We start from the raw sequence: 72089 nt of genomic DNA on the forward strand, positions 1-72089 counted from the left end.
AGACTAAAAAACCATGACTTTTGCACATCTGAAGTTTCCATGCGAAGATAGCCCATGCTATATCTTGCATTTGTTAGGAAAAACTGCTTAGAGCATGAAAAGTGCCCATTGCAGAAAGAGCTCAAATTCGAAAAACAAACACGTATTCATGTTCCCCCGGCTGACTGAACACCAAAAAACCATGACTTTTGCAGATCTGAAGTTTCCTTGCGGAGATATCCCATGCTATATCTTGCATTTGTTAGGAAAAACTGCTTAGAGCATGAAAAGTGCCCATAGCAGAAAGAGCTCAAATTCGAAAAACAAACACGTATTCATGTTCCCCCGGCTGACTGAACACCAAAAAACCATGAGTTTTGCAGATCTGAAGTTTCCTTGCGGAGAGAGCCCATGCTATATCTTGCATTTGTTAGGAAAAACTGCTTAGAGCATGAAAAGTGCCCATTGCAGATAGAGCTCAAATTCGCAAAACAAACACATATTCCTGTTCCCCTGCCTCCCCGAAGACAAAAAAACCATGACTTTTGCAGATCTGATGTTTCCTTGCGGAGATTGCCCATGCTATATCTTGCATTTGTTAGAAAAAACTGCTTATAGTATGATAAGTGCCCATTGCAGAAAGAGCTCAAATTCGAAAAACAAACACATATTCCTGTTCCCCTGCCTCCCCGAAGACTAAAAAACCATGACTTTTGCACATCTGAAGTTTCCATGCGAAGATAGCCCATGCTATATCTTGCATTTGTTAGGAAAAACTGCTTAGAGCATGAAAAGTGCCCATTGCAGAAAGAGCTCAAATTCGAAAAACAAACACGTATTCATGTTCCCCCGGCTGACTGAACACCAAAAAACCATGACTTTTGCAGATCTGAAGTTTCCTTGCGGAGATATCCCATGCTATATCTTGCATTTGTTAGGAAAAACTGCTTAGAGCATGAAAAGTGCCCATAGCAGAAAGAGCTCAAATTCGAAAAACAAACACGTATTTATGTTCCCCCGGCTGACTGAACACCAAAAAACCATGAGTTTTGCAGATCTGAAGTTTCCTTGCGGAGATATCCCATGCTATATCTTGCATTTGTTAGGAAAAACTGCTTAGAGCATGAAAAGTGCCCATAGCAGAAAGAGCTCAAATTCGAAAAACAAACACGTATTCATGTTCCCCCGGCTCACTGAACACCAAAGAACCATGAGTTTTGCAGATATGATGTTTCCTTGCGGAGAGAGCCCATGCTATATCTTGCATTTGTTAGGAAAAACTGCTTATAGCATGAAAAGTGCCCATTGCAGATAGAGCTCAAATTCGCAAAACAAACACATATTCCTGTTCCCCTGCCTCCCCGAAGACAAAAAAACCATGACTTTTGCAGATCTGATGTTTCCTTGCGGAGATTGCCCATGCTATATCTTGCATTTGTTAGAAAAAACTGCTTATAGTATGATAAGTGCCCATTGCAGAAAGAGCTCAAATTCGAAAAACAAACACATATTCCTGTTCCCCTGCCTCCCCGAAGACTAAAAAACCATGACTTTTGCACATCTGAAGTTTCCATGCGAAGATAGCCCATGCTATATCTTGCATTTGTTAGGAAAAACTGCTTAGAGCATGAAAAGTGCCCAATGCAGATAGAGCTCAAATTCGCAAAACAAACACATATTCCTGTTCCCCTGCCTCCCCGAAGATGAAAAAGCCATGACTTTTGCACATCTGAAGTTTCCTTGCGGAGATAGCCCATGCTATATCTTGCATTTGTTAGGAAAAACTGCTTAGAGCATGAAAAGTGCCCATTGCAGAAAGAGCTCAAATTCGAAAAACAAACACGTATTCATGTTCCCCCGGCTCACTGAACACCAAAAAACCATGAGTTTTGCAGATCTGATGTTTCCTTGCGGAGAGAGCCCATGCTATATCCCGCATTTGTTAGGAAAAACCGCTTATAGTATGAAAAGTGCCCATTGCAGAAAGAGCTCAAATTCGAAAAACAAACACATATTCCTGTTCCCCTGCCTCCCCAAAGACCAAAAAACCATGACTTTTGTAGATATGAAGTTTCCTTGCGGAGATAGCCCATGTTATATCTTGCATTTGTTAGGAAAAACTGCTTATAGCATGAAAAGTGCCCAATGCAGATAGAGCTCAAATTCGCAAAACAAACACAAATTCCTGTTCAACTGCCTCCCCGAAGATGAAAAAACCATGACTTTTGCACATCTGAAGTTTCCTTGCGGAAAGAGCCCATGTTATATCTTGCATTTGTTAGGAAAAACTGCTTATAGCATGAAAAGTGCCCATTGCAGATAGAGCTCAAATTCGCAAAACAAACACATATTCCTGTTCCCCTGCCTCCCCGAAGACAAAAAAACCATGACTTTTGCAGATCTGATGTTTCCTTGCAGAGATTGCCCATGCTATATCTTGCATTTGTTAGGAAAAACTGCTTATAGTATGAAAAGTGCCCATTGCAGAAAGAGCTCAAATTCGAAAAACAAACACATATTCCTGTTCCCCTGCCTCCCCGAAGACTAAAAAACCATGACTTTTGCACATCTGAAGTTTCCATGCGAAGATAGCCCATGCTATATCTTGCATTTGTTAGGAAAAACTGCTTAGAGCATGAAAAGTGCCCATTGCAGAAAGAGCTCAAATTCGAAAAACAAACACGTATTCATGTTCCCCCGGCTGACTGAACACCAAAAAACCATGACTTTTGCAGATCTGAAGTTTCCTTGCGGAGATATCCCATGCTATATCTTGCATTTGTTAGGAAAAACTGCTTAGAGCATGAAAAGTGCCCATAGCAGAAAGAGCTCAAATTCGAAAAACAAACACGTATTCATGTTCCCCCGGCTGACTGAACACCAAAAAACCATGACTTTTGCAGATCTGAAGTTTCCTTGCGGAGATATTCCATGCTATATCTTGCATTTGTTAGGAAAAACTGCTTAGAGCATGAAAAGTGCCCATAGCAGAAAGAGCTCAAATTCGAAAAACAAACACGTATTCATGTTCCCCCGGCTGACTGAACACCAAAAAACCATGAGTTTTGCAGATCTGAAGTTTCCTTGCGGAGATATCCCATGCTATATCTTGCATTTGTTAGGAAAAACTGCTTATAGCATGAAAAGTGCCCATTGCAGATAGAGCTCAAATTCGCAAAACAAACACATATTCCTGTTCCCCTGCCTCCCCGAAGACAAAAAAACCATGACTTTTGCAGATCTGATGTTTCCTTGCGGAGATTGCCCATGCTATATCTTGCATTTGTTAGGAAAAACTGCTTATAGTATGAAAAGTGCCCATTGCAGAAAGAGCTCAAATTCGAAAAACAAACACATATTCCTGTTCCCCTGCCTCCCCGAAGACTAAAAAACCATGACTTTTGCACATCTGAAGTTTCCATGCGAAGATAGCCCATGCTATATCTTGCATTTGTTAGGAAAAACTGCTTAGAGCATGAAAAGTGCCCATTGCAGAAAGAGCTCAAATTCGAAAAACAAACACGTATTCATGTTCCCCCGGCTGACTGAACACCAAAAAACCATGACTTTTGCAGATCTGAAGTTTCCTTGCGGAGATATCCCATGCTATATCTTGCATTTGTTAGGAAAAACTGCTTAGAGCATGAAAAGTGCCCATAGCAGAAAGAGCTCAAATTCGAAAAACAAACACGTATTCATGTTCCCCCGGCTGACTGAACACCAAAAAACCATGAGTTTTGCAGATCTGATGTCTCCTTCCGGAGATAGACCATGTTATATCTTGCATTTGTTAGGAAAAACTGCTTATAGCATGAAAAGTGCCCAATGCAGATAGAGCTCAAATTCGCAAAACAAACACATATTCCTGTTCCCCTGCCTCCCCGAAGATGAAAAAACCATGACTTTTGCAGATCTGAAGTTTCCTTGCGGAGATAGACCATGCTATATCCCGCATTTGTTAGGAAAAACTGCTTATAGTATGAAAAGTGTCCATTGCAGAAAGAGCTCAAATTCGAAAAACAAACACATATTCCTGTTCCCCTGCCTCCCCAAAGACCAAAAAACCATGACTTTTGCAGATGTGAAGTTTCCTTGCGGAGATAGCCCATGTTATATCTTGCATTTGTTAGGAAAAACTGCTTAGAGCATGAAAAGTGCCCAATGCAGATAGAGCTCAAATTCGCAAAACAAACACATATTCCTGTTCCCCTTCCTCCCCAAAGATGAAAAAACCATGACTTTTGCAGATCTGAAGTTTCCTTGCGGAGATAGCCCATGCTATATCCCGCATTTGTTAGGAAAAACTGCTTATAGTATGAAAAGTGCCCATTGCAGAAAGAGCTCAAATTCGAAAAACAAACACATATTCCTGTTCCCCTGCCTCCCCAAAGACCAAAAAACCATGACTTTTGCAGATCTGATGTTTCCTTGCGGAGATAGCCCATGCTATATCTTGCATTTGTTAGGAAAAACTGCTTAGAGCATGAAAAGTGCCCATTGCAGAAAGAGCTCAAATTCGAAAAACAAACACGTATTCATGTTCCCCCGGCTCACTGAACACCAAAAAACCATGAGTTTTGCAGATCTGATGTTTCCTTGCGGAGAGAGCCCATGTTATACCTTGCATTTGTTAGGAAAAACTGCTTATAGCATGAAAAGTGCCCATTGCAGATAGAGCTCAAATTCGCAAAACAAACACATATTCCTGTTCCCCTGCCTCCCCGAAGACAAAAAAAACCATGACTTTTGCAGATCTGATGTTTCCTTGCGGAGATTGCCCATGCTATATCTTGCATTTGTTAGGAAAAACTGCTTATAGTATGAAAAGTGCCCATTGCAGAAAGAGCTCAAATTCGAAAAACAAACACATATTCCTGTTCCCCTGCCTCCCCGAAGACTAAAAAACCATGACTTTTGCACATCTGAAGTTTCCATGCGAAGATAGCCCATGCTATATCTTGCATTTGTTAGGAAAAACTGCTTAGAGCATAAAAAGTGCCCATAGCAGAAAGAGCTCAAATTTGAAAAACAAACACGTATTCATGTTTCCCCGGCTCACTGAACACCAAAAAACCATGAGTTTTGCAGATCTGAAGTTTCCTTGCGGAGATTGCCCATGCTATATCTTGCATTTGTTAGGAAAAACTGCTTATAGTATGAAAAGTGCCCATTGCAGAAAGAGCTCAAATTCGAAAAACAAACACATATTCCTGTTCCCCTGCCTCCCCAAAGACCAAAAAACCATGACTTTTGCAGATGTGAAGTTTCCTTGCGGAGATAGCCCATGCTATATCTTGCATTTGTTAGGAAAAACTGCTTAGAGTATGAAAAGTGCCCATTGCAGAAAGAGCTCAAATTCGAAAAACAAACACGTATTCATGTTCCCCCGGCTGACTGAACACCAAAAAACCATGACTTTTGCAGATCTGAAGTTTCCTTGCGGAGATATCCCATGCTATATCTTGCATTTGTTAGGAAAAACTGCTTAGAGCATGAAAAGTGCCCATAGCAGAAAGAGCTCAAATTCGAAAAACAAACACGTATTCATGTTCCCCCGGCTCACTGAACACCAAAGAACCATGAGTTTTGCAGATATGATGTTTCCTTGCGGAGAGAGCCCATGCTATATCTTGCATTTGTTAGGAAAAACTGCTTAGAGCATGAAAAGTGCCCATTGCAGAAAGAGCTCAAATTCGAAAAACAAACACGTATTCATGTTCCCCCGGGTGACTGAACACCAAAAAACCATGAGTTTTGCAGATCTGATGTCTCCTTGCAGAGATAGCCCATGTTATATCTTGCATTTGTTAGGAAAAACTGCTTATAGCATGAAAAGTGCCCAATGCAGATAGAGCTCAAATTCGCAAAACAAACACATATTCCTGTTCCCCTGCCTCCCCGAAGATGAAAAAACCATGACTTTTGCAGATTTGAAGTTTCCTTTCGGAGATAGCCCATGCTATATCCCGCATTTGTTAGGAAAAACTGCTTATAGCATGAAAAGTGCCCATTGCAGATAGAGCTCAAATTCGCAAAACACACACATATTCATGTTCCCCTGCCTCCCCGAACACAAAAAAAAAATGACTTTTGCAGATCTGAAGTTTCCTTGCGGAGATTGCCCATGCTATATCTTGCATTTGTTAGGAAAAACTGCTTAGAGCACGAAAAGTGCCCATTGCAGAAAGAGCTCAAATTCGCAAAACAAACACATATTCCTGTTACCCTGCCTCCCCAAAGACAAAAAAACCATGACTTTTGCAGATCTGATGTTTCCTTGCAGAGATTGCCTATGCTATATCTTGCATTTGTTAGGAAAAACTGCTTATAGTATGAAAAGTGCCCATTGCAGAAAGAGCTCAAATTCGAAAAACAAACACATATTCCTGTTCCCCTGCCTCCCCGAAGATGAAAAAACCATGACTTTTGCACATCTGAAGTTTCCTTGCGGAGATAGCCCATGCTATATCTTGCATTTGTTAGGAAAAACTGCTTAGAGCATGAAAAGTGCCCATTGCAGAAAGAGCTCAAATTCGAAAAACAAACACGTATTCATGTTCCCCCGGCTGACTGAACACCAAAAAACCATGACTTTTGCAGATCTGAAGTTTCCTTGCGGAGATATCCCATGCTATATCTTGCATTTGTTAGGAAAAACTGCTTAGAGCATGAAAAGTGCCCATAGCAGAAAGAGCTCAAATTCGAAAAACAAACACGTATTCATGTTCCCCCGGCTGACTGAACACCAAAAAACCATGAGTTTTGCAGATCTGATGTCTCCTTCCGGAGATAGCCCATGTTATATCTTGCATTTGTTAGGAAAAACTGCTGATAGCATGAAAAGTGCCCAACGCAGATAGAGCTCAAATTCGCAAAACAAACACATATTCCTGTTCCCCTTCCTCCCCGAAGATGAAAAAACCATGACTTTTGCAGATCTGAAGTTTCCTTGCGGAGATAGCCCATGCTATATCCCGCATTTGTTAGGAAAAACTGCTTATAGTATGAAAAGTGCCCATTGCAGAAAGAGCTCAAATTCGAAAAACAAACACATATTCCTGTTTCCCTGCCTCCCCAAAGACCAAAAAACCATGACTTTTGCAGATGTGAAGTTTCCTTGCGGAGATAGCCCATGCTATATCTTGCATTTGTTAGGAAAAACTGCTTAGAGCATGAAAAGTGCCCATTGCAGAAAGAGCTCAAATTCGAAAAACAAACACGTATTCATGTTCCCCCGGCTCACTGAACACCAAAAAACCATGAGTTTTGCAGATCTGATGTTTCCTTGCGGAGAGAGCCCATGCTATATCCCGCATTTGTTAGGAAAAACCGCTTATAGTATGAAAAGTGCCCAATGCAGAAAGAGCTCAAATTCGAAAAACAAACACATATTCCTGTTCCCCTGCCTCCCCAAAGACCAAAAAACCATGACTTTTGCAGATATGAAGTTTCCTTGCGGAGATAGCCCATGTTATATCTTGCATTTGTTAGGAAAAACTGCTTTTAGCATGAAAAGTGCCCAATGCAGATAGAGCTCAAATTCGCAAAACAAACACATATTCCTGTTCCCCTGCCTCCCCGAAGATGAAAAAACCATGACTTTTGCACATCTGAAGTTTCCTTGCGGAGATAGCCCATGCTATATCTTGCATTTGTTAGGAAAAACTGCTTAGAGCATGAAAAGTGCCCATTGCAGAAAGAGCTCAAATTCGAAAAACAAACACGTATTCATGTTCCCCCGGCTCACTGAACACCAAAAAACCATGAGTTTTGCAGATCTGATGTTTCCTTGCGGAGAGAGCCCATGCTATATCCCGCATTTGTTAGGAAAAACTGCTTATAGTATGAAAAGTGCCCATTGCAGAAAGAGCTCAAATTCGAAAAACAAACACATATTCCTATTCCCCTGCCTCCCCGAAGACTAAAAAACCATGACTTTTGCACATCTGAAGTTTCCTTGCGGAGATAGTCCATGCTATATCTTGCATTTGTTAGGAAAAACTGCTTAGAGCATGAAAAGTGCCCATTGCAGAAAGAGCTCAAATTCGAAAAACAAACACGTATTCATGTTCCCCCGGCTGACTGAACACCAAAAAACCATGAGTTTTGCAGATCTGATGTCTCCTTGCAGAGATAGCCCATGTTATATCTTGCATTTGTTAGGAAAAACGGCTTATAGCATGAAAAGTGCCCAATGCAGATAGAGCTCAAATTCGAAAAACAAACACATATTCCTGTTCCCCTGCCTCCCCGAAGATGAAAAAACCATGACTTTTGCAGATCTGAAGTTTCCTTGCGGAGATAGCCCATGCTATATCCCGCATTTGTTAGGAAAAACTGCTTATAGTATGAAAAGTGCCCATTGCAGAAAGAGCTCAAATTCGAAAAACAAACACATATTCCTGTTCCCCTGCCTCCCCAAAGACCAAAAAACCATGACTTTTGCAGATGTCAAGTTTCCTTGCGGAGATAGCCCATGTTATATCTTGCATTTGTTAGGAAAAACTGCTTAGAGCATGAAAAGTGCCCAATGCAGATAGAGCTCAAATTCGCAAAACAAACACATATTCTTGTTCCCCTGCCTCCCCGAAGATGAAAAAGCCATGACTTTTGCACATCTGAAGTTTCCTTGCGGAGATAGCCCATGCTATATCTTGCATTTGTTAGGAAAAACTGCTTAGAGCATGAAAAGTGCCCATTGCAGAAAGAGCTCAAATTCGAAAAACAAACACATATTCCTGTTCCCCTGCCTCCCCGAAGACAAAAAAACCATGACTTTTGCAGATCTGAAGTTTCCTTGCAGAGATAGCCCATGCTATATCTTGCATTTGTTAGGAAAAACTGCTTATAGTATGAAAAGTGCCCATTGCAGAAAGAGCTCAAATTTGAAAAACAAACACGTATTCATGTTCCCCCGGCTCACTGAACACCAAAGAACCATGAGTTTTGCAGAAATGATGTTTCCTTGCGGAGAGAGCCCATGCTATATCTTGCATTTGTTAGGAAAAACTGCTTAGAGCATGAAAAGTGCCCATTGCAGAAAGAGCTCAAATTCGAAAAACAAACACGTATTCATGTTCCCCCGGCTGACTGAACACCAAAAAACCATGAGTTTTGCAGATCTGATGTCTCCTTGCAGAGATAGCCCATGTTATATCTTGCATTTGTTAGGAAAAACTGCTTATAGCATGAAAAGTGCCCAATGCAGATAGAGCTCAAATTCGCAAAACAAACACATATTCCTGTTCCCCTGCCTCCCCGAAGATGAAAAAACCATGACTTTTGCAGATTTGAAGTTTCCTTGCGGAGATAGCCCATGCTATATCCCGCATTTGTTAGGAAAAACTGCTTATAGCATGAAAAGTGCCCATTGCAGATAGAGCTCAAATTCGCAAAACAAACACATATTCCTGTTCCCCTGCCTCCCCGAAGACAAAAAAACCATGACTTTTGCAGATCTGATGTTTCCTTGCAGATTGCCCATGCTATATCTTGCATTTGTTAGGAAAAACTGCTTATAGTATGAAAAGTGCCCATTGCAGAAAGAGCTCAAATTCGAAAAACAAACACATATTCCTGTTCCCCTGCCTCCCCGAAGATGAAAAAACCATGACTTTTGCACATCTGAAGTTTCCTTGCGGAGATAGCCCATGCTATATCTTGCATTTGTTAGGAAAAACTGCTTAGAGCATGAAAAGTGCCCATTGCAGAAAGAGCTCAAATTCGAAAAACAAACACGTATTCATGTTCCCCCGGCTGACTGAACACCAAAAAACCATGACTTTTGCAGATCTGAAGTTTCCTTGCGGAGATATCCCATGCTATATCTTGCATTTGTTAGGAAAAACTGCTTAGAGCATGAAAAGTGCCCATAGCAGAAAGAGCTCAAATTCGAAAAACAAACACGTATTCATGTTCCCCTGCCTCCCCGAAGACAAAAAAAACCATGACTTTTGCAGATCTGAAGTTTCCTTGCAGAGATAGCCCATGCTATATCTTGCATTTGTTAGGAAAAACTGCTTAGAGCATGAAAAGTGCCCATTGCAGAAAGAGCTCAAATTCGAAAAACAAACACGTATTCATGTTCCCCCGGCTGACTGAACACCAAAAAACCATGAGATTTGCAGATCTGATGTCTCCTTGCAGAGATAGCCCATGTTATATCTTGCATTTGTTAGGAAAAACTGCTTATAGCATGAAAAGTGCCCAATGCAGATAGAGCTCAAATTCGCAAAACAAACACATATTCCTGTTCCCCTGCCTCCCCGAAGATGAAAAAACCATGACTTTTGCAGATTTGAAGTTTCCTTGCGGAGATAGCCCATGCTATATCCCGCATTTGTTAGGAAAAACTGCTTATAGCATGAAAAGTGCCCATTGCAGATAGAGCTCAAATTCGCAAAACAAACACATATTCCTGTTCCCCTGCCTCCCCGAAGACAAAAAAACCATGACTTTTGCAGATCTGATGTTTCCTTGCAGATTGCCCATGCTATATCTTGCATTTGTTAGGAAAAACTGCCTATAGTATGAAAAGTGCCCATTGCAGAAAGAGCTCAAATTCGAAAAACAAACACATATTCCTGTTCCCCTGCCTCCCCGAAGATGAAAAAACCATGACTTTTGCACATCTGAAGTTTCCTTGCGGAGATAGCCCATGCTATATCTTGCATTTGTTAGGAAAAACTGCTTAGAGCATGAAAAGTGCCCATTGCAGAAAGAGCTCAAATTCGAAAAACAAACACGTATTCATGTTCCCCCGGCTGACTGAACACCAAAAAACCATGACTTTTGCAGATCTGAAGTTTCCTTGCGGAGATATCCCATGCTATATCTTGCATTTGTTAGGAAAAACTGCTTAGATCATGAAAAGTGCCCATAGCAGAAAGAGCTCAAATTCGAAAAACAAACACGTATTCATGTTCCCCCGGCTGACTGAACACCAAAAAACCATGAGTTTTGCAGATCTGATGTCTCCTTCCGGAGATAGACCATGTTATATCTTGCATTTGTTAGGAAAAACTGCTTAGAGCATGAAAAGTGCCCATTGCAGAAAGAGCTCAAATTCGAAAAACAAACACATATTCCTGTTCCCCTGCCTCCCCGAAGACAAAAAAACCATGACTTTTGCAGATCTGAAGTTTCCTTGCAGAGATAGCCCATGCTATATCTTGCATTTGTTAGGAAAAACTGCTTATAGTATGAAAAGTGCCCATTGCAGAAAGAGCTCAAATTCGAAAAACAAACACATATTCCTGTTCCCCTGCCTCCCCAAAGACCAAAAAACCATGACTTTTGCAGATTTGAAGTTTCCTTGCGGAGATAGCCCATGCTATATCCCGCATTTGTTAGGAAAAACTGCTTATAGCATGAAAAGTGCCCATTGCAGATAGAGCTCAAATTCGCAAAACAAACACATATTCCTGTTCCCCTGCCTCCCCGAAGACAAAAAAACCATGACTTTTGCAGATCTGATGTTTCCTTGCAGATTGCCCATGCTATATCTTGCATTTGTTAGGAAAAACTGCTTATAGTATGAAAAGTGCCCATCGCAGAAAGAGCTCAAATTCGAAAAACAAACACATATTCCTGTTCCCCTGCCTCCCCGAAGATGAAAAAACCATGACTTTTGCACATCTGAAGTTTCCTTGCAGAGATAGCCCATGCTATATCTTGCATTTGTTAGGAAAAACTGCTTAGAGCATGAAAAGTGGCCATTGCAGAAAGAGCTCAAATTCGAAAAACAAACACGTATTCATGTTCCCCCGGCTGACTGAACACCAAAAAACCATGACTTTTGCAGATCTGAAGTTTCCTTGCGGAGATAGCCCATGCTATATCTTGCATTTGTTAGGAAAAACTGCTTAGAGCATGAAAAGTGCCCATAGCAGAAAGAGCTCAAATTCGAAAAACAAACACGTATTCATGTTCCCCCGGCTGACTGAACACCAAAAAACCATGAGTTTTGCAGATCTGATGTCTCCTTCCGGAGATAGCCCATGTTATATCTTGCATTTGTTAGGAAAAACTGCTGATAGCATGAAAAGTGCCCAACGCAGATAGAGCTCAAATTCGCAAAACAAACACATATTCCTGTTCCCCTTCCTCCCCGAAGATGAAAAAACCATGACTTTTGCAGATCTGAAGTTTCCTTGCGGAGATAGCCCATGCTATATCCCGCATTTGTTAGGAAAAACTGCTTATAGTATGAAAAGTGCCCATTGCAGAAAGAGCTCAAATTCGAAAAACAAACACATATTCCTGTTCCCCTGCCTCCCCGAAGATGAAAAAACCATGACTTTTGCACATCTGAAGTTTCATTGCGGAGATAGCCCATGCTATATCTTGCATTTGTTAGGAAAAACTGCTTAGAGCATGAAAAGTGCCCATTGCAGAAAGAGCTCAAATTCGAAAAACAAACACGTATTCATGTTCCCCCGGCTGACTGAACACCAAAAAACCATGACTTTTGCAGATCTGAAGTTTCCTTGCGGAGATATCCCATGCTATATCTTGCATTTGTTAGGAAAAACTGCTTAGAGCATGAAAAGTGCCCATAGCAGAAAGAGCTCATATTCGAAAAACAAACACGTATTCATGTTCCCCTGCCTCCCCGAAGACAAAAAAACCATGACTTTTGCAGATCTGAAGTTTCCTTGCAGAGATAGCCCATGCTATATCTTGCATTTGTTAGGAAAAACTGCTTATAGTATGAAAAGTGCCCATTGCAGAAAGAGCTCAAATTCGAAAAACAAACACATATTCCTGTTCCCCTGCCTCCCCAAAGACCAAAAAACCATGACTTTTGCAGATTTGAAGTTTCCTTGCGGAGATAGCCCATGCTATATCCCGCATTTGTTAGGAAAAACTGCTTATAGCATGAAAAGTGCCCATTGCAGATAGAGCTCAAATTCGCAAAACAAACACATATTCCTGTTCCCCTGCCTCCCCGAAGACAAAAAAACCATGACTTTTGCAGATCTGATGTTTCCTTGCAGATTGCCCATGCTATATCTTGCATTTGTTAGGAAAAACTGCTTATAGTATGAAAAGTGCCCATTGCAGAAAGAGCTCAAATTCGAAAAACAAACACATATTCCTGTTCCCCTGCCTCCCCGAAGATGAAAAAACCATGACTTTTGCACATCTGAAGTTTCCTTGCGGAGATAGCCCATGCTATATCTTGCATTTGTTAGGAAAAACTGCTTAGAGCATGAAAAGTGCCCATTGCAGAAAGAGCTCAAATTCGAAAAACAAACACGTATTCATGTTCCCCCGGCTGACTGAACACCAAAAAACCATGACTTTTGCAGATCTGAAGTTTCCTTGCGGAGATAGCCCATGCTATATCTTGCATTTGTTAGGAAAAACTGCTTAGAGCATGAAAAGTGCCCATAGCAGAAAGAGCTCAAATTCGAAAAACAAACACGTATTCATGTTCCCCCGGCTGACTGAACACCAAAAAACCATGAGTTTTGCAGATCTGATGTCTCCTTCCGGAGATAGCCCATGTTATATCTTGCATTTGTTAGGAAAAACTGCTGATAGCATGAAAAGTGCCCAACGCAGATAGAGCTCAAATTCGCAAAACAAACACATATTCCTGTTCCCCTTCCTCCCCGAAGATGAAAAAACCATGACTTTTGCAGATCTGAAGTTTCCTTGCGGAGATAGCCCATGCTATATCCCGCATTTGTTAGGAAAAACTGCTTATAGTATGAAAAGTGCCCATTGCAGAAAGAGCTCAAATTCGAAAAACAAACACATATTCCTGTTCCCCTGCCTCCCCGAAGATGAAAAAACCATGACTTTTGCACATCTGAAGTTTCATTGCGGAGATAGCCCATGCTATATCTTGCATTTGTTAGGAAAAACTGCTTAGAGCATGAAAAGTGCCCATTGCAGAAAGAGCTCAAATTCGAAAAACAAACACGTATTCATGTTCCCCCGGCTGACTGAACACCAAAAAACCATGACTTTTGCAGATCTGAAGTTTCCTTGCGGAGATATCCCATGCTATATCTTGCATTTGTTAGGAAAAACTGCTTAGAGCATGAAAAGTGCCCATAGCAGAAAGAGCTCATATTCGAAAAACAAACACGTATTCATGTTCCCCTGCCTCCCCGAAGACAAAAAAACCATGACTTTTGCAGATCTGAAGTTTCCTTGCAGAGATAGCCCATGCTATATCTTGCATTTGTTAGGAAAAACTGCTTATAGTATGAAAAGTGCCCATTGCAGAAAGAGCTCAAATTCGAAAAACAAACACATATTCCTGTTCCCCTGCCTCCCCAAAGACCAAAAAACCATGACTTTTGCAGATTTGAAGTTTCCTTGCGGAGATAGCCCATGCTATATCCCGCATTTGTTAGGAAAAACTGCTTATAGCATGAAAAGTGCCCATTGCAGATAGAGCTCAAATTCGCAAAACAAACACATATTCCTGTTCCCCTGCCTCCCCGAAGACAAAAAAACCATGACTTTTGCAGATCTGATGTTTCCTTGCAGATTGCCCATGCTATATCTTGCATTTGTTAGGAAAAACTGCTTATAGTATGAAAAGTGCCCATTGCAGAAAGAGCTCAAATTCGAAAAACAAACACATATTCCTGTTCCCCTGCCTCCCCGAAGATGAAAAAACCATGACTTTTGCACATCTGAAGTTTCCTTGCGGAGATAGCCCATGCTATATCTTGCATTTGTTAGGAAAAACTGCTTAGAGCATGAAAAGTGCCCATTGCAGAAAGAGCTCAAATTCGAAAAACAAACACGTATTCATGTTCCCCCGGCTGACTGAACACCAAAAAACCATGACTTTTGCAGATCTGAAGTTTCCTTGCGGAGATATCCCATGCTATATCTTGCATTTGTTAGGAAAAACTGCTTAGAGCATGAAAAGTGCCCATAGCAGAAAGAGCTCAAATTCGAAAAACAAACACGTATTCATGTTCCCCCGGCTGACTGAACACCAAAAAACCATGAGTTTTGCAGATCTGATGTCTCCTTCCGGAGATAGCCCATGTTATATCTTGCATTTGTTAGGAAAAACTGCTGATAGCATGAAAAGTGCCCAACGCAGATAGAGCTCAAATTCGCAAAACAAACACATATTCCTGTTCCCCTTCCTCCCCGAAGATGAAAAAACCATGACTTTTGCAGATCTGAAGTTTCCTTGCGGAGATAGCCCATGCTATATCCCGCATTTGTTAGGAAAAACTGCTTATAGTATGAAAAGTGCCCATTGCAGAAAGAGCTCAAATTCGAAAAACAAACACATATTCCTGTTTCCCTGCCTCCCCAAAGACCAAAAAACCATGACTTTTGCAGATGTGAAGTTTCCTTGCGGAGATAGCCCATGCTATATCTTGCATTTGTTAGGAAAAACTGCTTAGAGCATGAAAAGTGCCCATTGCAGAAAGAGCTCAAATTCGAAAAACAAACACGTATTCATGTTCCCCCGGCTCACTGAACACCAAAAAACCATGAGTTTTGCAGATCTGATGTTTCCTTGCGGAGAGAGCCCATGCTATATCTTGCATTTGTTAGGAAAAACCGCTTATAGTATGAAAAGTGCCCAATGCAGAAAGAGCTCAAATTCGAAAAACAAACACATATTCCTGTTCCCCTGCCTCCCCAAAGACCAAAAAACCATGACTTTTGCAGATATGAAGTTTCCTTGCGGAGATAGCCCATGTTATATCTTGCATTTGTTAGGAAAAACTGCTTTTAGCATGAAAAGTGCCCATTGCAGAAAGAGCTCAAATTCGCAAAACAAACACATATTCCTGTTCCCCTGCCTCCCCGAAGATGAAAAAACCATGACTTTTGCACATCTGAAGTTTCCTTGCGGAGATAGCCCATGCTATATCTTGCATTTGTTAGGAAAAACTGCTTAGAGCATGAAAAGTGCCCATTGCAGAAAGAGCTCAAATTCGAAAAACAAACACGTATTCATGTTCCCCCGGCTCACTGAACACCAAAAAACCATGAGTTTTGCAGATCTGATGTTTCCTTGCGGAGAGAGCCCATGCTATATCCCGCATTTGTTAGGAAAAACTGCTTATAGTATGAAAAGTGCCCATTGCAGAAAGAGCTCAAATTCGAAAAACAAACACATATTCCTATTCCCCTGCCTCCCCGAAGACTAAAAAACCATGACTTTTGCACATCTGAAGTTTCCTTGCGGAGATAGTCCATGCTATATCTTGCATTTGTTAGGAAAAACTGCTTAGAGCATGAAAAGTGCCCATTGCAGAAAGAGCTCAAATTCGAAAAACAAACACGTATTCATGTTCCCCCGGCTGACTGAACACCAAAAAACCATGAGTTTTGCAGATCTGATGTCTCCTTGCAGAGATAGCCCATGTTATATCTTGCATTTGTTAGGAAAAACGGCTTATAGCATGAAAAGTGCCCAATGCAGATAGAGCTCAAATTCGAAAAACAAACACATATTCCTGTTCCCCTGCCTCCCCGAAGATGAAAAAACCATGACTTTTGCAGATCTGAAGTTTCCTTGCGGAGATAGCCCATGCTATATCCCGCATTTGTTAGGAAAAACTGCTTATAGTATGAAAAGTGCCCATTGCAGAAAGAGCTCAAATTCGAAAAACAAACACATATTCCTGTTCCCCTGCCTCCCCGAAGACTAAAAAACCATGACTTTTGCACATCTGAAGTTTCCATGCGAAGATAGCCCATGCTATATCTTGCATTTGTTAGGAAAAACTGCTTAGAGCATGAAAAGTGCCCAATGCAGATAGAGCTCAAATTCGCAAAACAAACACATATTCCTGTTCCCCTGCCTCCCCGAAGATGAAAAAGCCATGACTTTTGCACATCTGAAGTTTCCTTGCGGAGATAGCCCATGCTATATCTTGCATTTGTTAGGAAAAACTGCTTAGAGCATGAAAAGTGCCCATTGCAGAAAGAGCTCAAATTCGAAAAACAAACACGTATTCATGTTCCCCCGGCTCACTGAACACCAAAAAACCATGAGTTTTGCAGATCTGATGTTTCCTTGCGGAGAGAGCCCATGCTATATCCCGCATTTGTTAGGAAAAACCGCTTATAGTATGAAAAGTGCCCATTGCAGAAAGAGCTCAAATTCGAAAAACAAACACATATTCCTGTTCCCCTGCCTCCCCAAAGACCAAAAAACCATGACTTTTGTAGATATGAAGTTTCCTTGCGGAGATAGCCCATGTTATATCTTGCATTTGTTAGGAAAAACTGCTTATAGCATGAAAAGTGCCCAATGCAGATAGAGCTCAAATTCGCAAAACAAACACATATTCCTGTTCAACTGCCTCCCCGAAGATGAAAAAAACCATGACTTTTGCACATCTGAAGTTTCCTTGCGGAAAGAGCCCATGTTATATCTTGCATTTGTTAGGAAAAACTGCTTATAGCATGAAAAGTGCCCATTGCAGATAGAGCTCAAATTCGCAAAACAAACACATATTCCTGTTCCCCTGCCTCCCCGAAGACAAAAAAACCATGACTTTTGCAGATCTGATGTTTCCTTGCGGAGATTGCCCATGCTATATCTTGCATTTGTTAGGAAAAACTGCTTATAGTATGAAAAGTGCCCATTGCAGAAAGAGCTCAAATTCGAAAAACAAACACATATTCCTGTTCCCCTGCCTCCCCGAAGACTAAAAAACCATGACTTTTGCACATCTGAAGTTTCCATGCGAAGATAGCCCATGCTATATCTTGCATTTGTTAGGAAAAACTGCTTAGAGCATGAAAAGTGCCCATTGCAGAAAGAGCTCAAATTCGAAAAACAAACACGTATTCATGTTCCCCCGGCTGACTGAACACCAAAAAACCATGAGTTTTGCAGATCTGATGTCTCCTTCCGGAGATAGACCATGTTATATCTTGCATTTGTTAGGAAAAACTGCTTATAGCATGAAAAGTGCCCAATGCAGTTAGAGCTCAAATTCGCAAAACAAACACATATTCCTGTTCCCCTGCCTCCCCGAAGATGAAAAAACCATGACTTTTGCAGATCTGAAGTTTCCTTGCGGAGATAGACCATGCTATATCCCGCATTTGTTAGGAAAAACTGCTTATAGTATGAAAAGTGTCCATTGCAGAAAGAGCTCAAATTCGAAAAACAAACACATATTCCTGTTCCCCTGCCTCCCCAAAGACCAAAAAACCATGACTTTTGCAGATGTGAAGTTTCCTTGCGGAGATAGCCCATGTTATATCTTGCATTTGTTAGGAAAAACTGCTTAGAGCATGAAAAGTGCCCAATGCAGATAGAGCTCAAATTTGAAAAACAAACACATATTCCTGTTCCCCTGCCTCCCCGAAGACAAAAAAAACCATGACTTTTGCAGATCTGATGTTTCCTTGCGGAGATTGCCCATGCTATATCTTGCATTTGTTAGGAAAAACTGCTTATAGTATGAAAAGTGCCCATTGCAGAAAGAGCTCAAATTCGAAAAACAAACACATATTCCTGTTCCCCTGCCTCCCCGAAGACTAAAAAACCATGACTTTTGCACATCTGAAGTTTCCATGCGAAGATAGCATTTGTTAGGAAAAACTGCTTAGAGCATAAAAAGTGCCCAATGCAGATAGAGCTCAAATTCGCAAAACAAACACATATTCCTGTTCCCCTTCCTCCCCGAAGATGAAAAAACCATGACTTTTGCAGATCTGAAGTTTCCTTGCGGAGATAGCCCATGCTATATCCCGCATTTGTTAGGAAAAACTGCTTATAGTATGAAAAGTGCCCATTGCAGAAAGAGCTCAAATTCGAAAAACAAACACATATTCCTGTTCCCCTGCCTCCCCAAAGACCAAAAAACCATGACTTTTGCAGATGTGAAGTTTCCTTGCGGAGATAGCCCATGCTATATCTTGCATTTGTTAGGAAAAACTGCTTATAGCATGAAAAGTGCCCATTGCAGATAGAGCTCAAATTCGAAAAACAAACACGTATTCATGTTCCCCCGGCTGACTGAACACCAAAAAACCATGACTTTTGCAGATCTGAAGTTTCCTTGCGGAGATATCCCATGCTATATCTTGCATTTGTTAGGAAAAACTGCTTAGAGCATGAAAAGTGCCCATAGCAGAAAGAGCTCAAATTCGAAAAACAAACACGTATTCATGTTCCCCCGGCTCACTGAACACCAAAGAACCATGAGTTTTGCAGATATGATGTTTCCTTGCGGAGAGAGCCCATGCTATATCTTGCATTTGTTAGGAAAAACTGCTTAGAGCACGAAAAGTGCCCATTGCAGAAAGAGCTCAAATTCGCAAAACAAACACATATTCCTGTTACCCTGCCTCCCCAAAGACAAAAAAACCATGACTTTTGCAGATCTGATGTTTCCTTGCAGAGATTGCCTATGCTATATCTTGCATTTGTTAGGAAAAACTGCTTATAGTATGAAAAGTGCCCATTGCAGAAAGAGCTCAAATTCGAAAAACAAACACATATTCCTGTTCCCCTGCCTCCCCGAAGATGAAAAAACCATGACTTTTGCACATCTGAAGTTTCCTTGCGGAGATAGCCCATGCTATATCTTGCATTTGTTAGGAAAAACTGCTTAGAGCATGAAAAGTGCCCATTGCAGAAAGAGCTCAAATTCGAAAAACAAACACGTATTCATGTTCCCCCGGCTGACTGAACACCAAAAAACCATGACTTTTGCAGATCTGAAGTTTCCTTGCGGAGATATCCCATGCTATATCTTGCATTTGTTAGGAAAAACTGCTTAGAGCATGAAAAGTGCCCATAGCAGAAAGAGCTCAAATTCGAAAAACAAACACGTATTCATGTTCCCCCGGCTGACTGAACACCAAAAAACCATGAGTTTTGCAGATCTGATGTCTCCTTCCGGAGATAGCCCATGTTATATCTTGCATTTGTTAGGAAAAACTGCTGATAGCATGAAAAGTGCCCAACGCAGATAGAGCTCAAATTCGCAAAACAAACACATATTCCTGTTCCCCTTCCTCCCCGAAGATGAAAAAACCATGACTTTTGCAGATCTGAAGTTTCCTTGCGGAGATAGCCCATGCTATATCCCGCATTTGTTAGGAAAAACTGCTTATAGTATGAAAAGTGCCCATTGCAGAAAGAGCTCAAATTCGAAAAACAAACACATATTCCTGTTTCCCTGCCTCCCCAAAGACCAAAAAACCATGACTTTTGCAGATGTGAAGTTTCCTTGCGGAGATAGCCCATGCTATATCTTGCATTTGTTAGGAAAAACTGCTTAGAGCATGAAAAGTGCCCATTGCAGAAAGAGCTCAAATTCGAAAAACAAACACGTATTCATGTTCCCCCGGCTCACTGAACACCAAAAAACCATGAGTTTTGCAGATCTGATGTTTCCTTGCGGAGAGAGCCCATGCTATATCCCGCATTTGTTAGGAAAAACCGCTTATATTATGAAAAGTGCCCAATGCAGAAAGAGCTCAAATTCGAAAAACAAACACATATTCCTGTTCCCCTGCCTCCCCAAAGACCAAAAAACCATGACTTTTGCAGATATGAAGTTTCCTTGCGGAGATAGCCCATGTTATATCTTGCATTTGTTAGGAAAAACTGCTTTTAGCATGAAAAGTGCCCAATGCAGATAGAGCTCAAATTCGCAAAACAAACACATATTCCTGTTCCCCTGCCTCCCCGAAGATGAAAAAACCATGACTTTTGCACATCTGAAGTTTCCTTGCGGAGATAGCCCATGCTATATCTTGCATTTGTTAGGAAAAACTGCTTAGAGCATGAAAAGTGCCCATTGCAGAAAGAGCTCAAATTCGAAAAACAAACACGTATTCATGTTCCCCCGGCTCACTGAACACCAAAAAACCATGAGTTTTGCAGATCTGATGTTTCCTTGCGGAGAGAGCCCATGCTATATCCCGCATTTGTTAGGAAAAACTGCTTATAGTATGAAAAGTGCCCATTGCAGAAAGAAATCAAATTCGAAAAACAAACACATATTCCTATTCCCCTGCCTCCCCGAAGACTAAAAAACCATGACTTTTGCACATCTGAAGTTTCCTTGCGGAGATAGTCCATGCTATATCTTGCATTTGTTAGGAAAAACTGCTTAGAGCATGAAAAGTGCCCATTGCAGAAAGAGCTCAAATTCGAAAAACAAACACGTATTCATGTTCCCCCGGCTGACTGAACACCAAAAAACCATGAGTTTTGCAGATCTGATGTCTCCTTGCAGAGATAGCCCATGTTATATCTTGCATTTGTTAGGAAAAACGGCTTATAGCATGAAAAGTGCCCAATGCAGATAGAGCTCAAATTCGAAAAACAAACACATATTCCTGTTCCCCTGCCTCCCCGAAGATGAAAAAACCATGACTTTTGCAGATCTGAAGTTTCCTTGCGGAGATAGCCCATGCTATATCCCGCATTTGTTAGGAAAAACTGCTTATAGTATGAAAAGTGCCCATTGCAGAAAGAGCTCAAATTCGAAAAACAAACACATATTCCTGTTCCCCTGCCTCCCCAAAGACCAAAAAACCATGACTTTTGCAGATGTCAAGTTTCCTTGCGGAGATAGCCCATGTTATATCTTGCATTTGTTAGGAAAAACTGCTTAGAGCATGAAAAGTGCCCAATGCAGATAGAGCTCAAATTCGCAAAACAAACACATATTCTTGTTCCCCTGCCTCCCCGAAGATGAAAAAGCCATGACTTTTGCACATCTGAAGTTTCCTTGCGGAGATAGCCCATGCTATATCTTGCATTTGTTAGGAAAAACTGCTTAGAGCATGAAAAGTGCCCATTGCAGAAAGAGCTCAAATTCGAAAAACAAACACATATTCCTGTTCCCCTGCCTCCCCGAAGACAAAAAAACCATGACTTTTGCAGATCTGAAGTTTCCTTGCAGAGATAGCCCATGCTATATCTTGCATTTGTTAGGAAAAACTGCTTATAGTATGAAAAGTGCCCATTGCAGAAAGAGCTCAAATTCGAAAAACAAACACGTATTCATGTTCCCCCGGCTCACTGAACACCAAAGAACCATGAGTTTTGCAGATATGATGTTTCCTTGCGGAGAGAGCCCATGCTATATCTTGCATTTGTTAGGAAAAACTGCTTAGAGCATGAAAAGTGCCCATTGCAGAAAGAGCTCAAATTCGAAAAACAAACACGTATTCATGTTCCCCCGGCTGACTGAACACCAAAAAACCATGAGTTTTGCAGATCTGATGTCTCCTTGCAGAGATAGCCCATGTTATATCTTGCATTTGTTAGGAAAAACTGCTTATAGCATGAAAAGTGCCCAATGCAGATAGAGCTCAAATTCGCAAAACAAACACATATTCCTGTTCCCCTGCCTCCCCGAAGATGAAAAAACCATGACTTTTGCAGATTTGAAGTTTCCTTGCGGAGATAGCCCATGCTATATCCCGCATTTGTTAGGAAAAACTGCTTATAGCATGAAAAGTGCCCATTGCAGATAGAGCTCAAATTCGCAAAACAAACACATATTCCTGTTCCCCTGCCTCCCCGAAGACAAAAAAACCATGACTTTTGCAGATCTGATGTTTCCTTGCAGATTGCCCATGCTATATCTTGCATTTGTTAGGAAAAACTGCTTATAGTATGAAAAGTGCCCATTGCAGAAAGAGCTCAAATTCGAAAAACAAACACATATTCCTGTTCCCCTGCCTCCCCGAAGATGAAAAAACCATGACTTTTGCACATCTGAAGTTTCCTTGCGGAGATAGCCCATGCTATATCTTGCATTTGTTAGGAAAAACTGCTTAGAGCATGAAAAGTGCCCATTGCAGAAAGAGCTCAAATTCGAAAAACAAACACGTATTCATGTTCCCCCGGCTGACTGAACACCAAAAAACCATGACTTTTGCAGATCTGAAGTTTCCTTGCGGAGATATCCCATGCTATATCTTGCATTTGTTAGGAAAAACTGCTTAGAGCATGAAAAGTGCCCATAGCAGAAAGAGCTCAAATTCGAAAAACAAACACGTATTCATGTTCCCCTGCCTCCCCGAAGACAAAAAAAACCATGACTTTTGCAGATCTGAAGTTTCCTTGCAGAGATAGCCCATGCTATATCTTGCATTTGTTAGGAAAAACTGCTTAGAGCATGAAAAGTGCCCATTGCAGAAAGAGCTCAAATTCGAAAAACAAACACGTATTCATGTTCCCCCGGCTGACTGAACACCAAAAAACCATGAGATTTGCAGATCTGATGTCTCCTTGCAGAGATAGCCCATGTTATATCTTGCATTTGTTAGGAAAAACTGCTTATAGCATGAAAAGTGCCCAATGCAGATAGAGCTCAAATTCGCAAAACAAACACATATTCCTGTTCCCCTGCCTCCCCGAAGATGAAAAAACCATGACTTTTGCAGATTTGAAGTTTCCTTGCGGAGATAGCCCATGCTATATCCCGCATTTGTTAGGAAAAACTGCTTATAGCATGAAAAGTGCCCATTGCAGATAGAGCTCAAATTCGCAAAACAAAGACATATTCCTGTTCCCCTGCCTCCCCGAAGACAAAAAAACCATGACTTTTGCAGATCTGATGTTTCCTTGCAGATTGCCCATGCTATATCTTGCATTTGTTAGGAAAAACTGCCTATAGTATGAAAAGTGCCCATTGCAGAAAGAGCTCAAATTCGAAAAACAAACACATATTCCTGTTCCCCTGCCTCCCCGAAGATGAAAAAACCATGACTTTTGCACATCTGAAGTTTCCTTGCGGAGATAGCCCATGCTATATCTTGCATTTGTTAGGAAAAACTGCTTAGAGCATGAAAAGTGCCCATTGCAGAAAGAGCTCAAATTCGAAAAACAAACACGTATTCATGTTCCCCCGGCTGACTGAACACCAAAAAACCATGACTTTTGCAGATCTGAAGTTTCCTTGCGGAGATATCCCATGCTATATCTTGCATTTGTTAGGAAAAACTGCTTAGATCATGAAAAGTGCCCATAGCAGAAAGAGCTCAAATTCGAAAAACAAACACGTATTCATGTTCCCCCGGCTGACTGAACACCAAAAAACCATGAGTTTTGCAGATCTGATGTCTCCTTCCGGAGATAGACCATGTTATATCTTGCATTTGTTAGGAAAAACTGCTTAGAGCATGAAAAGTGCCCATTGCAGAAAGAGCTCAAATTCGAAAAACAAACACATATTCCTGTTCCCCTGCCTCCCCGAAGACAAAAAAACCATGACTTTTGCAGATCTGAAGTTTCCTTGCAGAGATAGCCCATGCTATATCTTGCATTTGTTAGGAAAAACTGCTTATAGTATGAAAAGTGCCCATTGCAGAAAGAGCTCAAATTCGAAAAACAAACACATATTCCTGTTCCCCTGCCTCCCCAAAGACCAAAAAACCATGACTTTTGCAGATTTGAAGTTTCCTTGCGGAGATAGCCCATGCTATATCCCGCATTTGTTAGGAAAAACTGCTTATAGCATGAAAAGTGCCCATTGCAGATAGAGCTCAAATTCGCAAAACAAACACATATTCCTGTTCCCCTGCCTCCCCGAAGACAAAAAAACCATGACTTTTGCACATCTGATGTTTCCTTGCAGATTGCCCATGCTATATCTTGCATTTGTTAGGAAAAACTGCTTATAGTATGAAAAGTGCCCATCGCAGAAAGAGCTCAAATTCGAAAAACAAACACATATTCCTGTTCCCCTGCCTCCCCGAAGATGAAAAAACCATGACTTTTGCACATCTGAAGTTTCCTTGCAGAGATAGCCCATGCTATATCTTGCATTTGTTAGGAAAAACTGCTTAGAGCATGAAAAGTGGCCATTGCAGAAAGAGCTCAAATTCGAAAAACAAACACGTATTCATGTTCCCCCGGCTGACTGAACACCAAAAAACCATGACTTTTGCAGATCTGAAGTTTCCTTGCGGAGATAGCCCATGCTATATCTTGCATTTGTTAGGAAAAACTGCTTAGAGCATGAAAAGTGCCCATAGCAGAAAGAGCTCAAATTCGTAAAACAAACACGTATTCATGTTCCCCCGGCTGACTGAACACCAAAAAACCATGAGTTTTGCAGATCTGATGTCTCCTTCCGGAGATAGCCCATGTTATATCTTGCATTTGTTAGGAAAAACTGCTGATAGCATGAAAAGTGCCCAACGCAGATAGAGCTCAAATTCGCAAAACAAACACATATTCCTGTTCCCCTTCCTCCCCGAAGATGAAAAAACCATGACTTTTGCAGATCAGAAGTTTCCTTGCGGAGATAGCCCATGCTATATCCCGCATTTGTTAGGAAAAACTGCTTATAGTATGAAAAGTGCCCATTGCAGAAAGAGCTCAAATTCGAAAAACAAACACATATTCCTGTTCCCCTGCCTCCCCGAAGATGAAAAAACCATGACTTTTGCACATCTGAAGTTTCCTTGCGGAGATAGCCCATGCTATATCTTGCATTTGTTAGGAAAAACTGCTTAGAGCATGAAAAGTGCCCATTGCAGAAAGAGCTCAAATTCGAAAAACAAACACGTATTCATGTTCCCCCGGCTGACTGAACACCAAAAAACCATGACTTTTGCAGATCTGAAGTTTCCTTGCGGAGATATCCCATGCTATATCTTGCATTTGTTAGGAAAAACTGCTTAGAGCATGAAAAGTGCCCATAGCAGAAAGAGCTCAAATTCGAAAAACAAACACGTATTCATGTTCCCCTGCCTCCCAGAAGACAAAAAAACCATGACTTTTGCAGATCTGAAGTTTCCTTGCAAAGATAGCCCATGCTATATCTTGCATTTGTTAGGAAAAACTGCTTATAGTATGAAAAGTGCCCATTGCAGAAAGAGCTCAAATTCGAAAAACAAACACATATTCCTGTTCCCCTGCCTCCCCAAAGACCAAAAAACCATGACTTTTGCAGATTTGAAGTTTCCTTGCGGAGATAGCCCATGCTATATCCCGCATTTGTTAGGAAAAACTGCTTATAGCATGAAAAGTGCCCATTGCAGATAGAGCTCAAATTCGCAAAACAAACACATATTCCTGTTCCCCTGCCTCCCCGAAGACAAAAAAACCATGACTTTTGCAGATCTGATGTTTCCTTGCAGATTGCCCATGCTATATCTTGCATTTGTTAGGAAAAACTGCTTATAGTATGAAAAGTGCCCATTGCAGAAAGAGCTCAAATTCGAAAAACAAACACATATTCCTGTTCCCCTGCCTCCCCGAAGATGAAAAAACCATGACTTTTGCACATCTGAAGTTTCCTTGCGGAGATAGCCCATGCTATATCTTGCATTTGTTAGGAAAAACTGCTTAGAGCATGAAAAGTGCCCATTGCAGAAAGAGCTCAAATTCGAAAAACAAACACGTATTCATGTTCCCCCGGCTGACTGAACACCAAAAAAACCATGACTTTTGCAGATCTGAAGTTTCCTTGCGGAGATATCCCATGCTATATCTTGCATTTGTTAGGAAAAACTGCTTAGAGCATGAAAAGTGCCCATAGCAGAAAGAGCTCAAATTCGAAAAACAAACACGTATTCATGTTCCCCCGGCTGACTGAACACCAAAAAACCATGAGTTTTGCAGATGTGATGTCTCCTTCCGGAGATAGCCCATGTTATATCTTGCATTTGTTAGGAAAAACTGCTGATAGCATGAAAAGTGCCCAACGCAGATAGAGCTCAAATTCGCAAAACAAACACATATTCCTGTTCCCCTTCCTCCCCGAAGATGAAAAAACCATGACTTTTGCAGATCTGAAGTTTCCTTGCGGAGATAGCCCATGCTATATCCCGCATTTGTTAGGAAAAACTGCTTATAGTATGAAAAGTGCCCATTGCAGAAAGAGCTCAAATTCGAAAAACAAACACATATTCCTGTTTCCCTGCCTCCCCAAAGACCAAAAAACCATGACTTTTGCAGATGTGAAGTTTCCTTGCGGAGATAGCCCATGCTATATCTTGCATTTGTTAGGAAAAACTGCTTAGAGCATGAAAAGTGCCCATTGCAGAAAGAGCTCAAATTCGAAAAACAAACACGTATTCATGTTCCCCCGGCTCACTGAACACCAAAAAACCATGAGTTTTGCAGATCTGATGTTTCCTTGCGGAGAGAGCCCATGCTATATCCCGCATTTGTTAGGAAAAACCGCTTATAGTATGAAAAGTGCCCAATGCAGAAAGAGCTCAAATTCGAAAAACAAACACATATTCCTGTTCCCCTGCCTCCCCAAAGACCAAAAAACCATGACTTTTGCAGATATGAAGTTTCCTTGCGGAGATAGCCCATGCTATATCTTGCATTTGTTAGGAAAAACTGCTTAGAGCATGAAAAGTGCCCATTGCAGAAAGAGCTCAAATTCGAAAAACAAACATGTATTCATGTTCCCCCGGCTCACTGAACACCAAAAAACCATGAGTTTTGCAGATCTGATGTTTCCTTGCGGAGAGAGCCCATGCTATATCCCGCATTTGTTAGGAAAAACTGCTTATAGTATGAAAAGTGCCCATTGCAGAAAGAGCTCAAATTCGAAAAACAAACACATATTCCTATTCCCCTGCCTCCCCGAAGACAAAAAAACCATGACTTTTGCAGATCTGATGTTTCCTTGCAGATTGCCCATGCTATATCTTGCATTTGTTAGGAAAAACTGCTTATAGTATGAAAAGTGCCCATTGCAGAAAGAGCTCAAATTCGAAAAACAAACACATATTCCTGTTCCCCTGCCTCCCCGAAGATGAAAAAACCATGACTTTTGCACATCTGAAGTTTCCTTGCGGAGATAGCCCATGCTATATCTTGCATTTGTTAGGAAAAACTGCTTAGAGCATGAAAAGTGCCCATTGCAGAAAGAGCTCAAATTCGAAAAACAAACACGTATTCATGTTCCCCCGGCTGACTGAACACCAAAAAACCATGACTTTTGCAGATCTGAAGTTTCCTTGCGGAGATATCCCATGCTATATCTTGCATTTGTTAGGAAAAACTGCTTAGAGCATGAAAAGTGCCCATAGCAGAAAGAGCTCAAATTCGAAAAACAAACACGTATTCATGTTCCCCTGCCTCCCCGAAGACAAAAAAAACCATGACTTTTGCAGATCTGAAGTTTCCTTGCAGAGATAGCCCATGCTATATCTTGCATTTGTTAGGAAAAACTGCTTAGAGCATGAAAAGTGCCCATTGCAGAAAGAGCTCAAATTCGAAAAACAAACACGTATTCATGTTCCCCCGGCTGACTGAACACCAAAAAACCATGAGATTTGCAGATCTGATGTCTCCTTGCAGAGATAGCCCATGTTATATCTTGCATTTGTTAGGAAAAACTGCTTATAGCATGAAAAGTGCCCAATGCAGATAGAGCTCAAATTCGCAAAACAAACACATATTCCTGTTCCCCTGCCTCCCCGAAGATGAAAAAACCATGACTTTTGCAGATTTGAAGTTTCCTTGCGGAGATAGCCCATGCTATATCCCGCATTTGTTAGGAAAAACTGCTTATAGCATGAAAAGTGCCCATTGCAGATAGAGCTCAAATTCGCAAAACAAACACATATTCCTGTTCCCCTGCCTCCCCGAAGACAAAAAAACCATGACTTTTGCAGATCTGATGTTTCCTTGCAGATTGCCCATGCTATATCTTGCATTTGTTAGGAAAAACTGCCTATAGTATGAAAAGTGCCCATTGCAGAAAGAGCTCAAATTCGAAAAACAAACACATATTCCTGTTCCCCTGCCTCCCCGAAGATGAAAAAACCATGACTTTTGCACATCTGAAGTTTCCTTGCGGAGATAGCCCATGCTATATCTTGCATTTGTTAGGAAAAACTGCTTAGAGCATGAAAAGTGCCCATTGCAGAAAGAGCTCAAATTCGAAAAACAAACACGTATTCATGTTCCCCCGGCTGACTGAACACCAAAAAACCATGACTTTTGCAGATCTGAAGTTTCCTTGCGGAGATATCCCATGCTATATCTTGCATTTGTTAGGAAAAACTGCTTAGATCATGAAAAGTGCCCATAGCAGAAAGAGCTCAAATTCGAAAAACAAACACGTATTCATGTTCCCCCGGCTGACTGAACACCAAAAAACCATGAGTTTTGCAGATCTGATGTCTCCTTCCGGAGATAGACCATGTTATATCTTGCATTTGTTAGGAAAAACTGCTTAGAGCATGAAAAGTGCCCATTGCAGAAAGAGCTCAAATTCGAAAAACAAACACATATTCCTGTTCCCCTGCCTCCCCGAAGACAAAAAAACCATGACTTTTGCAGATCTGAAGTTTCCTTGCAGAGATAGCCCATGCTATATCTTGCATTTGTTAGGAAAAACTGCTTATAGTATGAAAAGTGCCCATTGCAGAAAGAGCTCAAATTCGAAAAACAAACACATATTCCTGTTCCCCTGCCTCCCCAAAGACCAAAAAACCATGACTTTTGCAGATTTGAAGTTTCCTTGCGGAGATAGCCCATGCTATATCCCGCATTTGTTAGGAAAAACTGCTTATAGCATGAAAAGTGCCCATTGCAGATAGAGCTCAAATTCGCAAAACAAACACATATTCCTGTTCCCCTGCCTCCCCGAAGACAAAAAAACCATGACTTTTGCAGATCTGATGTTTCCTTGCAGATTGCCCATGCTATATCTTGCATTTGTTAGGAAAAACTGCTTATAGTATGAAAAGTGCCCATCGCAGAAAGAGCTCAAATTCGAAAAACAAACACATATTCCTGTTCCCCTGCCTCCCCGAAGATGAAAAAACCATGACTTTTGCACATCTGAAGTTTCCTTGCAGAGATAGCCCATGCTATATCTTGCATTTGTTAGGAAAAACTGCTTAGAGCATGAAAAGTGGCCATTGCAGAAAGAGCTCAAATTCGAAAAACAAACACGTATTCATGTTCCCCCGGCTGACTGAACACCAAAAAACCATGACTTTTGCAGATCTGAAGTTTCCTTGCGGAGATAGCCCATGCTATATCTTGCATTTGTTAGGAAAAACTGCTTAGAGCATGAAAAGTGCCCATAGCAGAAAGAGCTCAAATTCGTAAAACAAACACGTATTCATGTTCCCCCGGCTGACTGAACACCAAAAAACCATGAGTTTTGCAGATCTGATGTCTCCTTCCGGAGATAGCCCATGTTATATCTTGCATTTGTTAGGAAAAACTGCTGATAGCATGAAAAGTGCCCAATGCAGATAGAGCTCAAATTCGCAAAACAAACACATATTCCTGTTCCCCTTCCTCCCCGAAGATGAAAAAACCATGACTTTTGCAGATCTGAAGTTTCCTTGCGGAGATAGCCCATGCTATATCCCGCATTTGTTAGGAAAAACTGCTTATAGTATGAAAAGTGCCCATTGCAGAAAGAGCTCAAATTCGAAAAACAAACACATATTCCTGTTTCCCTGCCTCCCCAAAGACCAAAAAACCATGACTTTTGCAGATGTGAAGTTTCCTTGCGGAGATAGCCCATGCTATATCTTGCATTTGTTAGGAAAAACTGCTTAGAGCATGAAAAGTGCCCATTGCAGAAAGAGCTCAAATTCGAAAAACAAACACGTATTCATGTTCCCCCGGCTCACTGAACACCAAAAAACCATGAGTTTTGCAGATCTGATGTTTCCTTGCGGAGAGAGCCCATGCTATATCCCGCATTTGTTAGGAAAAACCGCTTATAGTATGAAAAGTGCCCAATGCAGAAAGAGCTCAAATTCGAAAAACAAACACATATTCCTGTTCCCCTGCCTCCCCAAAGACCAAAAAACCATGACTTTTGCAGATATGAAGTTTCCTTGCGGAGATAGCCCATGTTATATCTTGCATTTGTTAGGAAAAACTGCTTTTAGCATGAAAAGTGCCCAATGCAGATAGAGCTCAAATTCGCAAAACAAACACATATTCCTGTTCCCCTGCCTCCCCGAAGATGAAAAAACCATGACTTTTGCACATCTGAAGTTTCCTTGCGGAGATAGCCCATGCTATATCTTGCATTTGTTAGGAAAAACTGCTTAGAGCATGAAAAGTGCCCATTGCAGAAAGAGCTCAAATTCGAAAAACAAACACGTATTCATGTTCCCCCGGCTCACTGAACACCAAAAAACCATGAGTTTTGCAGATCTGATGTTTCCTTGCGGAGAGAGCCCATGCTATATCCCGCATTTGTTAGGAAAAACTGCTTATAGTATGAAAAGTGCCCATTGCAGAAAGAGCTCAAATTCGAAAAACAAACACATATTCCTATTCCCCTGCCTCCCCGAAGACTAAAAAACCATGACTTTTGCACATCTGAAGTTTCCTTGCGGAGATAGTCCATGCTATATCTTGCATTTGTTAGGAAAAACTGCTTAGAGCATGAAAAGTGCCCATTGCAGAAAGAGCTCAAATTCGAAAAACAAACACGTATTCATGTTCCCCCGGCTGACTGAACACCAAAAAACCATGAGTTTTGCAGATCTGATGTCTCCTTGCAGAGATAGCCCATGTTATATCTTGCATTTGTTAGGAAAAACGGCTTATAGCATGAAAAGTGCCCAATGCAGATAGAGCTCAAATTCGAAAAACAAACACATATTCCTGTTCCCCTGCCTCCCCGAAGATGAAAAAACCATGACTTTTGCAGATCTGAAGTTTCCTTGCGGAGATAGCCCATGTTATATCTTGCATTTGATAGGAAAAACTGCTTAGAGCATGAAAAGTGCCCAATGCAGAAAGAGCTCAAATTCGAAAAACAAACACATATTCCTGTTCCCCTGCCTCCCCGAAGATGAAAAAACCATGACTTTTGCACATCTGAAGTTTCCTTGCGGAGATAGCCCATGCTATATCTTGCATTTGTTAGGAAAAACTGCTTAGAGCATGAAAAGTGCCCATTGCAGAAAGAGCTCAAATTCGAAAAACAAACACGTATTCATGTTCCCCCGGCTGACTGAACACCAAAAAACCATGACTTTTGCAGATCTGAAGTTTCCTTGCGGAGATATCCCATGCTATATCTTGCATTTGTTAGGAAAAACTGCTTAGAGCATGAAAAGTGCCCATAGCAGAAAGAGCTCAAATTCGAAAAACAAACACGTATTCATGTTCCCCCGGCTGACTGAACACCAAAAAACCATGAGTTTTGCAGATCTGATGTCTCCTTCCGGAGATAGCCCATGTTATATCTTGCATTTGTTAGGAAAAACTGCTGATAGCATGAAAAGTGCCCAACGCAGATAGAGCTCAAATTCGCAAAACAAACACATATTCCTGTTCCCCTTCCTCCCCGAAGATGAAAAAACCATGACTTTTGCAGATCTGAAGTTTCCTTGCGGAGATAGCCCATGCTATATCCCGCATTTGTTAGGAAAAACTGCTTATAGTATGAAAAGTGCCCATTGCAGAAAGAGCTCAAATTCGAAAAACAAACACATATTCCTGTTTCCCTGCCTCCCCAAAGACCAAAAAACCATGACTTTTGCAGATGTGAAGTTTCCTTGCGGAGATAGCCCATGCTATATCTTGCATTTGTTAGGAAAAACTGCTTAGAGCATGAAAAGTGCCCATAGCAGAAAGAGCTCAAATTCGAAAAACAAACACGTATTCATGTTCCCCCGGCTCACTGAACACCAAAAAACCATGAGTTTTGCAGATCTGATGTTTCCTTGCGGAGAGAGCCCATGCTATATCCCGCATTTGTTAGGAAAAACCGCTTATAGTATGAAAAGTGCCCAATGCAGAAAGAGCTCAAATTCGAAAAACAAACACATATTCCTGTTCCCCTGCCTCCCCAAAGACCAAAAAACCATGACTTTTGCAGATATGAAGTTTCCTTGCGGAGATAGCCCATGTTATATCTTGCATTTGTTAGGAAAAACTGCTTTTAGCATGAAAAGTGCCCAATGCAGATAGAGCTCAAATTCGCAAAACAAACACATATTCCTGTTCCCCTGCCTCCCCGAAGATGAAAAAACCATGACTTTTGCACATCTGAAGTTTCCTTGCGGAGATAGCCCATGCTATATCTTGCATTTGTTAGGAAAAACTGCTTAGAGCATGAAAAGTGCCCATTGCAGAAAGAGCTCAAATTCGAAAAACAAACACGTATTCATGTTCCCCCGGCTGACTGAACACCAAAAAACCATGACTTTTGCAGATCTGAAGTTTCCTTGCGGAGATATCCCATGCTATATCTTGCATTTGTTAGGAAAAACTGCTTAGAGCATGAAAAGTGCCCATAGCAGAAAGAGCTCAAATTCGAAAAACAAACACGTATTCATGTTCCCCTGCCTCCCCGAAGACAAAAAAACCATGACTTTTGCAGATCTGAAGTTTCCTTGCAGAGATAGCCCATGCTATATCTTGCATTTGTTAGGAAAAACTGCTTAGAGCATGAAAAGTGCCCATAGCAGAAAGAGCTCAAATTCGAAAAACAAACACGTATTCATGTTCCCCCGGCTGACTGAACACCAAAAAACCATGAGTTTTGCAGATCTGATGTCTCCTTCCGGAGATAGCCCATGTTATATCTTGCATTTGTTAGGAAAAACTGCTGATAGCATGAAAAGTGCCCAACGCAGATAGAGCTCAAATTCGCAAAACAAACACATATTCCTGTTCCCCTTCCTCCCCGAAGATGAAAAAACCATGACTTTTGCAGATCTGAAGTTTCCTTGCGGAGATAGCCCATGCTATATCCCGCATTTGTTAGGAAAAACTGCTTATAGTATGAAAAGTGCCCATTGCAGAAAGAGCTCAAATTCGAAAAACAAACACGTATTCCTATTCCCCTGCCTCCCCGAAGACAAAAAAACCATGACTTTTGCAGATCTGATGTTTCCTTGCAGATTGCCCATGCTATATCTTGCATTTGTTAGGAAAAACTGCTTATAGTATGAAAAGTGCCCATTGCAGAAAGAGCTCAAATTCGAAAAACAAACACATATTCCTGTTCCCCTGCCTCCCCGAAGATGAAAAAACCATGACTTTTGCACATCTGAAGTTTCCTTGCGGAGATAGCCCATGCTATATCTTGCATTTGTTAGGAAAAACTGCTTAGAGCATGAAAAGTGCCCATTGCAGAAAGAGCTCAAATTCGAAAAACAAACACGTATTCATGTTCCCCCGGCTGACTGAACACCAAAAAACCATGACTTTTGCAGATCTGAAGTTTCCTTGCGGAGATATCCCATGCTATATCTTGCATTTGTTAGGAAAAACTGCTTAGAGCATGAAAAGTGCCCATAGCAAAAAGAGCTCAAATTCGAAAAACAAACACGTATTCATGTTCCCCTGCCTCCCCGAAGACAAAAAAAACCATGACTTTTGCAGATCTGAAGTTTCCTTGCAGAGATAGCCCATGCTATATCTTGCATTTGTTAGGAAAAACTGCTTAGAGCATGAAAAGTGCCCATTGCAGAAAGAGCTCAAATTCGAAAAACAAACACGTATTCATGTTCCCCCGGCTGACTGAACACCAAAAAACCATGAGATTTGCAGATCTGATGTCTCCTTGCAGAGATAGCCCATGTTATATCTTGCATTTGTTAGGAAAAACTGCTTATAGCATGAAAAGTGCCCAATGCAGATAGAGCTCAAATTCGCAAAACAAACACATATTCCTGTTCCCCTGCCTCCCCGAAGATGAAAAAACCATGACTTTTGCAGATTTGAAGTTTCCTTGCGGAGATAGCCCATGCTATATCCCGCATTTGTTAGGAAAAACTGCTTATAGCATGAAAAGTGCCCATTGCAGATAGAGCTCAAATTCGCAAAACAAACACATATTCCTGTTCCCCTGCCTCCCCGAAGACAAAAAAACCATGACTTTTGCAGATCTGATGTTTCCTTGCAGATTGCCCATGCTATATCTTGCATTTGTTAGGAAAAACTGCCTATAGTATGAAAAGTGCCCATTGCAGAAAGAGCTCAAATTCGAAAAACAAACACATATTCCTGTTCCCCTGCCTCCCCGAAGATGAAAAAACCATGACTTTTGCACATCTGAAGTTTCCTTGCGGAGATAGCCCATGCTATATCTTGCATTTGTTAGGAAAAACTGCTTAGAGCATGAAAAGTGCCCATTGCAGAAAGAGCTCAAATTCGAAAAACAAACACGTATTCATGTTCCCCCGGCTGACTGAACACCAAAAAACCATGACTTTTGCAGATCTGAAGTTTCCTTGCGGAGATATCCCATGCTTTATCTTGCATTTGTTAGGAAAAACTGCTTAGATCATGAAAAGTGCCCATAGCAGAAAGAGCTCAAATTCGAAAAACAAACACGTATTCATGTTCCCCCGGCTGACTGAACACCAAAAAACCATGAGTTTTGCAGATCTGATGTCTCCTTCCGGAGATAGACCATGTTATATCTTGCATTTCTTAGGAAAAACTGCTTAGAGCATGAAAAGTGCCCATTGCAGAAAGAGCTCAAATTCGAAAAACAAACACATATTCCTGTTCCCCTGCCTCCCCGAAGACAAAAAAACCATGACTTTTGCAGATCTGAAGTTTCCTTGCAGAGATAGCCCATGCTATATCTTGCATTTGTTAGGAAAAACTGCTTATAGTATGAAAAGTGCCCATTGCAGAAAGAGCTCAAATTCGAAAAACAAACACATATTCCTGTTCCCCTGCCTCCCCAGACCAAAAAACCATGACTTTTGCAGATTTGAAGTTTCCTTGCGGAGATAGCCCATGCTATATCCCGCATTTGTTAGGAAAAACTGCTTATAGTATGAAAAGTGGCCATTGCAGAAAGAGCTCAAATTCGAAAAACAAACACGTATTCATGTTCCCCCGGCTGACTGAACACCAAAAAACCATGACTTTTGCAGATCTGAAGTTTCCTTGCGGAGATAGCCCATGCTATATCTTGCATTTGTTAGGAAAAACTGCTTAGAGCATGAAAAGTGCCCATAGCAGAAAGAGCTCAAATTCGTAAAACAAACACGTATTCATGTTCCCCCGGCTGACTGAACACCAAAAAACCATGAGTTTTGCAGATCTGATGTCTCCTTCCGGAGATAGCCCATGTTATATCTTGCATTTGTTAGGAAAAACTGCTGATAGCATGAAAAGTGCCCAACGCAGATAGAGCTCAAATTCGCAAAACAAACACATATTCCTGTTCCCCTTCCTCCCCGAAGATGAAAAAACCATGACTTTTGCAGATCTGAAGTTTCCTTGCGGAGATAGCCCATGCTATATCCCGCATTTGTTAGGAAAAACTGCTTATAGTATGAAAAGTGCCCATTGCAGAAAGAGCTCAAATTCGAAAAACAAACACATATTCCTGTTCCCCTGCCTCCCCGAAGATGAAAAAACCATGACTTTTGCACATCTGAAGTTTCCTTGCGGAGATAGCCCATGCTATATCTTGCATTTGTTAGGAAAAACTGCTTAGAGCATGAAAAGTGCCCATTGCAGAAAGAGCTCAAATTCGAAAAACAAACACGTATTCATGTTCCCCCGGCTGACTGAACACCAAAAAACCATGACTTTTGCAGATCTGAAGTTTCCTTGCGGAGATATCCCATGCTATATCTTGCATTTGTTAGGAAAAACTGCTTAGAGCATGAAAAGTGCCCATAGCAGAAAGCAGCTCAAATTCGAAAAACAAACACGTATTCATGTTCCCCTGCCTCCCAGAAGACAAAAAAACCATGACTTTTGCAGATCTGAAGTTTCCTTGCAAAGATAGTCCATGCTATATCTTGCATTTGTTAGGAAAAACTGCTTATAGTATGAAAAGTGCCCATTGCAGAAAGAGCTCAAATTCGAAAAACAAACACATATTCCTGTTCCCCTGCCTCCCCAAAGACCAAAAAACCATGACTTTTGCAGATTTGAAGTTTCCTTGCGGAGATAGCCCATGCTATATCCCGCATTTGTTAGGAAAAACTGCTTATAGCATGAAAAGTGCCCATTGCAGATAGAGCTCAAATTCGCAAAACAAACACATATTCCTGTTCCCCTGCCTCCCCGAAGACAAAAAAACCATGACTTTTGCAGATCTGATGTTTCCTTGCAGATTGCCCATGCTATATCTTGCATTTGTTAGGAAAAACTGCTTATAGTATGAAAAGTGCCCATTGCAGAAAGAGCTCAAATTCGAAAAACAAACACATATTCCTGTTCCCCTGCCTCCCCGAAGATGAAAAAACCATGACTTTTGCACATCTGAAGTTTCCTTGCGGAGATAGCCCATGCTATATCTTGCATTTGTTAGGAAAAACTGCTTAGAGCATGAAAAGTGCCCATTGCAGAAAGAGCTCAAATTCGAAAAACAAACACGTATTCATGTTCCCCCGGCTGACTGAACACCAAAAAAACCATGACTTTTGCAGATCTGAAGTTTCCTTGCGGAGATATCCCATGCTATATCTTGCATTTGTTAGGAAAAACTGCTTAGAGCATGAAAAGTGCCCATAGCAGAAAGAGCTCAAATTCGAAAAACAAACACGTATTCATGTTCCCCCGGCTGACTGAACACCAAAAAACCATGAGTTTTGCAGATCTGATGTCTCCTTCCGGAGATAGCCCATGTTATATCTTGCATTTGTTAGGAAAAACTGCTGATAGCATGAAAAGTGCCCAACGCAGATAGAGCTCAAATTCGCAAAACAAACACATATTCCTGTTCCCCTTCCTCCCCGAAGATGAAAAAACCATGACTTTTGCAGATCTGAAGTTTCCTTGCGGAGATAGCCCATGCTATATCCCGCATTTGTTAGGAAAAACTGCTTATAGTATGAAAAGTGCCCATTGCAGAAAGAGCTCAAATTCGAAAAACAAACACATATTCCTGTTTCCCTGCCTCCCCAAAGACCAAAAAACCATGACTTTTGCAGATGTGAAGTTTCCTTGCGGAGATAGCCCATGCTATATCTTGCATTTGTTAGGAAAAACTGCTTAGAGCATGAAAAGTGCCCATTGCAGAAAGAGCTCAAATTCGAAAAACAAACACGTATTCATGTTCCCCCGGCTCACTGAACACCAAAAAACCATGAGTTTTGCAGATCTGATGTTTCCTTGCGGAGAGAGCCCATGCTATATCCCGCATTTGTTAGGAAAAACCGCTTATAGTATGAAAAGTGCCCAATGCAGAAAGAGCTCAAATTCGAAAAACAAACACATATTCCTGTTCCCCTGCCTCCCCAAAGACCAAAAAACCATGACTTTTGCAGATATGAAGTTTCCTTGCGGAGATAGCCCATGTTATATCTTGCATTTGTTAGGAAAAACTGCTTTTAGCATGAAAAGTGCCCAATGCAGATAGAGCTCAAATTCGCAAAACAAACACATATTCCTGTTCCCCTGCCTCCCCGAAGATGAAAAAACCATGACTTTTGCACATCTGAAGTTTCCTTGCGGAGATAGCCCATGCTATATCTTGCATTTGTTAGGAAAAACTGCTTAGAGCATGAAAAGTGCCCATTGCAGAAAGAGCTCAAATTCGAAAAACAAACACGTATTCATGTTCCCCCGGCTCACTGAACACAATAAAAAACCATGAGTTTTGCAGATCTGATGTTTCCTTGCGGAGAGAGCCCATGCTATATCCCGCATTTGTTAGGAAAAACTGCTTATAGTATGAAAAGTGCCCATTGCAGAAAGAGCTCAAATTCGAAAAACAAACACATATTCCTATTCCCCTGCCTCCCCGAAGACTAAAAAACCATGACTTTTGCACATCTGAAGTTTCCTTGCGGAGATAGTCCATGCTATATCTTGCATTTGTTAGGAAAAACTGCTTAGAGCATGAAAAGTGCCCATTGCAGAAAGAGCTCAAATTCGAAAAACAAACACGTATTCATGTTCCCCCGGCTGACTGAACACCAAAAAACCATGAGTTTTGCAGATCTGATGTCTCCTTGCAGAGATAGCCCATGTTATATCTTGCATTTGTTAGGAAAAACGGCTTATAGCATGAAAAGTGCCCAATGCAGATAGAGCTCAAATTCGAAAAACAAACACATATTCCTGTTCCCCTGCCTCCCCGAAGATGAAAAAACCATGACTTTTGCAGATCTGAAGTTTCCTTGCGGAGATAGCCCATGCTATATCCCGCATTTGTTAGGAAAAACCGCTTATAGTATGAAAAGTGCCCAATGCAGAAAGAGCTCAAATTCGAAAAACAAACACATATTCCTGTTCCCCTGCCTCCCCAAAGACCAAAAAACCATGACTTTTGCAGATATGAAGTTTACTTGCGGAGATAGCCCATGTTATATCTTGCATTTGTTAGGAAAAACTGCTTTTAGCATGAAAAGTGCCCAATGCAGATAGAGCTCAAATTCGCAAAACAAACACATATTCCTGTTCCCCTGCCTCCCCGAAGATGAAAAAACCATGACTTTTGCACATCTGAAGTTTCCTTGCGGAGATAGCCCATGCTATATCTTGCATTTGTTAGGAAAAACTGCTTAGAGCATGAAAAGTGCCCATTGCAGAAAGAGCTCAAATTCGAAAAACAAACACGTATTCATGTTCCCCTGGCTCACTGAACACCAAAAAACCATGAGTTTTGCAGATCTGATGTTTCCTTGCGGAGAGAGCCCATGCTATATCCCGCATTTGTTAGGAAAAACTGCTTATAGTATGAAAAGTGCCCATTGCAGAAAGAGCTCAAATTCGAAAAACAAACACATATTCCTATTCCCCTGCCTCCCCGAAGACTAAAAAACCATGACTTTTGCACATCTGAAGTTTCCTTGCGGAGATAGTCCATGCTATATCTTGCATTTGTTAGGAAAAACTGCTTAGAGCATGAAAAGTGCCCATTGCAGAAAGAGCTCAAATTCGAAAAACAAACACGTATTCATGTTCCCCCGGCTGACTGAACACCAAAAAACCATGAGTTTTGCAGATCTGATGTCTCCTTGCAGAGATAGCCCATGTTATATCTTGCATTTGTTAGGAAAAACGGCTTATAGCATGAAAAGTGCCCAATGCAGATAGAGCTCAAATTCGAAAAACAAACACATATTCCTGTTCCCCTGCCTCCCCGAAGATGAAAAAACCATGACTTTTGCAGATCTGAAGTTTCCTTGCGGAGATAGCCCATGCTATATCCCGCATTTGTTAGGAAAAACTGCTTATAGTATGAAAAGTGCCCATTGCAGAAAGAGCTCAAATTCGAAAAACAAACACATATTCCTGTTCCCCTGCCTCCCCAAAGACCAAAAAACCATGACTTTTGCAGATGTCAAGTTTCCTTGCGGAGATAGCCCATGTTATATCTTGCATTTGATAGGAAAAACTGCTTAGAGCATGAAAAGTGCCCAATGCAGAAAGAGCTCAAATTCGAAAAACAAACACATATTCCTGTTCCCCTGCCTCCCCGAAGATGAAAAAACCATGACTTTTGCACATCTGAAGTTTCCTTGCGGAGATAGCCCATGCTATATCTTGCATTTGTTAGGAAAAACTGCTTAGAGCATGAAAAGTGCCCATTGCAGAAAGAGCTCAAATTCGAAAAACAAACACATATTCCTATTCCCCTGCCTCCCCGAAGACTAAAAAACCATGACTTTTGCACATCTGAAGTTTCCTTGCGGAGATAGTCCATGCTATATCTTGCATTTGTTAGGAAAAACTGCTTAGAGCATGAAAAGTGCCCATTGCAGAAAGAGCTCAAATTCGAAAAACAAACACGTATTCATGTTCCCCCGGCTGACTGAACACCAAAAAACCATGAGTTTTGCAGATCTGATGTCTCCTTGCAGAGATAGCCCATGTTATATCTTGCATTTGTTAGGAAAAACGGCTTATAGCATGAAAAGTGCCCAATGCAGATAGAGCTCAAATTCGAAAAACAAACACATATTCCTGTTCCCCTGCCTCCCCGAAGATGAAAAAACCATGACTTTTGCAGATCTGAAGTTTCCTTGCGGAGATAGCCCATGCTATATCCCGCATTTGTTAGGAAAAACTGCTTATAGTATGAAAAGTGCCCATTGCAGAAAGAGCTCAAATTCGAAAAACAAACACATATTCCTGTTCCCCTGCCTCCCCAAAGACCAAAAAACCATGACTTTTGCAGATGTCAAGTTTCCTTGCGGAGATAGCCCATGTTATATCTTGCATTTGATAGGAAAAACTGCTTAGAGCATGAAAAGTGCCCAATGCAGAAAGAGCTCAAATTCGAAAAACAAACACATATTCCTGTTCCCCTGCCTCCCCGAAGATGAAAAAACCATGACTTTTGCACATCTGAAGTTTCCTTGCGGAGATAGCCCATGCTATATCTTGCATTTGTTAGGAAAAACTGCTTAGAGCATGAAAAGTGCCCATTGCAGAAAGAGCTCAAATTCGAAAAACAAACACGTATTCATGTTCCCCCGGCTGACTGAACACCAAAAAACCATGACTTTTGCAGATCTGAAGTTTCCTTGCGGAGATATCCCATGCTATATCTTGCATTTGTTAGGAAAAACTGCTTAGAGCATGAAAAGTGCCCATAGCAGAAAGAGCTCAAATTCGAAAAACAAACACGTATTCATGTTCCCCCGGCTGACTGAACACCAAAAAACCATGAGTTTTGCAGATCTGATGTCTCCTTCCGGAGATAGCCCATGTTATATCTTGCATTTGTTAGGAAAAACTGCTGATAGCATGAAAAGTGCCCAACGCAGATAGAGCTCAAATTCGCAAAACAAACACATATTCCTGTTCCCCTGCCTCCCCGAAGATGAAAAAACCATGACTTTTGCAGATCTGAAGTTTCCTTGCGGAGATAGCCCATGCTATATCCCGCATTTGTTAGGAAAAACCGCTTATAGTATGAAAAGTGCCCATTGCAGAAAGAGCTCAAATTCGAAAAACAAACACATATTCCTGTTTCCCTGCCTCCCCAAAGACCAAAAAACCATGACTTTTGCAGATGTGAAGTTTCCTTGCGGAGATAGCCCATGCTATATCTTGCATTTGTTAGGAAAAACTGCTTAGAGCATGAAAAGTGCCCATTGCAGAAAGAGCTCAAATTCGAAAAACAAACACGTATTCATGTTCCCCCGGCTCACTGAACACCAAAAAACCATGAGTTTTGCAGATCTGATGTTTCCTTGCGGAGAGAGCCCATGCTATATCCCGCATTTGTTAGGAAAAACCGCTTATAGTATGAAAAGTGCCCAATGCAGAAAGAGCTCAAATTCGAAAAACAAACACATATTCCTGTTCCCCTGCCTCCCCAAAGACCAAAAAACCATGACTTTTGCAGATATGAAGTTTCCTTGCGGAGATAGCCCATGCTATATCCCGCATTTGTTAGGAAAAACTGCTTAGAGCATGAAAAGTGCCCATTGCAGAAAGAGCTCAAATTCGAAAAACAAACACGTATTCATGTTCCCCCGGCTGACTGAACACCAAAAAACCATGAGTTTTGCAGATCTGATGTCTCCTTGCAGAGATAGCCCATGTTATATCTTGCATTTGTTAGGAAAAACGGCTTATAGCATGAAAAGTGCCCAATGCAGATAGAGCTCAAATTCGAAAAACAAACACATATTCCTGTTCCCCTGCCTCCCCGAAGATGAAAAAACCATGACTTTTGCAGATCTGAAGTTTCCTTGCGGAGATAGCCCATGCTATATCCCGCATTTGTTAGGAAAAACTGCTTATAGTATGAAAAGTGCCCATTGCAGAAAGAGCTCAAATTCGAAAAACAAACACATATTCCTGTTCCCCTGCCTCCCCGAAGACAAAAAAACCATGACTTTTGCAGATCTGAAGTTTCCTTGCAGAGATAGCCCATGCTATATCTTGCATTTGTTAGGAAAAACTGCTTATAGTATGAAAAGTGCCCATTGCAGAAAGAGCTCAAATTCGAAAAACAAACACGTATTCATGTTCCCCCGGCTCACTGAACACCAAAGAACCATGAGTTTTGCAGATATGATGTTTCCTTGCGGAGAGAGCCCATGCTATATCTTGCATTTGTTAGGAAAAACTGCTTAGAGCATGAAAAGTGCCCATTGCAGAAAGAGCTCAAATTCGAAAAACAAACACGTATTCATGTTCCCCCGGCTGACTGAACACCAAAAAACCATGAGTTTTTCAGATCTGATGTCTCCTTGCAGAGATAGCCCATGTTATATCTTGCATTTGTTAGGAAAAACTGCTTATAGCATGAAAAGTGCCCAATGCAGATAGAGCTCAAATTCGCAAAACAAACACATATTCCTGTTCCCCTGCCTCCCCGAAGATGAAAAAACCATGACTTTTGCAGATTTGAAGTTTCCTTGCGGAGATAGCCCATGCTATATCCCGCATTTGTTAGGAAAAACTGCTTATAGCATGAAAAGTGCCCATTGCAGATAGAGCTCAAATTCGCAAAACAAACACATATTCCTGTTCCCCTGCCTCCCCGAAGACAAAAAAACCATGACTTTTGCAGATCTGATGTTTCCTTGCAGATTGCCCATGCTATATCTTGCATTTGTTAGGAAAAACTGCTTATAGTATGAAAAGTGCCCATTGCAGAAAGAGCTCAAATTCGAAAAACAAACACATATTCCTGTTCCCCTGCCTCCCCGAAGATGAAAAAACCATGACTTTTGCACATCTGAAGTTTCCTTGCGGAGATAGCCCATGCTATATCTTGCATTTGTTAGGAAAAACTGCTTAGAGCATGAAAAGTGCCCATTGCAGAAAGAGCTCAAATTCGAAAAACAAACACGTATTCATGTTCCCCCGGCTGACTGAACACCAAAAAACCATGACTTTTGCAGATCTGAAGTTTCCTTGCGGAGATATCCCATGCTATATCTTGCATTTGTTAGGAAAAACTGCTTAGAGCATGAAAAGTGCCCATAGCAGAAAGAGCTCAAATTCGAAAAACAAACACGTATTCATGTTCCCCTGCCTCCCCGAAGACAAAAAAAACCATGACTTTTGCAGATCTGAAGTTTCCTTCCGGAGATAGCCCATGCTATATCTTGCATTTGTTAGGAAAAACTGCTTAGAGCATGAAAAGTGCCCATTGCAGAAAGAGCTCAAATTCGAAAAACAAACACGTATTCATGTTCCCCCGGCTGACTGAACACCAAAAAACCATGAGATTTGCAGATCTGATGTCTCCTTGCAGAGATAGCCCATGTTATATCTTGCATTTGTTAGGAAAAACTGCTTATAGCATGAAAAGTGCCCAATGCAGATAGAGCTCAAATTCGCAAAACAAACACATATTCCTGTTCCCCTGCCTCCCCGAAGATGAAAAAACCATGACTTTTGCAGATTTGAAGTTTCCTTGCGGAGATAGCCCATGCTATATCCCGCATTTGTTAGGAAAAACTGCTTATAGCATGAAAAGTGCCCATTGCAGATAGAGCTCAAATTCGCAAAACAAACACATATTCCTGTTCCCCTGCCTCCCCGAAGACAAAAAAACCATGACTTTTGCAGATCTGATGTTTCCTTGCAGATTGCCCATGCTATATCTTGCATTTGTTAGGAAAAACTGCCTATAGTATGAAAAGTGCCCATTGCAGAAAGAGCTCAAATTCGAAAAACAAACACATATTCCTGTTCCCCTGCCTCCCCGAAGATGAAAAAACCATGACTTTTGCACATCTGAAGTTTCCTTGCGGAGATAGCCCATGCTATATCTTGCATTTGTTAGGAAAAACTGCTTAGAGCATGAAAAGTGCCCATTGCAGAAAGAGCTCAAATTCGAAAAACAAACACGTATTCATGTTCCCCCGGCTGACTGAACACCAAAAAACCATGACTTTTGCAGATCTGAAGTTTCCTTGCGGAGATATCCCATGCTATATCTTGCATTTGTTAGGAAAAACTGCTTAGAGCATGAAAAGTGCCCATAGCAGAAAGAGCTCAAATTCGAAAAACAAACACGTATTCATGTTCCCCTGCCTCCCCGAAGACAAAAAAAACCATGACTTTTGCAGATCTGAAGTTTCCTTCCGGAGATAGCCCATGCTATATCTTGCATTTGTTAGGAAAAACTGCTTAGAGCATGAAAAGTGCCCATTGCAGAAAGAGCTCAAATTCGAAAAACAAACACGTATTCATGTTCCCCCGGCTGACTGAACACCAAAAACCATGAGATTTGCAGATCTGATGTCTCCTTGCAGAGATAGCCCATGTTATATCTTGCATTTGTTAGGAAAAACTGCTTATAGCATGAAAAGTGCCCAATGCAGATAGAGCTCAAATTCGCAAAACAAACACATATTCCTGTTCCCCTGCCTCCCCGAAGATGAAAAAACCATGACTTTTGCAGATTTGAAGTTTCCTTGCGGAGATAGCCCATGCTATATCCCGCATTTGTTAGGAAAAACTGCTTATAGCATGAAAAGTGCCCATTGCAGATAGAGCTCAAATTCGCAAAACAAACACATATTCCTGTTCCCCTGCCTCCCCGAAGACAAAAAAACCATGACTTTTGCAGATCTGATGTTTCCTTGCAGATTGCCCATGCTATATCTTGCATTTGTTAGGAAAAACTGCCTATAGTATGAAAAGTGCCCATTGCAGAAAGAGCTCAAATTCGAAAAACAAACACATATTCCTGTTCCCCTGCCTCCCCGAAGATGAAAAAACCATGACTTTTGCACATCTGAAGTTTCCTTGCGGAGATAGCCCATGCTATATCTTGCATTTGTTAGGAAAAACTGCTTAGAGCATGAAAAGTGCCCATTGCAGAAAGAGCTCAAATTCGAAAAACAAACACGTATTCATGTTCCCCCGGCTGACTGAACACCAAAAAACCATGACTTTTGCAGATCTGAAGTTTCCTTGCGGAGATATCCCATGCTATATCTTGCATTTGTTAGGAAAAACTGCTTAGATCATGAAAAGTGCCCATAGCAGAAAGAGCTCAAATTCGAAAAACAAACACGTATTCATGTTCCCCCGGCTGACTGAACACCAAAAAACCATGAGTTTTGCAGATCTGATGTCTCCTTCCGGAGATAGACCATGTTATATCTTGCATTTCTTAGGAAAAACTGCTTAGAGCATGAAAAGTGCCCATTGCAGAAAGAGCTCAAATTCGAAAAACAAACACATATTCCTGTTCCCCTGCCTCCCCGAAGACAAAAAAACCATGACTTTTGCAGATCTGAAGTTTCCTTGCAGAGATAGCCCATGCTATATCTTGCATTTGTTAGGAAAAACTGCTTATAGTATGAAAAGTGCCCATTGCAGAAAGAGCTCAAATTCGAAAAACAAACACATATTCCTGTTCCCCTGCCTCCCCAGACCAAAAAACCATGACTTTTGCAGATTTGAAGTTTCCTTGCGGAGATAGCCCATGCTATATCCCGCATTTGTTAGGAAAAACTGCTTATAGTATGAAAAGTGGCCATTGCAGAAAGAGCTCAAATTCGAAAAACAAACACGTATTCATGTTCCCCCGGCTGACTGAACACCAAAAAACCATGACTTTTGCAGATCTGAAGTTTCCTTGCGGAGATAGCCCATGCTATATCTTGCATTTGTTAGGAAAAACTGCTTAGAGCATGAAAAGTGCCCATAGCAGAAAGAGCTCAAATTCGTAAAACAAACACGTATTCATGTTCCCCCGGCTGACTGAACACCAAAAAACCATGAGTTTTGCAGATCTGATGTCTCCTTCCGGAGATAGCCCATGTTATATCTTGCATTTGTTAGGAAAAACTGCTGATAGCATGAAAAGTGCCCAACGCAGATAGAGCTCAAATTCGCAAAACAAACACATATTCCTGTTCCCCTTCCTCCCCGAAGATGAAAAAACCATGACTTTTGCAGATCTGAAGTTTCCTTGCGGAGATAGCCCATGCTATATCCCGCATTTGTTAGGAAAAACTGCTTATAGTATGAAAAGTGCCCATTGCAGAAAGAGCTCAAATTCGAAAAACAAACACATATTCCTGTTCCCCTGCCTCCCCGAAGATGAAAAAACCATGACTTTTGCACATCTGAAGTTTCCTTGCGGAGATAGCCCATGCTATATCTTGCATTTGTTAGGAAAAACTGCTTAGAGCATGAAAAGTGCCCATTGCAGAAAGAGCTCAAATTCGAAAAACAAACACGTATTCATGTTCCCCCGGCTGACTGAACACCAAAAAACCATGACTTTTGCAGATCTGAAGTTTCCTTGCGGAGATATCCCATGCTATATCTTGCATTTGTTAGGAAAAACTGCTTAGAGCATGAAAAGTGCCCATAGCAGAAAGCAGCTCAAATTCGAAAAACAAACACGTATTCATGTTCCCCTGCCTCCCAGAAGACAAAAAAACCATGACTTTTGCAGATCTGAAGTTTCCTTGCAAAGATAGTCCATGCTATATCTTGCATTTGTTAGGAAAAACTGCTTATAGTATGAAAAGTGCCCATTGCAGAAAGAGCTCAAATTCGAAAAACAAACACATATTCCTGTTCCCCTGCCTCCCCAAAGACCAAAAAACCATGACTTTTGCAGATTTGAAGTTTCCTTGCGGAGATAGCCCATGCTATATCCCGCATTTGTTAGGAAAAACTGCTTATAGCATGAAAAGTGCCCATTGCAGATAGAGCTCAAATTCGCAAAACAAACACATATTCCTGTTCCCCTGCCTCCCCGAAGACAAAAAAACCATGACTTTTGCAGATCTGATGTTTCCTTGCAGATTGCCCATGCTATATCTTGCATTTGTTAGGAAAAACTGCTTATAGTATGAAAAGTGCCCATTGCAGAAAGAGCTCAAATTCGAAAAACAAACACATATTCCTGTTCCCCTGCCTCCCCGAAGATGAAAAAACCATGACTTTTGCACATCTGAAGTTTCCTTGCGGAGATAGCCCATGCTATATCTTGCATTTGTTAGGAAAAACTGCTTAGAGCATGAAAAGTGCCCATTGCAGAAAGAGCTCAAATTCGAAAAACAAACACGTATTCATGTTCCCCCGGCTGACTGAACACCAAAAAAACCATGACTTTTGCAGATCTGAAGTTTCCTTGCGGAGATATCCCATGCTATATCTTGCATTTGTTAGGAAAAACTGCTTAGAGCATGAAAAGTGCCCATAGCAGAAAGAGCTCAAATTCGAAAAACAAACACGTATTCATGTTCCCCCGGCTGACTGAACACCAAAAAACCATGAGTTTTGCAGATCTGATGTCTCCTTCCGGAGATAGCCCATGTTATATCTTGCATTTGTTAGGAAAAACTGCTGATAGCATGAAAAGTGCCCAACGCAGATAGAGCTCAAATTCGCAAAACAAACACATATTCCTGTTCCCCTTCCTCCCCGAAGATGAAAAAACCATGACTTTTGCAGATCTGAAGTTTCCTTGCGGAGATAGCCCATGCTATATCCCGCATTTGTTAGGAAAAACTGCTTATAGTATGAAAAGTGCCCATTGCAGAAAGAGCTCAAATTCGAAAAACAAACACATATTCCTGTTTCCCTGCCTCCCCAAAGACCAAAAAACCATGACTTTTGCAGATGTGAAGTTTCCTTGCGGAGATAGCCCATGCTATATCTTGCATTTGTTAGGAAAAACTGCTTAGAGCATGAAAAGTGCCCATTGCAGAAAGAGCTCAAATTCGAAAAACAAACACGTATTCATGTTCCCCCGGCTCACTGAACACCAAAAAACCATGAGTTTTGCAGATCTGATGTTTCCTTGCGGAGAGAGCCCATGCTATATCCCGCATTTGTTAGGAAAAACCGCTTATAGTATGAAAAGTGCCCAATGCAGAAAGAGCTCAAATTCGAAAAACAAACACATATTCCTGTTCCCCTGCCTCCCCAAAGACCAAAAAACCATGACTTTTGCAGATATGAAGTTTCCTTGCGGAGATAGCCCATGTTATATCTTGCATTTGTTAGGAAAAACTGCTTTTAGCATGAAAAGTGCCCAATGCAGATAGAGCTCAAATTCGCAAAACAAACACATATTCCTGTTCCCCTGCCTCCCCGAAGATGAAAAAACCATGACTTTTGCACATCTGAAGTTTCCTTGCGGAGATAGCCCATGCTATATCTTGCATTTGTTAGGAAAAACTGCTTAGAGCATGAAAAGTGCCCATTGCAGAAAGAGCTCAAATTCGAAAAACAAACACGTATTCATGTTCCCCCGGCTCACTGAACACAATAAAAAACCATGAGTTTTGCAGATCTGATGTTTCCTTGCGGAGAGAGCCCATGCTATATCCCGCATTTGTTAGGAAAAACTGCTTATAGTATGAAAAGTGCCCATTGCAGAAAGAGCTCAAATTCGAAAAACAAACACATATTCCTATTCCCCTGCCTCCCCGAAGACTAAAAAACCATGACTTTTGCACATCTGAAGTTTCCTTGCGGAGATAGTCCATGCTATATCTTGCATTTGTTAGGAAAAACTGCTTAGAGCATGAAAAGTGCCCATTGCAGAAAGAGCTCAAATTCGAAAAACAAACACGTATTCATGTTCCCCCGGCTGACTGAACACCAAAAAACCATGAGTTTTGCAGATCTGATGTCTCCTTGCAGAGATAGCCCATGTTATATCTTGCATTTGTTAGGAAAAACGGCTTATAGCATGAAAAGTGCCCAATGCAGATAGAGCTCAAATTCGAAAAACAAACACATATTCCTGTTCCCCTGCCTCCCCGAAGATGAAAAAACCATGACTTTTGCAGATCTGAAGTTTCCTTGCGGAGATAGCCCATGCTATATCCCGCATTTGTTAGGAAAAACCGCTTATAGTATGAAAAGTGCCCAATGCAGAAAGAGCTCAAATTCGAAAAACAAACACATATTCCTGTTCCCCTGCCTCCCCAAAGACCAAAAAACCATGACTTTTGCAGATATGAAGTTTACTTGCGGAGATAGCCCATGTTATATCTTGCATTTGTTAGGAAAAACTGCTTTTAGCATGAAAAGTGCCCAATGCAGATAGAGCTCAAATTCGCAAAACAAACACATATTCCTGTTCCCCTGCCTCCCCGAAGATGAAAAAACCATGACTTTTGCACATCTGAAGTTTCCTTGCGGAGATAGCCCATGCTATATCTTGCATTTGTTAGGAAAAACTGCTTAGAGCATGAAAAGTGCCCATTGCAGAAAGAGCTCAAATTCGAAAAACAAACACGTATTCATGTTCCCCTGGCTCACTGAACACCAAAAAACCATGAGTTTTGCAGATCTGATGTTTCCTTGCGGAGAGAGCCCATGCTATATCCCGCATTTGTTAGGAAAAACTGCTTATAGTATGAAAAGTGCCCATTGCAGAAAGAGCTCAAATTCGAAAAACAAACACATATTCCTATTCCCCTGCCTCCCCGAAGACTAAAAAACCATGACTTTTGCACATCTGAAGTTTCCTTGCGGAGATAGTCCATGCTATATCTTGCATTTGTTAGGAAAAACTGCTTAGAGCATGAAAAGTGCCCATTGCAGAAAGAGCTCAAATTCGAAAAACAAACACGTATTCATGTTCCCCCGGCTGACTGAACACCAAAAAACCATGAGTTTTGCAGATCTGATGTCTCCTTGCAGAGATAGCCCATGTTATATCTTGCATTTGTTAGGAAAAACGGCTTATAGCATGAAAAGTGCCCAATGCAGATAGAGCTCAAATTCGAAAAACAAACACATATTCCTGTTCCCCTGCCTCCCCGAAGATGAAAAAACCATGACTTTTGCAGATCTGAAGTTTCCTTGCGGAGATAGCCCATGCTATATCCCGCATTTGTTAGGAAAAACTGCTTATAGTATGAAAAGTGCCCATTGCAGAAAGAGCTCAAATTCGAAAAACAAACACATATTCCTGTTCCCCTGCCTCCCCAAAGACCAAAAAACCATGACTTTTGCAGATGTCAAGTTTCCTTGCGGAGATAGCCCATGTTATATCTTGCATTTGATAGGAAAAACTGCTTAGAGCATGAAAAGTGCCCAATGCAGAAAGAGCTCAAATTCGAAAAACAAACACATATTCCTGTTCCCCTGCCTCCCCGAAGATGAAAAAACCATGACTTTTGCACATCTGAAGTTTCCTTGCGGAGATAGCCCATGCTATATCTTGCATTTGTTAGGAAAAACTGCTTAGAGCATGAAAAGTGCCCATTGCAGAAAGAGCTCAAATTCGAAAAACAAACACATATTCCTATTCCCCTGCCTCCCCGAAGACTAAAAAACCATGACTTTTGCACATCTGAAGTTTCCTTGCGGAGATAGTCCATGCTATATCTTGCATTTGTTAGGAAAAACTGCTTAGAGCATGAAAAGTGCCCATTGCAGAAAGAGCTCAAATTCGAAAAACAAACACGTATTCATGTTCCCCCGGCTGACTGAACACCAAAAAACCATGAGTTTTGCAGATCTGATGTCTCCTTGCAGAGATAGCCCATGTTATATCTTGCATTTGTTAGGAAAAACGGCTTATAGCATGAAAAGTGCCCAATGCAGATAGAGCTCAAATTCGAAAAACAAACACATATTCCTGTTCCCCTGCCTCCCCGAAGATGAAAAAACCATGACTTTTGCAGATCTGAAGTTTCCTTGCGGAGATAGCCCATGCTATATCCCGCATTTGTTAGGAAAAACTGCTTATAGTATGAAAAGTGCCCATTGCAGAAAGAGCTCAAATTCGAAAAACAAACACATATTCCTGTTCCCCTGCCTCCCCAAAGACCAAAAAACCATGACTTTTGCAGATGTCAAGTTTCCTTGCGGAGATAGCCCATGTTATATCTTGCATTTGATAGGAAAAACTGCTTAGAGCATGAAAAGTGCCCAATGCAGAAAGAGCTCAAATTCGAAAAACAAACACATATTCCTGTTCCCCTGCCTCCCCGAAGATGAAAAAACCATGACTTTTGCACATCTGAAGTTTCCTTGCGGAGATAGCCCATGCTATATCTTGCATTTGTTAGGAAAAACTGCTTAGAGCATGAAAAGTGCCCATTGCAGAAAGAGCTCAAATTCGAAAAACAAACACGTATTCATGTTCCCCCGGCTGACTGAACACCAAAAAACCATGACTTTTGCAGATCTGAAGTTTCCTTGCGGAGATATCCCATGCTATATCTTGCATTTGTTAGGAAAAACTGCTTAGAGCATGAAAAGTGCCCATAGCAGAAAGAGCTCAAATTCGAAAAACAAACACGTATTCATGTTCCCCCGGCTGACTGAACACCAAAAAACCATGAGTTTTGCAGATCTGATGTCTCCTTCCGGAGATAGCCCATGTTATATCTTGCATTTGTTAGGAAAAACTGCTGATAGCATGAAAAGTGCCCAACGCAGATAGAGCTCAAATTCGCAAAACAAACACATATTCCTGTTCCCCTGCCTCCCCGAAGATGAAAAAACCATGACTTTTGCAGATCTGAAGTTTCCTTGCGGAGATAGCCCATGCTATATCCCGCATTTGTTAGGAAAAACCGCTTATAGTATGAAAAGTGCCCATTGCAGAAAGAGCTCAAATTCGAAAAACAAACACATATTCCTGTTTCCCTGCCTCCCCAAAGACCAAAAAACCATGACTTTTGCAGATGTGAAGTTTCCTTGCGGAGATAGCCCATGCTATATCTTGCATTTGTTAGGAAAAACTGCTTAGAGCATGAAAAGTGCCCATTGCAGAAAGAGCTCAAATTCGAAAAACAAACACGTATTCATGTTCCCCCGGCTCACTGAACACCAAAAAACCATGAGTTTTGCAGATCTGATGTTTCCTTGCGGAGAGAGCCCATGCTATATCCCGCATTTGTTAGGAAAAACCGCTTATAGTATGAAAAGTGCCCAATGCAGAAAGAGCTCAAATTCGAAAAACAAACACATATTCCTGTTCCCCTGCCTCCCCAAAGACCAAAAAACCATGACTTTTGCAGATATGAAGTTTCCTTGCGGAGATAGCCCATGCTATATCCCGCATTTGTTAGGAAAAACTGCTTAGAGCATGAAAAGTGCCCATTGCAGAAAGAGCTCAAATTCGAAAAACAAACACGTATTCATGTTCCCCCGGCTGACTGAACACCAAAAAACCATGAGTTTTGCAGATCTGATGTCTCCTTGCAGAGATAGCCCATGTTATATCTTGCATTTGTTAGGAAAAACGGCTTATAGCATGAAAAGTGCCCAATGCAGATAGAGCTCAAATTCGAAAAACAAACACATATTCCTGTTCCCCTGCCTCCCCGAAGATGAAAAAACCATGACTTTTGCAGATCTGAAGTTTCCTTGCGGAGATAGCCCATGCTATATCCCGCATTTGTTAGGAAAAACTGCTTATAGTATGAAAAGTGCCCATTGCAGAAAGAGCTCAAATTCGAAAAACAAACACATATTCCTGTTCCCCTGCCTCCCCGAAGACAAAAAAACCATGACTTTTGCAGATCTGAAGTTTCCTTGCAGAGATAGCCCATGCTATATCTTGCATTTGTTAGGAAAAACTGCTTATAGTATGAAAAGTGCCCATTGCAGAAAGAGCTCAAATTCGAAAAACAAACACGTATTCATGTTCCCCCGGCTCACTGAACACCAAAGAACCATGAGTTTTGCAGATATGATGTTTCCTTGCGGAGAGAGCCCATGCTATATCTTGCATTTGTTAGGAAAAACTGCTTAGAGCATGAAAAGTGCCCATTGCAGAAAGAGCTCAAATTCGAAAAACAAACACGTATTCATGTTCCCCCGGCTGACTGAACACCAAAAAACCATGAGTTTTTCAGATCTGATGTCTCCTTGCAGAGATAGCCCATGTTATATCTTGCATTTGTTAGGAAAAACTGCTTATAGCATGAAAAGTGCCCAATGCAGATAGAGCTCAAATTCGCAAAACAAACACATATTCCTGTTCCCCTGCCTCCCCGAAGATGAAAAAACCATGACTTTTGCAGATTTGAAGTTTCCTTGCGGAGATAGCCCATGCTATATCCCGCATTTGTTAGGAAAAACTGCTTATAGCATGAAAAGTGCCCATTGCAGATAGAGCTCAAATTCGCAAAACAAACACATATTCCTGTTCCCCTGCCTCCCCGAAGACAAAAAAACCATGACTTTTGCAGATCTGATGTTTCCTTGCAGATTGCCCATGCTATATCTTGCATTTGTTAGGAAAAACTGCTTATAGTATGAAAAGTGCCCATTGCAGAAAGAGCTCAAATTCGAAAAACAAACACATATTCCTGTTCCCCTGCCTCCCCGAAGATGAAAAAACCATGACTTTTGCACATCTGAAGTTTCCTTGCGGAGATAGCCCATGCTATATCTTGCATTTGTTAGGAAAAACTGCTTAGAGCATGAAAAGTGCCCATTGCAGAAAGAGCTCAAATTCGAAAAACAAACACGTATTCATGTTCCCCCGGCTGACTGAACACCAAAAAACCATGACTTTTGCAGATCTGAAGTTTCCTTGCGGAGATATCCCATGCTATATCTTGCATTTGTTAGGAAAAACTGCTTAGAGCATGAAAAGTGCCCATAGCAGAAAGAGCTCAAATTCGAAAAACAAACACGTATTCATGTTCCCCTGCCTCCCCGAAGACAAAAAAAACCATGACTTTTGCAGATCTGAAGTTTCCTTCCGGAGATAGCCCATGCTATATCTTGCATTTGTTAGGAAAAACTGCTTAGAGCATGAAAAGTGCCCATTGCAGAAAGAGCTCAAATTCGAAAAACAAACACGTATTCATGTTCCCCCGGCTGACTGAACACCAAAAAACCATGAGATTTGCAGATCTGATGTCTCCTTGCAGAGATAGCCCATGTTATATCTTGCATTTGTTAGGAAAAACTGCTTATAGCATGAAAAGTGCCCAATGCAGATAGAGCTCAAATTCGCAAAACAAACACATATTCCTGTTCCCCTGCCTCCCCGAAGATGAAAAAACCATGACTTTTGCAGATTTGAAGTTTCCTTGCGGAGATAGCCCATGCTATATCCCGCATTTGTTAGGAAAAACTGCTTATAGCATGAAAAGTGCCCATTGCAGATAGAGCTCAAATTCGCAAAACAAACACATATTCCTGTTCCCCTGCCTCCCCGAAGACAAAAAAACCATGACTTTTGCAGATCTGATGTTTCCTTGCAGATTGCCCATGCTATATCTTGCATTTGTTAGGAAAAACTGCCTATAGTATGAAAAGTGCCCATTGCAGAAAGAGCTCAAATTCGAAAAACAAACACATATTCCTGTTCCCCTGCCTCCCCGAAGATGAAAAAACCATGACTTTTGCACATCTGAAGTTTCCTTGCGGAGATAGCCCATGCTATATCTTGCATTTGTTAGGAAAAACTGCTTAGAGCATGAAAAGTGCCCATTGCAGAAAGAGCTCAAATTCGAAAAACAAACACGTATTCATGTTCCCCCGGCTGACTGAACACCAAAAAACCATGACTTTTGCAGATCTGAAGTTTCCTTGCGGAGATATCCCATGCTATATCTTGCATTTGTTAGGAAAAACTGCTTAGAGCATGAAAAGTGCCCATAGCAGAAAGAGCTCAAATTCGAAAAACAAACACGTATTCATGTTCCCCTGCCTCCCCGAAGACAAAAAAAACCATGACTTTTGCAGATCTGAAGTTTCCTTCCGGAGATAGCCCATGCTATATCTTGCATTTGTTAGGAAAAACTGCTTAGAGCATGAAAAGTGCCCATTGCAGAAAGAGCTCAAATTCGAAAAACAAACACGTATTCATGTTCCCCCGGCTGACTGAACACCAAAAACCATGAGATTTGCAGATCTGATGTCTCCTTGCAGAGATAGCCCATGTTATATCTTGCATTTGTTAGGAAAAACTGCTTATAGCATGAAAAGTGCCCAATGCAGATAGAGCTCAAATTCGCAAAACAAACACATATTCCTGTTCCCCTGCCTCCCCGAAGATGAAAAAACCATGACTTTTGCAGATTTGAAGTTTCCTTGCGGAGATAGCCCATGCTATATCCCGCATTTGTTAGGAAAAACTGCTTATAGCATGAAAAGTGCCCATTGCAGATAGAGCTCAAATTCGCAAAACAAACACATATTCCTGTTCCCCTGCCTCCCCGAAGACAAAAAAACCATGACTTTTGCAGATCTGATGTTTCCTTGCAGATTGCCCATGCTATATCTTGCATTTGTTAGGAAAAACTGCCTATAGTATGAAAAGTGCCCATTGCAGAAAGAGCTCAAATTCGAAAAACAAACACATATTCCTGTTCCCCTGCCTCCCCGAAGATGAAAAAACCATGACTTTTGCACATCTGAAGTTTCCTTGCGGAGATAGCCCATGCTATATCTTGCATTTGTTAGGAAAAACTGCTTAGAGCATGAAAAGTGCCCATTGCAGAAAGAGCTCAAATTCGAAAAACAAACACGTATTCATGTTCCCCCGGCTGACTGAACACCAAAAAACCATGACTTTTGCAGATCTGAAGTTTCCTTGCGGAGATATCCCATGCTATATCTTGCATTTGTTAGGAAAAACTGCTTAGATCATGAAAAGTGCCCATAGCAGAAAGAGCTCAAATTCGAAAAACAAACACGTATTCATGTTCCCCCGGCTGACTGAACACCAAAAAACCATGAGTTTTGCTGATCTGATGTCTCCTTCCGGAGATAGACCATGTTATATCTTGCATTTGTTAGGAAAAACTGCTTAGAGCATGAAAAGTGCCCATTGCAGAAAGAGCTCAAATTCGAAAAACAAACACATATTCCTGTTCCCCTGCCTCCCCGAAGACAAAAAAACCATGACTTTTGCAGATCTGAAGTTTCCTTGCAGAGATAGCCCATGCTATATCTTGCATTTGTTAGGAAAAACTGCTTATAGTATGAAAAGTGCCCATCGCAGAAAGAGCTCAAATTCGAAAAACAAACACATATTCCTGTTCCCCTGCCTCCCCGAAGATGAAAAAACCATGACTTTTGCACATCTGAAGTTTCCTTGCAGAGATAGCCCATGCTATATCTTGCATTTGTTAGGAAAAACTGCTTAGAGCATGAAAAGTGGCCATTGCAGAAAGAGCTCAAATTCGAAAAACAAACACGTATTCATGTTCCCCCGGCTGACTGAACACCAAAAAACCATGACTTTTGCAGATCTGAAGTTTCCTTGCGGAGATAGCCCATGCTATATCTTGCATTTGTTAGGAAAAACTGCTTAGAGCATGAAAAGTGCCCATTGCAGAAAGAGCTCAAATTCGAAAAACAAACACATATTCCTGTTCCCCTGCCTCCCCGAAGACAAAAAAACCATGACTTTTGCAGATCTGAAGTTTCCTTGCGGAGATAGCCCATGCTATATCCCGCATTTGTTAGGAAAAACTGCTTATAGTATGAAAAGTGCCCATTGCAGAAAGAGCTCAAATTCGAAAAACAAACACATATTCCTGTTCCCCTGCCTCCCCAAAGACCAAAAAACCATGACTTTTGCAGATTTGAAGTTTCCTTGCGGAGATAGCCCATGCTATATCCCGCATTTGTTAGGAAAAACTGCTTATAAGCATGAAAAGTGCCCATTGCAGATAGAGCTCAAATTCGCAAAACAAACACATATTCCTGTTCCCCTGCCTCCCCGAAGACAAAAAAACCATGACTTTTGCAGATCTGATGTTTCCTTGCAGATTGCCCATGCTATATCTTGCATTTGTTAGGAAAAACTGCTTATAGTATGAAAAGTGCCCATTGCAGAAAGAGCTCAAATTCGAAAAACAAACACATATTCCTGTTCCCCTGCCTCCCCGAAGATGAAAAAACCATGACTTTTGCACATCTGAAGTTTCCTTGCGGAGATAGCCCATGCTATATCTTGCATTTGTTAGGAAAAACTGCTTAGAGCATGAAAAGTGCCCATTGCAGAAAGAGCTCAAATTCGAAAAACAAACACGTATTCATGTTCCCCCGGCTGACTGAACACCAAAAAACCATGACTTTTGCAGATCTGAAGTTTCCTTGCGGAGATATCCCATGCTATATCTTGCATTTGTTAGGAAAAACTGCTTAGAGCATGAAAAGTGCCCATAGCAGAAAGAGCTCAAATTCGAAAAACAAACACGTATTCATGTTCCCCCGGCTGACTGAACACCAAAAAACCATGAGTTTTGCAGATCTGATGTCTCCTTCCGGAGATAGCCCATGTTATATCTTGCATTTGTTAGGAAAAACTGCTGATAGCATGAAAAGTGCCCAATGCAGATAGAGCTCAAATTCGCAAAACAAACACATATTCCTGTTCCCCTTCCTCCCCGAAGATGAAAAAACCATGACTTTTGCAGATCTGAAGTTTCCTTGCGGAGATAGCCCATGCTATATCCCGCATTTGTTAGGAAAAACTGCTTATAGTATGAAAAGTGCCCATTGCAGAAAGAGCTCAAATTCGAAAAACAAACACATATTCCTGTTTCCCTGCCTCCCCAAAGACCAAAAAACCATGACTTTTGCAGATGTGAAGTTTCCTTGCGGAGATAGCCCATGCTATATCTTGCATTTGTTAGGAAAAACTGCTTAGAGCATGAAAAGTGCCCATTGCAGAAAGAGCTCAAATTCGAAAAACAAACACGTATTCATGTTCCCCCGGCTCACTGAACACCAAAAAACCATGAGTTTTGCAGATCTGATGTTTCCTTGCGGAGAGAGCCCATGCTATATCCCGCATTTGTTAGGAAAAACCGCTTATAGTATGAAAAGTGCCCAATGCAGAAAGAGCTCAAATTCGAAAAACAAACACATATTCCTGTTCCCCTGCCTCCCCAAAGACCAAAAAACCATGACTTTTGCAGATATGAAGTTTCCTTGCGGAGATAGCCCATGTTATATCTTGCATTTGTTAGGAAAAACTGCTTTTAGCATGAAAAGTGCCCAATGCAGATAGAGCTCAAATTCGCAAAACAAACACATATTCCTGTTCCCCTGCCTCCCCGAAGATGAAAAAACCATGACTTTTGCACATCTGAAGTTTCCTTGCGGAGATAGCCCATGCTATATCTTGCATTTGTTAGGAAAAACTGCTTAGAGCATGAAAAGTGCCCATTGCAGAAAGAGCTCAAATTCGAAAAACAAACACGTATTCATGTTCCCCCGGCTCACTGAACACCAAAAAACCATGAGTTTTGCAGATCTGATGTTTCCTTGCGGAGAGAGCCCATGCTATATCCCGCATTTGTTAGGAAAAACTGCTTATAGTATGAAAAGTGCCCATTGCAGAAAGAGCTCAAATTCGAAAAACAAACACATATTCCTATTCCCCTGCCTCCCCGAAGACTAAAAAACCATGACTTTTGCACATCTGAAGTTTCCTTGCGGAGATAGTCCATGCTATATCTTGCATTTGTTAGGAAAAACTGCTTAGAGCATGAAAAGTGCCCATTGCAGAAAGAGCTCAAATTCGAAAAACAAACACGTATTCATGTTCCCCCGGCTGACTGAACACCAAAAAACCATGAGTTTTGCAGATCTGATGTCTCCTTGCAGAGATAGCCCATGTTATATCTTGCATTTGTTAGGAAAAACGGCTTATAGCATGAAAAGTGCCCAATGCAGATAGAGCTCAAATTCGAAAAACAAACACATATTCCTGTTCCCCTGCCTCCCCGAAGATGAAAAAACCATGACTTTTGCAGATCTGAAGTTTCCTTGCGGAGATAGCCCATGCTATATCCCGCATTTGTTAGGAAAAACTGCTTATAGTATGAAAAGTGCCCATTGCAGAAAGAGCTCAAATTCGAAAAACAAACACATATTCCTGTTCCCCAGCCTCCCCAAAGACCAAAAAACCATGACTTTTGCAGATGTCAAGTTTCCTTGCGGAGATAGCCCATGTTATATCTTGCATTTGATAGGAAAAACTGCTTAGAGCATGAAAAGTGCCCAATGCAGATAGAGCTCAAATTCGCAAAACAAACACATATTCTTGTTCCCCTGCCTCCCCGAAGATGAAAAAGCCATGACTTTTGCACATCTGAAGTTTCCTTGCGGAGATAGCCCATGCTATATCTTGCATTTGTTAGGAAAAACTGCTTAGAGCATGAAAAGTGCCCATTGCAGAAAGAGCTCAAATTCGAAAAACAAACACATATTCCTGTTCCCCTGCCTCCCCGAAGACAAAAAACCCATGACTTTTGCAGATCTGAAGTTTCCTTGCAGAGATAGCCCATGCTATATCTTGCATTTGTTAGGAAAAACTGCTTATAGTATGAAAAGTGCCCATTGCAGAAAGAGCTCAGATTCGAAAAACAAACACGTATTCATGTTCCCCCGGCTGACTGAACACCAAAAAACCATGACTTTTGCAGATCTGAAGTTTCCTTGCGGAGATATCCCATGCTATATCTTGCATTTGTTAGGAAAAACTGCTTAGAGCATGAAAAGTGCCCATAGCAGAAAGAGCTCAAATTCGAAAAACAAACACGTATTCATGTTCCCCCGGCTGACTGAACACCAAAAAACCATGAGTTTTGCAGATCTGATGTCTCCTTCCGGAGATAGACCATGTTATATCTTGCATTTGTTAGGAAAAACTGCTTAGAGCATGAAAAGTGCCCATTGCAGAAAGAGCTCAAATTCGAAAAACAAACACATATTCCTGTTCCCCTGCCTCCCCGAAGACAAAAAAACCATGACTTTTGCAGATCTGAAGTTTCCTTGCAGAGATAGCCCATGCTATATCTTGCATTTGTTAGGAAAAACTGCTTATAGTATGAAAAGTGCCCATTGCAGAAAGAGCTCAAATTCGAAAAACAAACACATATTCCTGTTCCCCTGCCTCCCCAAAGACCAAAAAACCATGACTTTTGCAGATTTGAAGTTTCCTTGCGGAGATAGCCCATGCTATATCCCGCATTTGTTAGGAAAAACTGCTTATAGCATGAAAAGTGCCCATTGCAGATAGAGCTCAAATTCGCAAAACAAACACATATTCCTGTTCCCCTGCCTCCCCGAAGACAAAAAAACCATGACTTTTGCAGATCTGATGTTTCCTTGCAGATTGCCCATGCTATATCTTGCATTTGTTAGGAAAAACTGCTTATAGTATGAAAAGTGCCCATCGCAGAAAGAGCTCAAATTCGCAAAACAAACACATATTCCTGTTCCCCTGCCTCCCCGAAGATGAAAAAACCATGACTTTTGCACATCTGAAGTTTCCTTGCAGAGATAGCCCATGCTATATCTTGCATTTGTTAGGAAAAACTGCTGATAGCATGAAAAGTGCCCAACGCAGATAGAGCTCAAATTCACAAAACAAACACATATTCCTGTTCCCCTTCCTCCCCGAAGATGAAAAAACCATGACTTTTGCAGATCTGAAGTTTCCTTGCGGAGATAGCCCATGCTATATCCCGCATTTGTTAGGAAAAACTGCTTATAGTATGAAAAGTGCCCATTGCAGAAAGAGCTCAAATTCGAAAAACAAACACATATTCCTGTTTCCCTGCCTCCCCAAAGACCAAAAAACCATGACTTTTGCAGATGTGAAGTTTCCTTGCGGAGATAGCCCATGCTATATCTTGCATTTGTTAGGAAAAACTGCTTAGAGCATGAAAAGTGCCCATTGCAGAAAGAGCTCAAATTCGAAAAACAAACACGTATTCATGTTCCCCCGGCTCACTGAACACCAAAAAACCATGAGTTTTGCAGATCTGATGTTTCCTTGCGGAGAGAGCCCATGCTATATCCCGCATTTGTTAGGAAAAACCGCTTATAGTATGAAAAGTGCCCAATGCAGAAAGAGCTCAAATTCGAAAAACAAACACATATTCCTGTTCCCCTGCCTCCCCAAAGACCAAAAAACCATGACTTTTGCAGATATGAAGTTTCCTTGCGGAGATAGCCCATGTTATATCTTGCATTTGTTAGGAAAAACTGCTTTTAGCATGAAAAGTGCCCAATGCAGATAGAGCTCAAATTCGCAAAACAAACACATATTCCTGTTCCCCTGCCTCCCCGAAGATGAAAAAACCATGACTTTTGCACATCTGAAGTTTCCTTGCGGAGATAGCCCATGCTATATCTTGCATTTGTTAGGAAAAACTGCTTAGAGCATGAAAAGTGCCCATTGCAGAAAGAGCTCAAATTCGAAAAACAAACACGTATTCATGTTCCCCCGGCTCACTGAACACCAAAAAACCATGAGTTTTGCAGATCTGATGTTTCCTTGCGGAGAGAGCCCATGCTATATCCCGCATTTGTTAGGAAAAACGGCTTATAGCATGAAAAGTGCCCAATGCAGATAGAGCTCAAATTCGAAAAACAAACACATATTCCTGTTCCCCTGCCTCCCCGAAGATGAAAAAACCATGACTTTTGCAGATCTGAAGTTTCCTTGCGGAGATAGCCCATGCTATATCCCGCATTTGTTAGGAAAAACTGCTTATAGTATGAAAAGTGCCCATTGCAGAAAGAGCTCAAATTCGAAAAACAAACACATATTCCTGTTCCCCTGCCTCCCCAAAGACCAAAAAACCATGACTTTTGCAGATTTGAAGTTTCCTTGCGGAGATAGCCCATGCTATATCCCGCATTTGTTAGGAAAAACTGCTTATAAGCATGAAAAGTGCCCATTGCAGATAGAGCTCAAATTCGCAAAACAAACACATATTCCTGTTCCCCTGCCTCCCCGAAGATGAAAAAACCATGACTTTTGCACATCTGAAGTTTCCTTGCAGATTGCCCATGCTATATCTTGCATTTGTTAGGAAAAACTGCTTATAGTATGAAAAGTGCCCATTGCAGAAAGAGCTCAAATTCGAAAAACAAACACATATTCCTGTTCCCCTGCCTCCCCGAAGATGAAAAAACCATGACTTTTGCACATCTGAAGTTTCCTTGCGGAGATAGCCCATGCTATATCTTGCATTTGTTAGGAAAAACTGCTTAGAGCATGAAAAGTGCCCATTGCAGAAAGAGCTCAAATTCGAAAAACAAACACGTATTCATGTTCCCCCGGCTGACTGAACACCAAAAAACCATGACTTTTGCAGATCTGAAGTTTCCTTGCGGAGATATCCCATGCTATATCTTGCATTTGTTAGGAAAAACTGCTTAGAGCATGAAAAGTGCCCATAGCAGAAAGAGCTCAAATTCGAAAAACAAACACGTATTCATGTTCCCCCGGCTGACTGAACACCAAAAAACCATGAGTTTTGCAGATCTGATGTCTCCTTCCGGAGATAGCCCATGTTATATCTTGCATTTGTTAGGAAAAACTGCTGATAGCATGAAAAGTGCCCAACGCAGATAGAGCTCAAATTCGCAAAACAAACACATATTCCTGTTCCCCTTCCTCCCCGAAGATGAAAAAACCATGACTTTTGCAGATCTGAAGTTTCCTTGCGGAGATAGCCCATGCTATATCCCGCATTTGTTAGGAAAAACTGCTTATAGTATGAAAAGTGCCCATTGCAGAAAGAGCTCAAATTCGAAAAACAAACACATATTCCTGTTTCCCTGCCTCCCCAAAGACCAAAAAACCATGACTTTTGCAGATGTGAAGTTTCCTTGCGGAGATAGCCCATGCTATATCTTGCATTTGTTAGGAAAAACTGCTTAGAGCATGAAAAGTGCCCATTGCAGAAAGAGCTCAAATTCGAAAAACAAACACGTATTCATGTTCCCCCGGCTCACTGAACACCAAAAAACCATGAGTTTTGCAGATCTGATGTTTCCTTGCGGAGAGAGCCCATGCTATATCCCGCATTTGTTAGGAAAAACCGCTTATAGTATGAAAAGTGCCCAATGCAGAAAGAGCTCAAATTCGAAAAACAAACACATATTCCTGTTCCCCTGCCTCCCCAAAGACCAAAAAACCATGACTTTTGCAGATATGAAGTTTCCTTGCGGAGATAGCCCATGTTATATCTTGCATTTGTTAGGAAAAACTGCTTTTAGCATGAAAAGTGCCCAATGCAGATAGAGCTCAAATTCGCAAAACAAACACATATTCCTGTTCCCCTGCCTCCCCGAAGATGAAAAAACCATGACTTTTGCACATCTGAAGTTTCCTTGCGGAGATAGCCCATGCTATATCTTGCATTTGTTAGGAAAAACTGCTTAGAGCATGAAAAGTGCCCATTGCAGAAAGAGCTCAAATTCGAAAAACAAACACGTATTCATGTTCCCCCGGCTCACTGAACACCAAAAAACCATGAGTTTTGCAGATCTGATGTTTCCTTGCGGAGAGAGCCCATGCTATATCCCGCATTTGTTAGGAAAAACTGCTTATAGTATGAAAAGTGCCCATTGCAGAAAGAGCTCAAATTCGAAAAACAAACACATATTCCTATTCCCCTGCCTCCCCGAAGACTAAAAAACCATGACTTTTGCACATCTGAAGTTTCCTTGCGGAGATAGTCCATGCTATATCTTGCATTTGTTAGGAAAAACTGCTTAGAGCATGAAAAGTGCCCATTGCAGAAAGAGCTCAAATTCGAAAAACAAACACGTATTCATGTTCCCCCGGCTGACTGAACACCAAAAAACCATGAGTTTTGCAGATCTGATGTCTCCTTGCAGAGATAGCCCATGTTATATCTTGCATTTGTTAGGAAAAACGGCTTATAGCATGAAAAGTGCCCAATGCAGATAGAGCTCAAATTCGAAAAACAAACACATATTCCTGTTCCCCTGCCTCCCCGAAGATGAAAAAACCATGACTTTTGCAGATCTGAAGTTTCCTTGCGGAGATAGCCCATGCTATATCCCGCATTTGTTAGGAAAAACTGCTTATAGTATGAAAAGTGCCCATTGCAGAAAGAGCTCAAATTCGAAAAACAAACACATATTCCTGTTCCCCAGCCTCCCCAAAGACCAAAAAACCATGACTTTTGCAGATGTCAAGTTTCCTTGCGGAGATAGCCCATGTTATATCTTGCATTTGATAGGAAAAACTGCTTAGAGCATGAAAAGTGCCCAATGCAGATAGAGCTCAAATTCGCAAAACAAACACATATTCTTGTTCCCCTGCCTCCCCGAAGATGAAAAAGCCATGACTTTTGCACATCTGAAGTTTCCTTGCGGAGATAGCCCATGCTATATCTTGCATTTGTTAGGAAAAACTGCTTAGAGCATGAAAAGTGCCCATTGCAGAAAGAGCTCAAATTCGAAAAACAAACACATATTCCTGTTCCCCTGCCTCCCCGAAGACAAAAAACCCATGACTTTTGCAGATCTGAAGTTTCCTTGCAGAGATAGCCCATGCTATATCTTGCATTTGTTAGGAAAAACTGCTTATAGTATGAAAAGTGCCCATTGCAGAAAGAGCTCAAATTCGAAAAACAAACACGTATTCATGTTCCCCCGGCTCACTGAACACCAAAGAACCATGAGTTTTGCAGATATGATGTTTCCTTGCGGAGAGAGCCCATGCTATATCTTGCATTTGTTAGGAAAAACTGCTTAGAGCATGAAAAGTGCCCATTGCAGAAAGAGCTCAAATTCGAAAAACAAACACGTATTCATGTTCCCCCGGCTGACTGAACACCAAAAAACCATGAGTTTTGCAGATCTGATGTCTCCTTCCGGAGATAGCCCATGTTATATCTTGCATTTGTTAGGAAAAACTGCTGATAGCATGAAAAGTGCCCAACGCAGATAGAGCTCAAATTCGCAAAACAAACACATATTCCTGTTCCCCTTCCTCCCCGAAGATGAAAAAACCATGACTTTTGCAGATCTGAAGTTTCCTTGCGGAGATAGCCCATGCTATATCCCGCATTTGTTAGGAAAAACTGCTTATAGTATGAAAAGTGCCCATTGCAGAAAGAGCTCAAATTCGCAAAACAAACACATATTCCTGTTCCCCTGCCTCCCCGAAGATGAAAAAACCATGACTTTTGCACATCTGAAGTTTCCTTGCGGAGATAGCCCATGCTATATCTTGCATTTGTTAGGAAAAACATCTTAGAGCATGAAAAGTGCCCATTGCAGAAAGAGCTCAAATTCGAAAAACAAACACGTATTCATGTTCCCCCGGCTCACTGAACACCAAAAAACCATGAGTTTTGCAGATCTGATATTTCCTTGCGGAGAGAGCCCATGCTATATCCCGCATTTGTTACGAAAAACGGCTTATAGCATGAAAAGTGCCCAATGCAGATAGAGCTCAAATTCGAAAAACAAACACATATTCCTGTTCCCCTGCCTCCCCGAAGATGAAAAAACCATGACTTTTGCAGATCTGAAGTTTCCTTGCGGAGATAGCCCATGCTATATCCCGCATTTGTTAGGAAAAACTGCTTATAGTATGAAAAGTGCCCATTGCAGAAAGAGCTCAAATTCGAAAAACAAACACATATTCCTGTTCCCCTGCCTCCCCAAAGACCAAAAAACCATGACTTTTGCAGATTTGAAGTTTCCTTGCGGAGATAGCCCATGCTATATCCCGCATTTGTTAGGAAAAACTGCTTATAGCATGAAAAGTGCCCATTGCAGATAGAGCTCAAATTCGCAAAACAAACACATATTCCTGTTCCCCTGCCTCCCCGAAGACAAAAAAACCATGACTTTTGCAGATCTGATGTTTCCTTGCAGATTGCCCATGCTATATCTTGCATTTGTTAGGAAAAACTGCTTATAGTATGAAAAGTGCCCATTGCAGAAAGAGCTCAAATTCGAAAAACAAACACATATTCCTGTTCCCCTGCCTCCCCGAAGATGAAAAAACCATGACTTTTGCACATCTGAAGTTTCCTTGCGGAGATAGCCCATGCTATATCTTGCATTTGTTAGGAAAAACTGCTTAGAGCATGAAAAGTGCCCATTGCAGAAAGAGCTCAAATTCGAAAAACAAACACGTATTCATGTTCCCCCGGCTGACTGAACACCAAAAAACCATGACTTTTGCAGATCTGAAGTTTCCTTGCGGAGATATCCCATGCTATATCTTGCATTTGTTAGGAAAAACTGCTTAGAGCATGAAAAGTGCCCATAGCAGAAAGAGCTCAAATTCGAAAAACAAACACGTATTCATGTTCCCCCGGCTGACTGAACACCAAAAAACCATGAGTTTTGCAGATCTGATGTCTCCTTCCGGAGATAGCCCATGTTATATCTTGCATTTGTTAGGAAAAACTGCTGATAGCATGAAAAGTGCCCAACGCAGATAGAGCTCAAATTCGCAAAACAAACACATATTCCTGTTCCCCTTCCTCCCCGAAGATGAAAAAACCATGACTTTTGCAGATCTGAAGTTTCCTTGCGGAGATAGCCCATGCTATATCCCGCATTTGTTAGGAAAAACTGCTTATAGTATGAAAAGTGCCCATTGCAGAAAGAGCTCAAATTCGAAAAACAAACACATATTCCTGTTTCCCTGCCTCCCCAAAGACCAAAAAACCATGACTTTTGCAGATGTGAAGTTTCCTTGCGGAGATAGCCCATGCTATATCTTGCATTTGTTAGGAAAAACTGCTTAGAGCATGAAAAGTGCCCATTGCAGAAAGAGCTCAAATTCGAAAAACAAACACGTATTCATGTTCCCCCGGCTCACTGAACACCAAAAAACCATGAGTTTTGCAGATCTGATGTTTCCTTGCGGAGAGAGCCCATGCTATATCCCGCATTTGTTAGGAAAAACCGCTTATAGTATGAAAAGTGCCCAATGCAGAAAGAGCTCAAATTCGAAAAACAAACACATATTCCTGTTCCCCTGCCTCCCCAAAGACCAAAAAACCATGACTTTTGCAGATATGAAGTTTCCTTGCGGAGATAGCCCATGTTATATCTTGCATTTGTTAGGAAAAACTGCTTAGAGCATGAAAAGTGCCCAATGCAGATAGAGCTCAAATTCGCAAAACAAACACATATTCCTGTTCCCCTGCCTCCCCGAAGATGAAAAAACCATGACTTTTGCACATCTGAAGTTTCCTTGCGGAGATAGCCCATGCTATATCTTGCATTTGTTAGGAAAAACTGCTTAGAGCATGAAAAGTGCCCATTGCAGAAAGAGCTCAAATTCGAAAAACAAACACGTATTCATGTTCCCCCGGCTCACTGAACACCAAAAAACCATGAGTTTTGCAGATCTGATGTTTCCTTGCGGAGAGAGCCCATGCTATATCCCGCATTTGTTAGGAAAAACTGCTTATAGTATGAAAAGTGCCCATTGCAGAAAGAGCTCAAATTCGAAAAACAAACACATATTCCTATTGCCCTGCCTCCCCGAAGACTAAAAAACCATGACTTTTGCACATCTGAAGTTTCCTTGCGGAGATAGCCCATGCTATATCTTGCATTTGTTAGGAAAAACTGCTTAGAGCATGAAAAGTGCCCATTGCAGAAAGAGCTCAAATTCGAAAAACAAACACGTATTCATGTTCCCCCGGCTCACTGAACACCAAAAAACCATGAGTTTTGCAGATCTGATGTTTCCTTGCGGAGAGAGCCCATGCTATATCCCGCATTTGTTAGGAAAAACCGCTTATAGTATGAAAAGTGCCCAATGCAGAAAGAGCTCAAATTCGAAAAACAAACACATATTCCTGTTACCCTGCCTCCCCAAAGACCAAAAAACCATGACTTTTGCAGATATGAAGTTTCCTTGCGGAGATAGCCCATGTTATATCTTGCATTTGTTAGGAAAAACTGCTTTTAGCATGAAAAGTGCCCAATGCAGATAGAGCTCAAATTCGCAAAACAAACACATATTCCTGTTCCCCTGCCTCCCCGAAGATGAAAAAACCATGACTTTTGCACATCTGAAGTTTCCTTGCGGAGATAGCCCATGCTATATCTTGCATTTGTTAGGAAAAACTGCTTAGAGCATGAAAAGTGCCCATTGCAGAAAGAGCTCAAATTCGAAAAACAAACACGTATTCATGTTCCCCCGGCTCACTGAACACCAAAAAACCATGAGTTTTGCAGATCTGATGTTTCCTTGCGGAGAGAGCCCATGCTATATCCCGCATTTGTTAGGAAAAACTGCTTATAGTATGAAAAGTGCCCATTGCAGAAAGAGCTCAAATTCGAAAAACAAACACATATTCCTATTCCCCTGCCTCCCCGAAGACTAAAAAACCATGACTTTTGCACATCTGAAGTTTCCTTGCGGAGATAGTCCATGCTATATCTTGCATTTGTTAGGAAAAACTGCTTAGAGCATGAAAAGTGCCCATTGCAGAAAGAGCTCAAATTCGAAAAACAAACACGTATTCATGTTCCCCCGGCTGACTGAACACCAAAAAACCATGAGTTTTGCAGATCTGATGTCTCCTTGCAGAGATAGCCCATGCTATATCCCGCATTTGTTAGGAAAAACCGCTTATAGTATGAAAAGTGCCCAATGCAGAAAGAGCTCAAATTCGAAAAACAAACACATATTCCTGTTCCCCTGCCTCCCCAAAGACCAAAAAACCATGACTTTTGCAGATATGAAGTTTCCTTGCGGAGATAGCCCATGTTATATCTTGCATTTGTTAGGAAAAACTGCTTTTAGCATGAAAAGTGCCCATTGCAGAAAGAGCTCAAATTCGAAAAACAAACACGTATTCATGTTCCCCCGGCTCACTGAACACCAAAAAACCATGAGTTTTGCAGATCTGATGTTTCCTTGCGGAGAGAGCCCATGCTATATCCCGCATTTGTTAGGAAAAACGGCTTATAGCATGAAAAGTGCCCAATGCAGATAGAGCTCAAATTCGAAAAACAAACACATATTCCTGTTCCCCTGCCTCCCCGAAGATGAAAAAACCATGACTTTTGCAGATCTGAAGTTTCCTTGCGGAGATAGCCCATGCTATATCCCGCATTTGTTAGGAAAAACTGCTTATAGTATGAAAAGTGCCCATTGCAGAGAGAGCTCAAATTCGAAAAACAAACACATATTCCTGTTCCCCTGCCTCCCCAAAGACCAAAAAACCATGACTTTTGCAGATGTCAAGTTTCCTTGCGGAGATAGCCCATGTTATATCTTGCATTTGTTAGGAAAAACTGCTTAGAGCATGAAAAGTGCCCAATGCAGATAGAGCTCAAATTCGCAAAACACATATTCTTGTTCCCCTGCCTCCCCGAAGATGAAAAAGCCATGACTTTTGCACATCTAAAGTTTCCTTGCGGAGATAGCCCATGCTATATCTTGCATTTGTTAGGAAAAACTGCTTAGAGCATGAAAAGTGCCCATTGCAGAAAGAGCTCAAATTCGCAAAACAAACACATATTCCTGTTCCCCTTCCTCCCCGAAGATGAAAAAACCATGACTTTTGCAGATCTGAAGTTTCCTTGCGGAGATAGCCCATGCTATATCCCGCATTTGTTAGGAAAAACTGCTTATAGTATGAAAAGTGCCCATTGCAGAAAGAGCTCAAATTCGAAAAACAAACACATATTCCTGTTTCCCTGCCTCCCCAAAGACCAAAAAACCATGACTTTTGCAGATGTGAAGTTTCCTTGCGGAGATAGCCCATGCTATATCTTGCATTTGTTAGGAAAAACTGCTTAGAGCATGAAAAGTGCCCATTGCAGAAAGAGCTCAAATTCGAAAAACAAACACGTATTCATGTTCCCCCGGCTCACTGAACACCAAAAAACCATGAGTTTTGCAGATCTGATGTTTCCTTGCGGAGAGAGGCCATGCTATATCCCGCATTTGTTAGGAAAAACCGCTTATAGTATGAAAAGTGCCCAATGCAGAAAGAGCTCAAATTCGAAAAACAAACACATATTCCTGTTCCCCTGCCTCCCCAAAGACCAAAAAACCATGACTTTTGCAGATATGAAGTTTCCTTGCGGAGATAGCCCATGTTATATCTTGCATTTGTTAGGAAAAACTGCTTTTAGCATGAAAAGTGCCCAATGCAGATAGAGCTCAAATTCGCAAAACAAACACATATTCCTGTTCCCCTGCCTCCCCGAAGATGAAAAAACCATGACTTTTGCACATCTGAAGTTTCCTTGCGGAGATAGCCCATGCTATATCTTGCATTTGTTAGGAAAAACTGCTTAGAGCATGAAAAGTGCCCATTGCAGAAAGAGCTCAAATTCGAAAAACAAACACGTATTCATGTTCCCCCGGCTCACTGAACACCAAAAAACCATGAGTTTTGCAGATCTGATGTTTCCTTGCGGAGAGAGCCCATGCTATATCCCGCATTTGTTAGGAAAAACGGCTTATAGCATGAAAAGTGCCCAATGCAGATAGAGCTCAAATTCGAAAAACAAACACATATTCCTGTTCCCCTGCCTCCCCGAAGATGAAAAAACCATGACTTTTGCAGATCTGAAGTTTCCTTGCGGAGATAGCCCATGCTATATCCCGCATTTGTTAGGAAAAACTGCTTATAGTATGAAAAGTGCCCATTGCAGAAAGAGCTCAAATTCGAAAAACAAACACATATTCCTGTTCCCCTGCCTCCCCAAAGACCAAAAAACCATGACTTTTGCAGATGTCAAGTTTCCTTGCGGAGATAGCCCATGTTATATCTTGCATTTGTTAGGAAAAACTGCTTAGAGCATGAAAAGTGCCCAATGCAGATAGAGCTCAAATTCACAAAACACATATTCTTGTTCCCCTGCCTCCCCGAAGATGAAAAAGCCATGACTTTTGCACATCTGAAGTTTCCTTGCGGAGATAGCCCATGCTATATCTTGCATTTGTTAGGAAAAACTGCTTAGAGCATGAAAAGTGCCCATTGCAGAAAGAGCTCAAATTCGAAAAACAAACACATATTCCTGTTCCCCTGCCTCCCCGAAGACAAAAAAAACCATGACTTTTGCAGATCTGAAGTTTCCTTGCAGAGATAGCCCATGCTATATCTTGCATTTGTTAGGAAAAACTGCTTATAGTATGAAAAGTGCCCATTGCAGAAAGAGCTCAAATTCGAAAAACAAACACGTATTCATGTTCCCCCGGCTCACTGAACACCAAAGAACCATGAGTTTTGCAGATATGATGTTTCCTTGCGGAGAGAGCCCATGCTATATCTTGCATTTGTTAGGAAAAACTGCTTAGAGCATGAAAAGTGCCCATTGCAGAAAGAGCTCAAATTCGAAAAACAAACACGTATTCATGTTCCCCCGGCTGACTGAACACCAAAAAACCATGAGTTTTGCAGATCTGATGTCTCCTTGCAGAGATAGCCCATGTTATATCTTGCATTTGTTAGGAAAAACTGCTTATAGCATGAAAAGTGCCCAATGCAGATAGAGCTCAAATTCGCAAAACAAACACATATTCCTGTTCCCCTGCCTCCCCGAAGATGAAAAAACCATGACTTTTGCAGATTTGAAGTTTCCTTGCGGAGATAGCCCATGCTATATCCCGCATTTGTTA

This window comes from Vipera ursinii, assembly GCF_947247035.1.
Source record: "Vipera ursinii genome assembly, chromosome: Z".
Lineage (NCBI taxonomy): Eukaryota > Metazoa > Chordata > Lepidosauria > Squamata > Viperidae > Vipera > Vipera ursinii.